Below are 72,089 nucleotides of genomic sequence, written 5' to 3' on the forward strand. Positions count from 1 at the left end.
ATATTATGGTAACAGAAACAAAATAGTGATTTTGAAAATGGACAATTCATGTCCATTGATAAGGTTCAAGTTATGATATGGTGAAGATGTGAGGATCACTGAAGATGAAGAGGTTGAGAAAATGAAAGGCCATGGTATTGGATAAGCCATCCACAGGATAGTAAATCCCCAGAATGATAGCAGGATATTTAATGAAAGTAATCTGCAAATTACAGAAACTTATATATGACTCTGTTGAATTACAGAGTTTTTAGCAAACGAAGCAAATTAACTCCAGTAAAAAGGGGGAGAGTATGGTGTATTATGGGGAGAGTAAAATGTATCATGGAAGTCCAGGACAGGATGGAGGAGAGGTGCTGTTTGCATAAGATGAGGTATGATCTTAATAAGATGCTAGAGAGGTATTATCTGCATAGCACAGCGAGGATCAATGGACGCTAAGCACATCAGCTCCTAATGCAAAGTCCCTGCTTGGAAGGATGTGACTACAGAGGATGTGATGCCCTTGGGTAGTAGGCAAGGGGGAAGTTTAATTGAAACAAGGAAAGGAAAGACCTCTAGAAGATGAAATAAAGAATACCAGGCAGTTGGCTGGGTGTGGAACAATAGTTAAAGATAGTACAACAGTCATATATGAGGATCAGAGGGAAGGGAGTAGGAAAAAGGAAGTTCAGGGCATTGCAGAAATAATAGTATGGTAGCATAAGAAACTCAGAAGTCATACACATTTAGGGATGATTATTGCAAGTAAAGAAAAGGATTTCAGGAAATTTTATATCAATTCTCTTTGTGGAGAGTGAGCAGTAACCCTAATGGTAATGTGAATCATTTATTACTCCTTACAGTTGCTAAGTATTTTTCACTTGTATTACTCCTTACAATTGCTAAGTATTTTTCACTTTTATTCAAACCCATAGCAAGCTGAGTATTCATCAACATTAGCAATCCCTTATTTTCGTCCTCATGGTAAGTGGGAAAGTGAGTCAAAGTAATATTATTGTAGTATTATTGGCCAGATATGCATAGGATTTCACTTTTTTTTTTTTTTTTTTTTTTTTGAGAAAGAGTTCTGCTTTGTCACCAGGCTGGAGTGTGGTGGTGTCATCCTGGCTCACTTCAGTGGGTGAGTCACAGTAGTGTTATTGGCCAGATACACATAGGATTTCACTATTTTTTTTTTTTTGAGAAGGAGTTTTACTCTGTCCTCAGGCTGGAGTGCAGTGACATGATCTCAGCTAACTGCAACCTCTGACTGCTAGGTTCAAGTGATTTTCCTGCCTCAACCTCCCCAGTAGCTTGGAGTACAGGCATGCACCACCATGCCCAGCTAATTTTTGTATTTGTAGGAGAGACGGGGTTTCACCATGTTGACCAAGATGGTCTCAATCTCTTGACTTTGCAATCTACCTGCCTCAGCCTCCCAAAGTGCTGGGATTGTAAGTGTGAACCACTGCGCCCAGCCAATTTCATATTTTTAATGTTGCAAAAGATAGGTGTGTGATTTTAGATTATCTTTGGTTAATCAGTAAATATGACATTTGGTGGCGCGTGCCTGTAATCCCAGCTACTCAGGAGGCTGAGGCAGGATAATTGCCTGAACCCAGGAGGCGGAGGTTGCAGTGAGCCAAGATCGCGCCATTGCACTCCAGCCTGGGTAACAAGGGTGAAACTCCGTCTCAAAAAATAATAATAATAATAATAAAATAAATTATACATATCAATTTAACTAGAGCAGTGTCAATCAACACAACACAAACATTATAGGTTTTATACCTTTTACAACTTGGGGTCAGTATTACATATTTCTTGTCCTTTGCCTTGAAACTAAAGCACATGTACACACCTTTATTAAAAAATAAAGGCAATGGTAAAAATGTTTAAAAAATTTAGCAAACAAATTATTCATAATTTGTTTAATTTTAGTAAAAAAGAAAAAATGGTCAATGTTTGAAAAAATTTGTGATTAACTTTAATGATATTAACAAGTAAAAATTAATTTTTATTGACCCCAACCAAATCTTAGAAATAGAAGAAAGTGCATTCTTAGGGCCTTTGGGCTACACATAAGGATATCCGCCAGTTAGATGTATTGAACAGTTCCAGGGGCTGCTCTGCCTCAGTGAGCAGAGCTATCATAGGAAACCAGCAGAGAGTAGCACACTTTCTATGGGGCTGGGAAAACAAAGGGTAGAGCTTTAAACACACACACACAACAAGTACTCAGAGAAGAAAAGGGACAAAAAAAGAGCAATCAGTTTCTGTGTAAAAGTGCTATTTTTAAAGGTGAGCTTCTGTAGCTATTTGCAGATCCAATTTGCCAAATTACAGCATTTGAAAATTACCATGATCTGGTATCATAGCAAGGCACTGATGTGTGCAGGCACTGGTGTGTGTTCTGATGCCTCTGCCTTTGTCTATTTTTCTTCAAGTGACTGCCTGATAATCCACACTCTTTATTTCCTCATAGATCTCTCAAGGTCTAAAGAAACAAAATCCTTGGAGGTGTCATTGAGAGACATACGATATGCAAGAGTGAATTTCTAACATAGAAGAGCTTAGCACAGGCATCTTTTCCACTAGGGTGAAAAAAAGAGCATCCCTTCTTTTGTGGTCCACCTGGCAGAGCTGGATCCGTGGTTTAGATCTGACAGCATGATCACAGCAAGGAGGGGTCTGGCCATTGGAAGGAGCATTTCCTAATTAATGCTTCAGTGCCAGGCATCTTCTTAGATGCAGCATTGTAACAGGATGTGTTTTTGGCAGTAATTTTTCCCAGAACAAAAACATGAGGAATAGGATGCATCTGTCTGTCCATCAGCTCTCTGGGTGACACACTAAAAGGCAGTGAGACCGGAAACTCTGTATTAGGCATCCATCTGACATCAAAAAAAAAAAAATAAAAAAGCAAACCAAATGCTTCCATAGCCTAAAGTCACATTACTTTCCACTGTTCTTCCAACAAAACTCAAAACTAAACTTTCTATGTAAGGTTCTGTACTTGCAAATACTCTGTTAACAAAGTCTCCATGATAGTTTCTTTAATTATTACAAAGACTTCTCAGCTGTTCCCAAGAATATTGACAAGGACTCAAGAAGTAGTAGAGTCTCTTCTTCCTAACTTTGTTCATGTCAGAGAGAAAAGAGTTGATTTTTGGAGAAGGATCATTGCCTGAGTCAATTTTAAAACAGAAAACACTGGGGTTATGTTTAAACCAAGAAGCAACACCAGACTAAATGGAGAAAGTATAGTCAGTCATATAAAATCCACATGTATACTGAAACTTGCCTCTTTTCTGCTTTATATTTCTCTCTACAAAAATTCAAACTATTCTTCAGCAACCTACAGGCTTAGTCTATTCCAAAGTTTATGAGTTAATGTTGACACTAGGCACTGAGAATGTAAAGAGTCCTCATTTAAAGTCCTCTAGCCTTGTGTTACCATTGTTCTTTCTTTCTTTTTTTTTTTTTTTGAGACGGAGTTTCACTCTTGTTACCCAGGCTGGAGTGCAATGGCGCGATCTCGGCTCACCGCAACCTCCGCCTCCTGGGTTCAGGCAATTCTCCTGCCTCAGCCTCCTAAGTAGCTGGGATTACAGGCACGCGCCACCGTGCCCAGCTAATTTTTTGTATTTTTAGTAGAGACGGGGTTTCACCATGTTGACCAGGATGGTCTCGATATCTTGACCTTGTGATCCACCTGCCTCGGCCTCCCAAAGTGCTGGGATTACAGGCTTGAGCCACCGCGCCCGGCCTGTTACCATTGTTCTTATTTGTCCCCTTGTGTTCCAGCTGAGAAAACTTTCCCAGTTACAGTCACATAGCATCTGCACAGCTCCCTGCATGTGAATCCACACTATAACCCATCTACCATTAAATGCTATTTATTCAGCCATGTCATAAGCTACGATGTGTATAAAACCATTGATATGACCGCTTGAGGCCTACAAAGTCAATGACAAAGCTGGGGTCACACCAAAAGAAAAACCTATAAACATTTGGTAAGCTTGATTTGACAAACCTAGTTAAGAAATTTAATGGAACTGGGATTATTGTAGCCAGGGAAAATAGAGATGACAATTATGTTTAAAGTATAGAAAATCTTGTTCACAATATGATGACCAAACTGCTTTTTCATTTTAACCACAGGTACAATGAGAATTAAGCTACATATAGCAATTAATACAATTGTTTCCATTAAGATAATGGAAAATGTGCAAGCCTAGGTATCAGGATTTACACTCTCATGCACATGCACAGGAACCTCTCCAACTAAGGAAGGTGAGTTATTGGGTTAGTCATTGAATGTACCCCAACTAAGTTATTGGGTGAGTCAGTGAATATCACCTTTAGTCTCATTTATATCCATATCAGCAAAACAAAAGATTCACACACATAATCTTCAATCCTGATTTATTGGAATCTGCATATAATCATACACACATCCCTCATGTGGCTATGGTTTGAATATTTGGTCTCCTCCAAATCTTTGCTGGAATTTGATCTTCAGTGTTGCAGGTGAGGCTGAGTGGGAGGTTTTTGGGTCATGGAGGTGGATCCCTTATGAATGGCTTGGTGCCCCCACAAGGTAATGAATGAGTTCTTGCTCTATTAGTTCAAAAAATAGCTCTTTGTTTAAAAGACAGTGGCACCCCTTTCCTCTCTCTCTTGCTCCCTGTGTCGCCAGGTAAGACGCCTCCTCCTCCGCCATGATTGGAAGCTTCCCGAGCTCCTCACCAGAGGCAGGTTCTGGTGCCTTGTTTCTTGTACAGCCTGCAGAAATACAACCCAAATAAACCTTTAAAAAAAAAATGAGTTACCCAGTCTTAGGTATTTCTTTATAGCAAATCTAACAGACTAAGATACCTACCCCAGAAAACCCAATTAAAATGAAATATTTTCAGCTGATTCAGAGTTAGCATGTTGTATTTTATGGACTGATACACTGTTAGAAACACGTAAAATAAAAAAATCAAGGTAAATCTGGTCATGTTACATAATATATTAAAGCTAGCTGCTATAGCAGGCAAACTCTAAACAGGTGAGAAAGTTGATTTTTCATTCAGGTAAAAATTGCAGGTGGTATGTCGAGTGAGAGTGGGGCTAGGGACAAAAGAGGAAGCTTCTCCTTCATGTAGTCATTCAGGGAACACTGTCTCATGGGGTCTCTGCTCTTTTCAACATGTGGCTTCCATGGTTGCCGTGGGCATCAACATCTAGGCAACATTTGGAGGGAAGAGGGTAAGCAGAACATCAAATGCTGTTATTGTCATTAGGCAATTGGGGGAATTATCACTGCTAACTGCCAAAGTAATTTGGACAAACAAACAGGGAGAATCTCACTATTTTTTTCTATTTAAATAATATGATTTACAGGGAAAATATATACCTTTAGATGCACTCAAGGATTTCCGCTTAGAAAGAAATCTGGTGGAGAAGACTTTTATACAATGAATACTCACCTCTTATTTTGTGATCGTGTTTATCACTTTACAAATGAAGGATTGTCATTGGAGACTTTACAATGGTTATTGCCATCTCTCAGTGACAGAAGATGCAATGTATGTACCCTGCCACCAGGTGGTGGTTCCTCTACTATGTGCTTTGAGAATCAAATCAAAACTAGAAATGATTTCTCATTTAATTCACTGAAATGTAACTTTCTGTGCTGCTTATATTTCACTATTTCAATAATCAGATTTAGCCTGGTAGTCAAAGATCTCTATTCTCAGTCCTCAGTTTGTACAGAAAAGCAAATCTATAAATCTAGTGTGATCACTATTTCTCACTTTTTATTCTCATTATACTTTTGTGTCTTTTTTTTTTAATCAAATGCTGTCATAGAGCACCTACTACATAGTAGGGCCAAATTAATGCATATTTTAAGGCTTCACTCATTTTATTCCTTTTATCTAAAATGCTTTCGCACTTTGTTCATAAAGTCCTTCAATAAAAAAGTCTTTCAATAAAAATTCAAATTGGATGCCATTTCTCCCATCATTGTCCAAGTAAGAAAAAGGTAATATCCCTTCTCTGACCCATACCCAGGTTTAAGTGCGATGTTTTTTTGTTTTTTGTTTTTTTTTTTTTCTGTGGGTTTTTTTGTTTTGTTTTGAGCAACAGTAGCTCTTATACACTGTGTCCAATTGTAGCTCTCAAATGTTATTCCCCTATCATGATGTCCCATAGTTCTTAGCACAGTTTTTGGACACTCAATGACTATTAGCTGAATAGATACATTTCAATATCACATTTTAGAAACTTTTTTTTTTTTTTTTTGAGATGGAGTTTCACTCTTGTTACCCAGGCTGGAGTGCAATGGCACGATCTTGGCTCACCGCCACCTCTGCCTCCTGGGTTCAGGCAATTCTCCTGCCTCAGCCTCCCAAGTAGTTGGGATTACGGGCACACACCACCATGCCCAGCTAATTTTTTACATTTTTAGTAGAGACGGGGTTTCACCATGTTGACCAGGATGGTCTCGATCTCTTGACCTCGTGATCCACCCGCCTCGGCCTTCCAAAGTGCTGGGATTACAGGCATGAGTCACCGCGCCAGGCAGAAACATTTTAAAAAGGAAATTCCTACAACATAACTTACATTTTTATTGATCCTTAACTTTTCCTTTCTCATTTTATCCTGAGTTCTAATTTGAGTCAAATTCCCTACATTGTAGTTTAAAAGTTATTAAGGTGCCAAGTGTTCAAAATTTAAGTAAGCTGGTATCAATATTTCTTGAGGTATTAACACTTTGTCTTGGGGCAAATCTTAGTCCTCTTTCCAGGTTAATCAAAAGGCAGGTTTTCTTTTGTCTGACTTACTAACTGAATCAATTAAATAAACTTTTTTTTTTAACAAATCCTAGCTCCATCTTTGCCCATGAGTATCTCTTCTAAGTGTTTAAGGTTACTTTTATCATTTAACACAAGAACATTTAAGAAAAACATTACTCTTTTATTTATTACTAAAAGAAAACATGACAAACATTCACTTTGTTTTTCTTTCATTGGAATTAGTAGCTAGGTGACCTTGAACTATATGTCCAATAGATCTTCTTTCAGAAACACTCCAATAAATGGATTTTCTAATCTGTCCTAGTACAGAGTTCCCAAAGCAGTTTCCTGAAAGAGTTTATGCTCTCCCTAAAGAAAAGAACATTTTAAAATAAAACTATTTTAAAATAAAGTTTAGGGATGGAAATTTAAAGCAATTTCATGACAGTAACATTTATCTCTTTTGGCAGTTCTGATATTTATGTATTGGGTTTTCTCAAAGCTAGGTCACCTTTCTCTGCAACCATTTGGTCTGTTTTAAAAAGTCATTTCCTAAGACCAAAGGCCATCCTATTCTATTTAGAGTCGAGCTTCACACTGTCAGAACTTAAAATTCCCCAGACTATCATGGCAGAGCTGCTTTAGGTCAAACCACAGCCAAATACAGCCATCTAGGCTCTACCCTCAAAAGGGTCTCAGTCTCCACAAGGGTTAACAGCAACAGTTATGACATAATCCATAGCTGTTCCATTCAAGAGCTGTGGCTACACACCCCTATGTCTAGGTCCCAGATCATTTTTGTTAGGTCCATGAATACTCAGTTGGGCAAATATTTATTCAACAATTAATATGTGCCACATATCATATTAGCTTCAAAGACACAAAGTTAAATAAGACATGATTCTGACATTGAGAAGTTTACTGCAAATTGGTCATTGTTTTACTGGACATCTTGCCCTCATTTCTGTGTTTTTCTAGGTCTTTGATCTTTAGCCCAATGTCATTTAAATAATTGACTTTCCAGACATCCTGCATTTTAGAGGGTTCCAGTGCTCCCTGTTGGTATGATCTGTGACCAAACATTTGTCTTATAGTCTTAATCCACTGAGAACTGGCATCCACCCAGCTGAAGAAATAAAAATTATTAATAAATATTAGATAAGAATATCTGAGTTCATAATAAGGCTTACAGATTTTTCCAAAATAAAAAGGACCATCAGAAATCATCTAAGTCAGTGCTTCTCATGGACTTTATTGTGCATAAGTATCACATGGGGCTATTGTTGACATGCAGATTCTGAATCAGTAGACCTGGTATAGGGCCTCAGATTCTGCATTTCTAACCATTTTCTCCTGATACCATGACAACGCTTATACCAACAAGGTCCTCGGCCTTTTTCCCACTTCTAAATGAGGGTAATGCCATGAGAGATAAGCAAAATCCAGTCAATATGGTCCTAGACTCAGAAAACATTATTATATAAATTTAGTCATCTAGTATAAGATTTGTTTGTTTGTTTGTTTTCAAGGCAGCAGAAGCATTTGTGGAGGTGCACTGGATGAACTGAGTTCTTCTTAACTTCTCAGAACATAAAATTGAAGGAGGTTAAAATAGTATGGCAGTTTGTCAGAAAATTAAAAATAGAATTTGATGATTCTGATTCAGCAATTCAAGTTCTTGGTACATACCCAAAATAGATAAAAGCAGGGACTTGAAGAAATATTTATAAGTCTATGTTCATTCACAGTAGCCAAAAGGTGGAAGCAACCCAAGTGTCTAACAACAGATAAATAAAGAAAATGTAGTATGTGTGTACAATGCAATATTTGCCTTTAAAAAGGGAGGAAATTCTGACTCATACTAAAACATGAATGAAACTTAAAGACATTATGTTAAATGAAATAAGCTCACCACAAAAAAAAAATACTCTATGATTTCATTTATCTAAAGTATCTAGAATGATCAAACTCATGGGGATAGAAAGTAGAGTTGTGGTTGCCAGAGCTGCAGGGAGAAGGGAATGAGGATTTATTGTTTAATTGGTACAGAATTTCAATTTTGCAAGATGAACAGTGTTCTGTGGATGAATGGTGGTGAAGGTAGCACAACAATGTGAATTTAATATTTATTTAATGATACTGAACCATGCTTAAAAAAAGAGCTGAGATGGTAAAGTTTATGTCTTGTGTATTTTACCACAATTAAACCTTTTAAAAATTAAAGAAGGCTTATACAAGGGTGTGAATTATCCAGTGAGATAATAGTAGGGTATCTTTGAAACCAGATTTGTTTCATGGAGGTTCAAGTTCAAACCATCAGTGGAGTAAGTTATAGACCTTTCTGTTAATTCAGACAGAAAAAATTCACTGATGGCACGACTTGTATCCAGGATTATAAACTATATTGCCAATCTCTTCGTACCACATAAAGGTCCTATTGTTGTACAAACTACAAACAAGAACCCAACACATCTGCCAGAACTGTAACAAAAATTATCCTGTACATCTGCAATCCTAAATTTTATGTCCTGGCCAAAATTCTCTGGTACTGTTTCCTGGGATTGGTAGCCACAACTTTCTTGAAAAATTGTTCATCCAATGGCTAAGTGTCTTTCTTAATTAAGTAGATTTATTAAATAAATCAAAGCCATGTTAATAATTTTGTGCATAGTTTAATTTGTAGATTTAGTATTTAAACTGTTTATAAAGTAAGATAAGTGTCTTTACAATTGAGCCTTGTAATTTAATAGTAAATGTAGATGCTTAATTAGGTATGCAAAATATGTAATTAAATTTTTCACCTTTCTGATTTCAAGTTGAAATATATAAGATCATTTATTTATGTTTGTAAAAATTCTTGAAATTATTGCAAGAACTAAACATGGTTCAGTGTAATTTTAAATTTTAATTGTATGACATATCAGAGTTCAGTACTTGGGAAGGATGTACTTGCTGGGTCAAATATCTGAAGTATTTATCAGTGAACGTTAAATATATTTAATTCATAAATGTAGTTTTAGAAGTTTTAGAAAATTACACCAATAAACTTTAAATATAGACTGATTATCAAATAATTATTAAATATAATTATTCAGTTCTATGTTGATCAATCATATCCCCCTTGGAATTGATTGCTAAAATTCAAAATCTCTGGAAATCAAAAGCTCAAGAAGAACAAGATTTGGGGTTTAATACTTAAATAAATTCAGTACTAATTTAAAAGCTAAAGAAACATCTAACTCATTTCTATGCACAAAAATTGCTTTAAAATCACTAAAACCCTTCCATTGGCATTCCTAAATAATCTTAGATAGACAATCAACCTTTTTCACACGATCAGAAAAGTAAATTACAAAAACTTGTTTGATGAAGTTGTGTAACTATAAGCATTTCATTGTTCCACATGTGGTGGTTGTGAAGCCAGGACAAATCAAAAGGCTTGAGGCAATACAGGGACCCCAAATAGCCTATCTCATCATATGCTGGGCCACAGAAAGAAATTCTAAGAAATTAATTGTCAACACCAAGCTGAGTATAGACAACCACGTGTGCAGCATGAAAAGGTTGACAGTTAGAAATCGATTACATAAATCATAGTTGAGATGCGGATAAAATGTCAGTGCTTGAGCTGGCAGTGAAATAGAAGCAAGACAGATAATCCAGAACCCTAAAAGCAGACAAGAAGCTCCTTAAAAGCAAAGAAAATAGTGTTCTTGTTCAGTGCCATATTTACAGGTTTTCAGGGTGGAACCATTTCTTGTACATCTTTTAAAACTCCAGTGCCTAACATGGTTCCAAAAATAAAGCAACTACTCAAATATCAGTTCAGTGAATGAATAAGATAAAGAAGCTTAAAAAAAAGGTAGGCAAAAACTAATAATTAGAAAAAGTAAACAAAATAAGTGTACAAAGACTTTAACAACAAAAAGGCTGAGGCATAGTGAAGATGGCGCTATAGGAGCAACTCAGGATTGCAGCTCTCAGTGAAAGTGCAGAGGGTGAGTGGATGCTGCATTTCCAGAAGGATCTTTATTGCCCACAGACCAGGAAATTCCCAGGTGTAGAAGCTCCACTGGATGCCAGCACAGCTGTTTCAGCTGGCACGGCTGTTTCGGCCAGCACCGCAGCACAGCAGCACTCCATACCAAATACACTGGTCTGGTTGCCCTGTTAAACCAGCAATTTGAGATTTGGGAAGGCAGAAGGCAGTTTAGCACATTCATCTGATTAAACAAGACTTAAATAGGAAGCCAAGCCAGGAGATTCCCGGGCAGCGAAATTTGAGCTGGCACAGTGGGGTGCTGCAAGAGAAATCACACAGATCCCAGTGCCCTTTGAGCAGGCGACTGAAACACCTGGGAGAGAGTCAACCATTCAACTTAAAAAAAAAAAAAGGGCTCTGAGGCAGGGAGCCAGGTGATCAGGCTCAGCAGGTCCCATCCCCACAAAAACAAACAAAACAGCAATTGAAAATGCTCGGGGCTGAGAGTTTCATGGCAAGAAGAGCTGAACCCAGGATGGTGCAGCTTGGTGGGGGAGGGGCATCTGCCATTACCAAGGCATTTCACCCCTACAGAGGTACTCTCCCATTGCTGACGCAGCCTGCTGTTGCCGAGGCAACCCGCCATAACAGAGAGACTCCACCAATACAGAGGCGGGCCCACCATCACCATGGCAGTTTTAACCACACCCATATAAACAGGACTACAGGGAATTACACTCTGCAGCAGGGCGGAGCCCACAGCAACAAGGCAGAGCCTCAGCAAGCAGGTATTGACTAGACTGCCTCCTTGCTGGGCAGGACAGTGCAATGGATACTCATAAATAAAGCCATAACTCCTCGAGACAGAGCATCTGAGGAAAAAAATGAGTTCTGCTGCAGCAGACTTAAATGTACCTGCCTAAAGCCCTGAATGAACAACGGAGCTCATAGCTCAGCACTTGAGCTCCTATAAAGTACAAACCGTCTCCTCAAGCAGCTCCCTGACCCCCATATATCCAAAGAGTCACCTCACAAAGGACTGTTCAGACTGACATTTGGTGGGCATCATTCTGGGACAAAGATAGCAGAAAAAGAAACTGGTAGCATCCCTCACTGTTCCACAGCTGCTGCAAGTGTACCCCAGGCAAGCAGGGCCTGGAGTGGACCTCAGCAGTCGTACAGCAGAGCGGCTAGATGGTTAGAAGGAAAACTAAGAAACAGAAATATTTCATCATCAACAATCTGGGCGTCCACTCAGAGACCCAATCGAAAAGTCAACAACTACTCAGATGACAGGTGGATAAATCCACAAAGATGGGAAGAAATCAGTGCAAAAAAGAGGAAAATACCTGAAACTGGAACACCTTGCCTCCTACAAGGGAACACAATCCCTCACCAGCAAGGGAACAAAGCTGGATGGAGAATGAGTGTGATGAAATGACAGAATCAGACTTCAGAAGGTGGGTAATGAGAAACTTCCGTGAGCTAGAAGAACACGTTCTAACTCAATGCAAGGAAACTAAGAACCTTGAAAAAAGATTTGAAAAAAGATTAGAGGAAATGATAACAAGAATGGACAACTTATAGAGGAATATGAGTGAATTGATGGAGCTAAAAAACACAACATGGCAACTTCGTGAAGCATGCACAAGTCTCAACAGCTGAATTGACCAAGCAGAAGAAAGGATATCAGAGGTCGAAGATCAACTCAATTAACAAAATGAGAAGCCAAGATTAGAGAAAAAAGAACAAAAAAGAATGAACAAAGTCTCCAAGAAATGTGGCACTATGTGAAGAGACCCAATCTACGTTTGATAGGTGTACCTGAATGTGACGAAGAGAATGAAGCCAAGCTGGAAAATACTCTTCAGGACATTATCCAGGAAAATTTCCCCAACCTAACAAGGCAGGCCAATATTCAAGTCCAGGAAATACAGAGAACATCGCAAAGATATTTCTCAAGAAGAGCAACCCCAAGGCACATAATCGTCAGATTCACCAGGGTTGGAATGAAGGAGAAAATGCTAAGGGCAGTCAGAGAGAAAGGTCACGTCACCCACAAAAGGAAGCCCATCAGACTCACAGCAGATCTCTTGGCAGAAACACTACAAGCCAGAAGAGAGTGGGGGCCAATATTCAACATCCTTAAAAAAAAGAACTTTCAACCCAGAATTTCATATCCAGCCAAACAGAGATTCATAAGTGAAGGAAAAATATAATCCTTTGCGAACAAGCAAGTACTCAGAGATTTTGTCACCACTAGGCCCGCTTTACAAGAGCTCCTGAAAGAGGCACTACACATAGAAAAAAACAACCAGTACCAGCCATTCCAAAAACATACCAAATGCTAAAGAGCATCAACAAAATGAAGAATCTGCATCAACTAACAGGCAAAACAGCCAGCTAGCATCAAAACGGCAGTGTCAAATTCATGCATAACAATATTAACCCTAAATGTAAATGGGCTAAATGCACCAATCAAAAGACACAGACTGGCAAATTGGATAAAAAGCCAAAACCCATTGGTGTACTGTATCCAGTAAACCCATCTCACATGCAGATATAAACAAAGGTTCAAAATAAAGAAATGGAGGAAGATTTACCAAGCAAATGGAGAGCAAAACAAAGCAGGAGTTGGAATTCGCATCTCCGATAAAATGGACTTTAAAGCAACAAAGATCAAAAGTGACAAAGAAGAACATTACATAATGGTAAAAGGATAAATACAACAAGAGGAGCTAACAATCCTAAATATATATGAACCCAATACAGGAGCACCCAGATATATAAGGCAAGTTCTTAATGACTTACAAAGAGACTTAGACTCCCACACAATAATAGTGAAAGACTTTAACACTCCACTGTCAATATTATACAGATCAACCAGACAGAAAATAAACAAGGATATCCAGGACTTGAACTCAGACCTGGAACAAGCATACCTGATAGACATTTACAGAACTCTTCACCCCAAATCCACAGAATATACATTCTTCTCAGCAGCACATCACACCTACTCTAAAATTGACCACATAATTGGAGGTAAATCACTCCTCAGCAAATGCAAAACAACTGAAATCATAACAAACAGTCTCTCAGACCATAGTGCAATCAAGTAAGAACTCAGAATTCAGAAACCAACCCAGAACTGTACAGCTCCATGGAATCTGAACAACTGGTTCTTGAATGTTGACTGGATAAACAATGAAATAAGGGCAGAAATAAAGAAGTTCTTCAAAACCAATGAGACTGGAGACACAACATACCAGAATCTCTGGGACACATTTAAAGAAGTCTCTAGAGGAAAATATATAGCAATAAGTGCCCACATGAGAAGAGTGGAGAGATCCAAAATTGACACCCTATCATCAAAATTGAAAGAGCTGGAGGAGCGAGATTAAAAAAAACTCAAAACCTAGCAGAAGACAAGAAATAACTAAGATCAGAGCAGAACTGAAGGAGATAGAGACACGAACAACCCTTCAAAAAATCAACAAATCCAAGAGCTGGTTTTTTGAAAAGATCAACAAAATAGACAGACCACTAGCCAGACTGATAAAAAAGAAAAGAGAGAATAACCAAATAGATGAAATAAAAAACGATAAAGGGGAAATCACCACAGATTCCACAGAAATTCAAACCATCATCAGAGAATATTACAAACAACTCTATGCACATAAACTAGTAAACCTGGAAGAAATGGATAAATTCCTGGACACCTGTGTCCACCCAAGCCTAAACCAGGAGGAAGCCAAAACTATGAATAGACCAATAACAAGGTCTAAAGTTGAGGCAGCAATTAAGAGCCTACCACACAAAGAAAGCCCAGGTCCAAATGGATTCACAGCCGAATTCTACCAGACACACAAAGAGGAACTGTTACCATTCCTTCTGAAACTATTTCAAATAATTCAAAAAGAGGGAATCCTTCCCAATTTGTTTTATGAGACCAACATCATGCGGATACCAAAACCCCACAGAGACTTGACAAGAAAAGAAAACTTCAGGCCAATATCCATGATGAACATAGATGCAAAAATCTGCAATGAAATACTGGCAAGCCGATTGCAACAGCACATCAAAAACCTTATCCACCATGATCAAGTAGAATTCATCCCGGGGATGCAAGGCTGGTCCAACATACTCAAGTCTATAAATGTAATTCACCACATAAACAGAACCAAAACCAAAATCCACATGATTATCTCAATTGATGTAGAGAAGGCCTTTGACAAAATGCAACAGCACTTTATGCTAAAAACCCTCAATAAACTCGGTATTGATAGAATGTATCTCAAAATAATAAAAGCTATTTATGAAAAACCAACAGCCAATATCATACTGAATGGGCAAAAACTGGAAGCATTCCCTTTGAAATCTGGCACTAGACAAGAATGCCCTCTCTCACCACTCCTACTCAATATAGTACTGGAAGTTCTAGCCAGAGCAATCACGCAAGAAAAAGACAGAAAGGGTATTCAAATAGGAAAGTTGGAAGTCAAATTATCTCTATTTGCAGACGACATGATTGTATATCTAGAAGACCCCATTGCCTCAGCCCAAAAACTCCTGAAACTTATAAGCAACTTGAGCAAAGTCTCAGGATACAAAACCAATATGCAACAATCACAAGCATTCCTATACACCAATAACAGAATGAAAGAGAGCCAAATCAAGTACGAACTGTCATTCACAATTGCTACAAAGAGAATAAAATACCTAGGAATACAACTAACAAGGAACGTAAAGGACCTCTTCAAGGAGAACTACAAACCACTGCTCAACGAAATCAGAGAGGACACAAACAGATGGAGAAACATTCCATGTTCATGGTTAGGAGAATCAATATTGTGAAAATGGCTATACTGCCCAAAGTAATTTACAGACTCAATGCTATCACAGAACTGGAAAAAACCACCTTGAACTTCATATGGAACCAAAAGACAGCCCGCATAGACAAGTCAATTCTAAGCAAAAAGAACAGAGCAGGAGGCATCACACTACGGGACTTCAAACTCTACTACAAGGCTACAGTAATCAAAAGAGCATGGTACTGGTACCAAAACAGAGATATAGACTAATGGAACCCAACAGAGGCAACACAACATATCTACAACCATACAATCTTTGATAAACCTGACAAAAACAAGCAATGGGGAAAGAATTCCCTGATTAATAAATGGTGTTGGGAAAACTGGCTAGCCATATGCAGAAAGCAGAAACTGGACCCCTTCCTGACACCTTACACTAAAATTAACTCCAGATGGATTAAAGACTTAAACATAAGACCTGGCACCATAAAAATCCTAGAAGAAACTCTAGGCAAAACCATTCAGAACACAGGAGTAGGCAAGGACTTCATGACCAAAACACCAAAAGCATTGGCAACAAAAGCCAATGGGACCTAATTAAACTCAACAGCTTCTGCACAGCTAAAGAAACAGTCATTAGAGTGAATCAGCAACCAACAGAATCAAAAAAAATTTTTACATTTTACCCATCTGACAAAGGGCTGATATCCAGAATTTACAAAGAACTCAAACAGATTTACAATAAAAAAACAAATAAGCCCATTCAAAAATGGGCAAAGGATATGAACAGACACTTTACAAAAGAAGACATACATGAGGCCAACAAACATGAAAAAATGCTCATCATCACTGGTCATTAGAGAAATGCAAATCAAAACTACATTGAGATACCATCTCACGCCAGTTAGAATGGCGATCATTAAAAAATCTGGAGACAACAGATGTTGGAGAGGATGTGGAGAAATAGGAACACTTTTACACTGCTGGTGGGAGTGTAAATTAGTTCAACCATTGTGGAAGACAGTGTGGCGATTTCTCAAGGACCTAGAAATAGAAATTCCATTTGACCCAGCCATCCCATTACTGGGTATATATCCAAAGGACTATAAATCGTTCTACTATAAGGACACATGCAAGCGAATGTTCATTGCAGCACTGTTTACAACAGCAAAGACCTGGAACCAACCCAAATGCCCATCGATGATAGACTGGACAGGGAAAATGTGGCACATATACACAATGGAATAGTATGCAGCAATCAAAAACAATGAGTTTGTGTCCTTTGTAGGGACGTGGATGAATCTGGAGAACATCATTCTCAGTAAACTGACACAAGAACAGAAAATGAAATACCGCATATTCTCACTCATAGGTGGGTGATGAACACTGAGAACAGATGGACACAGGGAGGGGAGCACTACACCCTGGGGTCTATTGGGGGGAATAGGGGAGGGACAGCAGAGGGAGAGTTGGGGAGGGATAGCAGGGGGAGAAATGCCAGATGTGGGTGAAGGGGAGGAAGACAGCAAATCACACTGTAATGTGTGTACCTATGCAACTATCTTGCATGTCCTGCATATGTACCCCCAAACTTAAAATGTAATAAAAAGGAAAAAAAAAACGGCAACAACAAAAAGGAAACAACATTCTGCCCATTGATCTGCCACTTAATGTGGTCAGGATAAATTTAACAAGTAATTGAAAATAACAGGATAATTAGAGGGTTGTTGCATAGAAGTTGCTTCTGGTAAACAGATAATATTTCTAAACCAAAAGTAAGTGTTCACTGAGTATCGCTACAGACCTTCACGTTTCTGAAATAGTAGAGATTACTATTCCCTTAAAGTGGCATTTCTAGAAATGTGTTCTGTATACTGTATAGCCCTACCATAGATGGGATGGCAATAGGTGTAACTTGAGAACTGCTTCTCAAGTAATTCCTAAGCCTAAGGTATTAAACCTTAGTTAACTCCCTCTTCGAAACCCTCTGGAAGAGACTATGTCCAAGCTCTAGAAAACTAAACAAAACAAAAATAGGTATGAATAGATGGTACTGCCTGTCAACAGCAACAACAACAACAAAAGCAAGATGGGGGGTTCTCTTACAAAATCCACTGTGAATTTTAAAGGATAAAATGCAGTTGTTTTGCAAACTTTTTTACTCTTTTTTTCCCCCATAGTTCCTTGAGAAAATAATGCTTCAGGAAATCTTAGACTCTTGAAACCAAGCCCAATTCAAATCTGAAAAACAATTAGCAAAGATTTTTCATAGGACCTAGTTGAAATGTGGCTTTGTAGGATGTTTTAATGTTTTTGTTTCTTTGGTTTGCTTATTTTTATGTTTATTTGATTTCATTGTCGGCAGAATTCCCCTTTCCAAGTATAACTATAATAACTTACCATACAACTTCACAGAGAATATACCACCAATTTTCAAGGTGATATACTACAATAATAGACAAAATTTGCCTGCTACTTTCACAGTTTTCAAAGGCATCTTCTTCCTTTGAGTCTCTCTAGCATCCTTGTGAGACATGTCCACCAACAAAAGAAAAATCAGGATGTGACTTCTTATACATGAGTCACTTCTCAGCTAGTTTCTTGCATCAGAGGCTAGACTATGTGATTTATGTTTAAGTTGTGTTCACCTGTTAGCAGCTGTACAAATGTTTATTTTCTTGATTTATCAAGTATCCTATAATGCAACCATGATGACAAAATTGAAATGTGACTTGAAAAATTAAATTTTTATCATTTAACAAATTAACAGGCAGAACCAGTGGGATGGTGATCAACCTAGCAGCTTTAGTTCAAATTTTCTTCAAATGAGTTTGTTTCTCATCTAGAATATGCAATGTAATATTTATCTCACTTATATGTACTTTGCTTTCTAAACCAGTTCTCTCAACCTTTAGCCATCAAACAATCAATCAATCAATTAAAGCAATTCCTCTCATTGGTCTAACTTTTAAACGTTGAGTCAGCCAACTGGTTCAGCAAAAATGGATCCCAACACCATTTAAATATATTCTCAATAATTTGTCTTTCTGAAGTCTCGGTGAAACTTTCAAAACAGCTGGTCATTTTTCTCAGGTTGTCAGGTCAGAACCAAGAAGCATCCTAAGTTCTTGATTCACCAGATGACTAAATCTAAGCCACTCACTAAACATCTCTTTGTATAATGGATATTACAGGAAATATTTTCATTCCTGAAGTCCTCAATCCAGTTGAATGTTCCATCCGTTGAGCACCTAAAGGACACTAAAGAAATGCTAGATGCTGATCTAGGTTTCTCAGCATCTGAAATTATTTTCTACAGCTTATAAATATGAAACTGCCAATGTTTACAGAGTAGGAATCTTGTTTTATTCATCTATTTTCCAAGTGCTTAGTACAGTGTCTGGCCCAAAATATGGGTTCAAAAAAGGCTGATTATTCTTATTAACTCTTCTGCCTGACAGAAATAAGTAAGTTTCCATTAGTGTTTGACCCAATCCCAGCATGAAGCTGAGGCACTGGAAAATCTGTCTCCATGATACATAAAATTATTTTTTCCAAAATATTCAGAGTATCAAATTAGCTAACAACATATGGGCCAGAGATAAGAGAGTACCCATTAGGGTTTTGGTGTTTTGGTTTTATAAAAACCTTGAGAAATTTTGATTTGAAGCTGATATTTTCACAAAAGTTCTTTGAATTTGTCAGAACATTTCAATCACTGCTTTTCAAGGGAAATTTTAGTAATATTTTTCCAACTGAATGGGAAGCTGTGTTATGCAAACAACAAAGATTCTTTTCTTTTGAAAGTTATTCATGTTCTCCTTCCAGGATTGTCAGGGGAATTGATTTTTTTAAAAAAAGCTTAACCAAGCAGGCAATCAGAGTTATATTTTACTAGAGACAACCTAAACTCTGAAATTCGCAAGTTTTATGTTTTCTTCTAAGCTTGGGGCCTATGTTTTTCTGATGAATTCTTAAGTTAGCCAAATAAGTTTGCATGACCTGTAGCCAAGTTTCTTTTCTTTTAATGGATATCTCTATTTATTTTTAATAATTTTCCTTTTTTTTCTTTATTCTCATGTGAGTAAAGAGTCTGAATTTTATCTGTTTCTCAAGAATAGAAATTATTAGCATGAAGCTACAGTCACTATTTTTTTCAGAAATCATTTTTTCATTGCATTTTCTTTTGTACATTAAGGTAAGTTGCTCATAGTTGTATATGTTATTGTCGATATTTTAAATTCAAGAAAAGTGACATGGTGTCACACAGCTGCAATTCAAACCTAGGACTTTTAAACTCCAAAGCCTAATTGAGTTCTGCTTTCTAGTGGTAGAATAGTTAGTAGAATAGTTTCTGCACCCAGAATAGTTACTGCAGATGCAGGTTTTCAGACACTACTTTTGGGAATTGTGACTCAGTAGATCTTCCCTGGGCTCAGAAATCTGAATTTTTAAAAAGCATTCTGGATGACTCTAAAGCAAGTCATTCACATTTCAATTGACTGGATCACATTTTAGCTAAGATTTAACTACACCTGTTTTCTGTTTTCTGCCTCATAACAACAGTTTGAACTCCACTACCAATCACTGTATGAACCAAAGTAACTCATTCTCCCATTTGAATCCTGGTTTTCTTAGCTGTTAAATTGAAATAATTATAATTTTTTTTACCTCAAAGGAGTAATGTAAATATCAGATAACATAATAGGTACTGCAATGCTTCTAACAGTAGAATGTGTTATTTTAAAACAGTATTAAAGCATATATTTTCATAACAAAAGATGTAAAGCACAAATCATATTTAGATACTTTAATGTAGGATTATCCAATCACAGTATGGTAAAAACAAATGCTCAGTCTACATTAATAACTTCTTCAATCTACTAAGCTCTCATCAATAGTCACTATGCAGTATAGAATATCCTTTATTAACTGACCCACTCACTACATCTGAGCCTATGCACACACATCCACACATTCCAGTAAGGTCAGTATCATCAGTATCTCCCAACTCAGATACATGCATGTGCACCAACTAACACACACAGTTGCAACTGCTAAGTTAGTGGCAGATTTTTCACTGACTCCATTCTACATTTCACTAAAAGATAAAATATAACATCTCTTTTCAAGACAATGAAGATTGGTTAACACGAAGTACCTATGATTGTCACTGACACTTCTACCAACCACATGGACATTGCAGAATCAAGGTGTTTTTTTCCTCAGGTATATGAACTTCCATTACCCACCCCCAGTGGGAGAAAAACTCTGAAACAATTGGTGTGACAAAAGAGACTGACACCAACAGTCACAGCTTGATTTCATGGTATACCACATGGGATTTTTCTAAAAATGAAGAAACTTTAGCATTTTCTTGTTATTTGGGGCTACAATGCCATAAGCCTTCCACCTATCCTGTGTCGACTTTAAAAAGAGCAGACCGGCTGGAAAACAAGAGGTAATTTGCATGTGAAAAATAAACAAACAGAAGTCTGCAGTATGCCATCTCAAAAAACAGAATTGATGTCTTTGTTTAGAAAAAGTGGAGCAACAAAGTTTAAGAGAGGAAATAGCAGGCTAGTAATGGATCATCTTTCCCTTTCTGCTCTCCCAACATATATTTTAAATAAACCTGACCTGACCTCCCTACATCAACAATAGCCTTCTCTCAGTCCTCACTGATGCAAGGCTTTTCCTCACCCTAGTACACCAATGTACACAGCGTTAGTTTTTCTAAATAATGACATCACCATCTCCCACTGCACTTCAGTCATTAAATCATCTTATATTCTACAGTATCAAGAATATATCTCTCTGTCGGCTATGTGTGGTGGTTCATGCCTGTAATCCCAGCACTTTAGGAGGCCAAGGCAGGTGAATCACCTGACATCAGGAGTTCAAGACCAGCCTGGCCAACATGAGGAAACCCTGTCTCTACTAAAAATTCAAAAAATTTGCTGGACGTGTTTGTGGGTGCCTGTAATCCCAGCTACTTGGGAGACTGCAGCAGGAGAATCTCTTGAACTCAGCAGTTGCAGTGAGCCAAAATAGCACCACTCCAGCCTGGGCAACAAGAATGAAACTCCATCTCAAGGAGGAGGAAGAAGAAGGAGAAGGAGGAGGGGAGGAAGAAATAATCCCTCTGTCTCATATTCATTGCCTTTCACACGGTTTTCTTCTCAAATTTCCATTAATTTCTTGATTTACAGTTTACCCACCCCACTACCTCTGGGCCTATGCACACACACATGCACGCATTCTATTAGGGTCAATATCATTAGTATCTCCCAATTCAGATATACACATTTCTGCCTCCATATTTTCACTAATATTCAAATCTATCAAAAATTATTGAGTGAGACACAGGACTTAAGTGACTATGAAACACTTGGGAAGGAAAGATTCCAAAATGTTTCAAAAAGCTGGTTTATAATAGGGGTGACAAGACACTTATTTATTCATAGATAGATATAGATAGATAGATAGATAGATAGATAGATAGATAGATAGATATTCATGCCTACATACACACACACAAACACAAATACATGTACATATGCATAGTATATATTTTGCAGACAGAACTGCTTATACAGTCACCAAAATCAATTTTCTATTTATCCTGAACACACATTTATTTTCCTGCAGGAAGGCTGGGAGACAAATGCATGTTTGAGTTCTGGCTAAGGGTTTGTGGACATATGTGATATATGTCACTTTTGGGCCTGGCTCATACAAAACTTACAAGCATCTGACTCTCTTATTTCCTCTCTCTTCTACCAACTATAGAAGATTCAAGAGGATTATAAAGCTCTGGTACAGTGCTGCCTAATAGAAATATTACACGTGAATTTCTAAATATTCTAATAGCCCAAAACAAAAAGGTAAAATTAATTTAAATAATGTATTTTACTTAATTCAAGAAATAAAAAACATTGTCATTTCCACAAGTAAACTGTATGAAAATCATTAAATCTAAATTTTAATTTTTTATACTGTCTTTAAAATGGGCATGTATTTCACACTTCCAGTAGATCTAATTTAGGAATAGCTACATTTCATATGCTCAGTAGCCATATGCAAGCTAGTGACTAATATGTTAGACAGCACAGCTCTAGGGGATAGTGGAACCCCGATCTGGAAGGTGCCCGTGTCTCTGAAATATTTTGTGGAAGTCCATCCCCCAAACACTCCAACTATTCTATGAGCAAAACTTATATTTCTATTTTGTAAATCTGCCGAGATTTTTTAAGTTGATTAATTCAACAGCTTATCCTAATTCTCTCTTATTATATAAAAATGTATGAATGATAGTGCACTTTGAGATACTTCTACCACAAAATCAATGGTACAGACACGGAATACTGCCGTAGTAGAGGACACAAGATCTCTTTGGGCTGAGTAGCCCTGGGTGACTTCACACAGAAAAATAAAATTTGAAATAAGAAAAACTAAAATAGCAGGGCACAATGACTCACATCTGTAATGCCAGCCCTTTGGGAGGCCAAGGCAGGCAGATCACATGAGCTCAGGAGTTCAAAATGAGCCTGGCAAATATGACAAAACTAGTCTCTACAAAAACATACACAAATTAGCTGGGTATGGTCATGCATACCTGTAGTACCAGCTACACAAGTGACTGAGACAGGAGGATCACTTGAGCATGGGAGGCAGATGTTGCAGTGAGCTGTGATTGCCCCATTGCACTGCAGCCTGGAGGACAAGACCCTGTTCCAAAAAAGGAAAACTAAAATAAACAAAGTGGATCATGGAATATATTCCAGGAATGAGTCAAGGAAAAGCACAGGAAGGGAACATCACACACCAGGGCCTGTCAGGGGGTGCGGGCCTAGGAAAGGGATAGCATTAGGAGAAATACTAATGTAGATGACGGGGTGATGGATGCAGCAAATCACCATGGCACGTGTATACCTAAGTAACAAAACTGCACATTCTGCACATGTACCCCAGAACTTAAAGTATAATAATAAAAAAATTAAGTCATGTGCCCATAAAATTTTAATTCACAACAAATCAATCTCTTAAAGTATACGTTTATGTAAGAGAATTAATGAGATTTTGATAGAAGATATAAATTAAGACCATATTGAGATCATCTTAACTGACCGACTGAATGGATTTGAACTTTAATCTTCCTCAGATAGATCTCAAAATATCACTTTGTTGTGCAATAAATAAATATTGTTTTTTTTTAATCTTGTATGGAATAGTCTGTGGAACTACAGTATTTAAAATGGATTAAAGCTGGAATGACTTAAAACAACAAAGTCAGTTTTAAGGTATTTAACCCTGGTTTTGGCAAAAGAAAATGAAGTGTGAAGTAAGGAGTTTTAGGGGGGAAAAGGGAGAAGAAAGAAAAGAAAGCATGTGGGGCAAATCTGTTATATACCAGGTTCATTCACATTTAATGTTCCTTAAAAATGTTATGGAGTAATATTTTCACTAATGCAAAAGTAGGCTTAGAGAGGTGAGCCAACACCTAGGTTTTCACACACAGTAAGGGCTAGACTTGGGATTTAAACCTAATTTCATTTACCTTTTCATTTTGAAAAAGTGAGCCATTGTGTTCTAATAATTTGACATTAATATAAACCCATATTTGGGAGAAGAGTAGTAGAATGTTTAGAAAGTACAACACGGAAGAAACAGTCAAAATAGGAAGAAAATAAAGGAGCAAAATGTTACAAAAACCAACGGGAGAATGAAAGCAAGTAACTTTAACTAGTGGTGCCAAGAGGATCAAAACAGTTTTCTTTGAATAGAGAGCAAGTATGTGCTTATTTATAGACAAAGGAAAATCAAGCAGTGGTCAGGAATGATGATGTTAGAGAGAACAGGGATAATCAAGGCAAACCTCTTATGCTATGGTTAGTTTTTTCACTCTTTTATCCTGTGAACTGAAAGAGAACTTCATATATTTATCCATAGTTCAATAGAAAGAGCAGAGAGGGGATATATAAAACACATGTATGTAAGATTGAACTAGAAGTAGCCAGGTGAGTTAGACAAGTATCCTCACTGTGGTATTTATTCTTTAGGGCTTACCACAGATGTTTCAGTTCTCCTTTGGGGCACAAGATAGGATTTTACTTCTACACTTCCTCTGACGTTAAGCATGATCATGTGACCTGCTTAAGCCAATGAAATATCAGTGAATACATCAGAAAATCATTAGGAGCCTTTGCAAGACTCTTATTTCCCTCCCCTTTTCACCAAAATCCTAGAAACCATTCATCAAGATAAACCAAACATGGTATGTCCTCACTTATTAGTGGGAGGTAAGTTATGAGGATGCAAAAGTGTAAGAATGATACAATGGACTTTGGGGACTCAGGGGAAAGTGTAGAAGGAAGTGAGGGAGAAAGGACTGCAAATTGGGTTCAGTGTATACTGCTTAGGTGAGGGGGGCACCAAAATCTCACAAATCACCACTAACAAACTTACTCATGTGATCAAATACCTCTTGTTCCCCCAAAAAGCCATGAAAATTTTAAAAATTAAATATAAAACTTCACTTAACTTTATTGAATGGCAATTTAAAAAAAGATCCTCCCTGCTAATTTAGATTGAGCAACAAGCATGAGCAAAAAATAAATCTTCACTATGTTACACTACTGAGGTCTAGGTTTACTTATTATTACAGCATAACCAAACGTATCGCAATTAATGTAACAAACATTCTGATGCTCAGTTTATTTCATCTATAAGATGAGACAGTTGAGTAAGTTTGGGGTTTTTTATTTTACATGTTTAAAGCCAAAGTGATTCTTAAAATGAAATGTTACTCAATCTGTATAGTGTCTAATAGTAGATTTACTGATTAAAGCAGAGAAAGGTACCCAAACATCAGAATCTCTAGGTTTCCAATTGGCATAATTTCAAAGCCCTTTGAGTTAAAACGTCTCTTAACTGCCTTTGAAATATGACTAGGTAATTTTTAATAAAAAATATGTTAAAGCACCATTGGAGAGTTAAAGATAAATAAAATACGGTATCAACCACCAAAAAACTTTAAAATCTAATACGTAGCATAAAACAAGTGCACACATATTTATGATGCAAGACAGAGCAAATTTTATTAAGCATTATTTTCCAAACATATTTGACCACAGAACAATTTTAAGAATATATTGACTCGCCTGGGCACGGTGGCTCAAGCCTGTAATCCCAGCACTTTGGAAGGCCGAGGCAGGTGGATCACGAGGTCAAGAGATTGAGACCATCCTGGTCAACATGGTGAAACCCAGTCTCTACTAAAAATACCAAAAATTAGCTGGGCATGGTGGTGCGTGCCTGTAATCCCAGCTACTCAGGAAGCTGAGGCAGGAGAATTGCCTGAACCCAGGAGGCAGAGGTTGCGGTGAGCCGAGATCGCGCCATTGCACTCCAGCCTGGGTAACAAGAGTGAAACTCCGTCTCAAAAAAAAAAAAGAATATATTGACTTGATAGGAACACATAGAAACTAATTCATGCTTCAATTTTAGTGACAGCCAAAATAGTCTCAAAAATTTACTTCTGCAAAAAAAAAATGACAATGTAATTTGTTTTTATAGATTTACTCCATAACAAATAACATATTACAGAAATTTTAATTTTAAAATTATATTAATAGCAGTATATAAATTATCAAATGGGATGCATAACTCTGACCAATAATTATCAAATAGAAAACGTTTATCAAAGCGCTGGTTGATTGTGAGGTGTTGCCTGTGTATGTCTGTGATGAACAGATAAAATGTCAGGTTTTCATATGGCAAGTAATTATCCTAGAAGCCTTCAGTAATTACTGGGAGTGGTGCAACCAATTGTTAAGGAAAATTTACAAGCCATATCTCATATTATTTTTACTGAAAATGTGAAAAGCCAGTAATATTAGATTATTGAATAACTTTTATTTTTATTAAAGCATTATATTCAAGTCATTTACATTAAAGACATCTAATATCATCACATTAGGCTCCATTTTTAAACATGTAAGTGATATTCATTTTTAGCAATGACCTAAATAAGATACCTATAACCCAATTTTCCTGACAAGTCCAGCGGAAAGCTAAAAAATAAGGTCATAATTCTAATAAACATTCAAATTTTAATAGATCCAACTCGTACATATTTGATGTCCAGAATATGGTTCCCCTCATCATTTTGGAAATTTCTCAAGGTGCTGTCATAAAGGCATTTGTAAACAGGCACTTTTAGTGCTGCCATGTAACCTCCTCATCTTTGGCTATTGAGAAATCACAATTCCACTGGTTTCAGCAATGCACATGAATGCAAACAGTTGCTACTCTACTCTGGCTTGAAAGAAGAAAGGGAAACTGATCTCCCTGTTAGTACTCCATACCAAGACTGACTTGGGTCTGTGTCTCAATTCCTCTGTAGTAAGGATAAGCTAATTAAAACTGTGGTAATAACCCTAAATTTCAATGGCTTACAACCAGGGACAGCAGAGCATGGTCTACAGACCAAATCTGGACAACTGCTGGTTTTTACAAATAAAGATTCATTGGAACACAGTCACATCCATTCATTTTTGTATTTTTTCTATGTCTGTTCTTGCACAAAAATGGCAGAGTTGAGTAGTTGCGACAGAAATTGCAAAGCCTAAACGACTTACTATCAAGAGCTTTAGAGTAGAAAATTTGCTGAATCCTGGCTTAAAACAACAAAGGTTATTATCTCACTATGCCAACGTCAGTCACATGTCATCAGCTCTACTCCACATCATCCCAAGCTAATGGAGACTCAACATCTGGACCACAACTTGTAACATAGCAGCAGGAAATCACCAATAAACTTTTAAATGCTTCCATTAGAAAGAAACATAAAATACTTTTGCTCATATTTCATTAATTAAACTAAGGCATATGGCCATACCTCACTTCAAAAAAGGTGTAAAAATATAATTCTGTGTTGTATCTAGAAGAAAGAGAAACAAAAATAAAAGTAAGCAACTCTAATTATTTTACCATTTCTTGCAGCATGAAAATTAAAACTCTGTAATTTTTGTTTTTCTTTGCTGCTTTATTGAGGTATATGATATATGATAGATAAACTGCACCTATATACAGTGTAAAACTCACATATACATATCTGGATACCATCAGAAACAAGAAACACATCCATCACTTCCTGAAGTTTCCTTATTCCTTTGTATTCTTTATTTCTCTCAGGAAAGTTTTGTAGTTTCCAGTGCAAAAGTCTTTCACATCTTTATAAAATATATTCTACTTATTCAAAATTTTTGATATAGTAAGTCATACTTTTTATTTTAAATTCCAATAGTTCATTACTAGCATACAGAAAAAATGTTTTTCTATATCAATTATTTACTCTATAGCATTTCTAAACTCACTTAATTCTAGTAGATCTTTCTCAGATTTAATTGGGTCCTCTACTTAGACAGTCATGTCATCTATTAATAAAGACAATTCTTCTTCTTCATTTCCAATCTAGATGACTCGTATTTTTCTTCTTGAATAAACTTCGGTAGTGTGTATATTCCAAGGAATTTGTCAATCTAATCAAAGACATCAAGTTTATTGGCATAGAGTTCATGATATTTCCTTATTGTTGAATATCTGTACAGCTTTAATAAAATCACCTTTTAGAATTCCGATGTTGTTAACTTGTGCCTTTTCTGCATTTTTCTGATCATTCTGACAAGCTACTTTTCAATTCTATTGAGCTCAAAAAAACAGCTCTTAATTTTAATGATTTTTCCCTGTAATGCTATTCTATTGTATCTTATTAATTTCCACTCTGGCCTTTATAATTTTCTGTCTTCTGCTGTCTTTGGATTTTATTTTCTCCTTTTTTTTCTGGTTTCGTAAGGTGAAAGCTGAGGTCATTAATTTAAGATGACCATTGTTGCCCCTGCTTGCCCAACTCCTCCAGTAAGATCAAAAGAGCACTATTATCAAAGAAAATCCTGGCAACTATATTGGAATGTTTTTAAAGAAATGCTAGATCACCAAAAGTCTTGATTACACATATGACAAATATGTCAATCGACACTGACAACTTTCCATTTTAAAATGATCTATAATAGATTCTTAGTGTGAAACATTTTAAGCTATCTTGAGTAATTCATTTTATTTAAAGACTTTCTTTGTGCACCTATGTGTGATATATTATAAAATTTATGTCTAGATAGACCTAAAAACCATTTGCAATACATATAAAACAAACATTTAGGTAATTTTAAAAGCATTGTGTTATACATAATTGACATTGCATTATATATAACGGACATTGTATTATACATAATTTTTTTCTTAGTGGTACATGAAACTGAGGAAAATTTTACTTTAAATGCATTTTAGATACAATGGTATTTCACTAGACAAGACGTGTCTTTTGAGTTGTTTTTCCAGAATGTTAGTAGAATCAATAGTATTTGTGAATATTATAGCCCCTGAACACCTTGTGAAAGAGGACAAGTTTTCTCAAGATTAAAAAAAAAAAAGTCAAGATTAGGATTGGATTGTGCTCTGAGGCTATAAAGCATATTAAAGTAAATGACTTAATTAGGATGCCCAAACTTGGTCTCATTTGTATTTTAATTAATCAGTGATGACATTATTGCTTCCCACATAATATGGTACTTTATCAAATTTATTGTTTTCATTTTATTCTTTCTTGGTGACCTTTAAAGCGGGCAGAAGACTGTAGACCAGAGTACTTAAATAATTGATAAATTGACTCTTTTACTGTACCAGCAAGTCCCTTAAGCATAAAACTTCCCAAAACAAAAAGAAAAAAATGAGTGAGTAAAGGGGGAAAAAATAGCTAAATGCAATTTTCTAAACAAAACTTCTGACACAGAATGAGATTAAGATAGGTCTTCCTTTTTCATCAAAGTAGTCATCTTCTCATTACTGACTTGGCCTCACAGCAATATACCTCAATGTCTCTTGAGACATCAACTCTGGCATATGATCAGTGGCATAGGAGTGATATGCCCTGGGTACAACAATAAGAGATTAGACTGTCTGTATAAAATCTTAAAACAAAGATAAAATCAACTAAAAATTGGGCTGCTTTTTTTTATCACCATGTATCAGCGATTCTGAACAATGTCTAATAAAATACTTCTCACCACTAGCATGGGCTACTGCCACACATCACTTCCCCTTGGCTGCTAACTGGCAAAAAAGCGAGGTTAGTGTGAAGAAGTATGAGAGAATAAAGGAGGCTTGAAGGAAAAGCTTGTCAATTATTCTAGGTGCCCTACAGGGGCATTAACTGATTCCCAGTGTATAGAACTTCAAATATTCAGAGTTAAGACTTCATAAAGGAGTTTCCTTCAAAGACTCTCCTACTTAAACCCAATACAAGAATGAGAAAATTATTATACCAAGCATTTGTATAGTTAATGAGTTAAATTAAAATTGGCAATAACACACTTCCTTCTTGTCCTTCTCTGTCATAACCACACCCTAAGGCGGAAGCAATTCTCACAGATCAGCTTTCTCAGCAGCCTAGAGGATTGCTTGACACCTGGATAATGAGGCAAAAACATAAAATGCAAGGTTTTTGAAACTATACAAATTGAAGAATAGCACAATCATTGGTCAGGAACTAAGAAAAGTAGAAAATGGGTGATTTTATACATTTCATTTATGTTCTTCTGGTCACTCAGGTTATGTATACAGTAGACAATTAGTGTTGACAAACTATAATTTATAGACTTTATGGGCTAGTTGCATAGGGATTTGTGTGGGCTTTATTGTTTTTTAATATATTTTTTAATCCACCCCTCTGGAACCATGTGGGTAGACAGGTGTTAGGGTTAAAAATTCATATGGTATGTGATAGGATTTTGGTGAGGAAATGGAGCAGAAGGGATGGACACTTTAACAGCTTGTGAGGTTTTAGAAGTGAAAAGGGAAGGGGGAGAAATATTTTGCCTATTGAAAAATATCATTGAAATATACATCTTATGCATACTGAGGTATCAAAAAGGTCTAACTCTAAAGTTACAGAAAAAATAATAAATCAAAAATATTTTGTAGGACTAAGAGACTATGCAAAATGGGAATTGTTCTCCAGAGAATTTTCTAACTACTTAGCACAAGGATAGATTAATTCGGTTATTAATCAGCAAATCAATGTGGAACAGACAGAGAAAGATGGAAACAGGCTTCTCCTGTAATTTCATTTCTTAAAAGCCTGTTTGCATTTATTTATTTATTCAACAAGCATATAGTGTGCTCTTAGTATGTGCAAAAAAGTCCTAGTAACAACTGTGGATAATACAAAAAACTTTTAAAATCAGGTCTACCCTCCTTTAATTTATTAGTGGAAATTATAGAAAAATAAAAATAGTTACAGCTTTTGCAATTCTACTGCATATCAAGCATTTTGGTAAGAGTTTTATCTGCTTTATTTGTAATGCTAACTATGACACAGCAAGGCAGATTTTTTTTTTTAATGGAGTTTTGCTCTTGTCGCCCTGGCTGGAGTTCAATGGTAGATCTTGGCTCACTGCAGGAGGATCCCAGGACCTCTGCTTCCCAGGATCAAGCAATTCTCCCACCTCAGTCTCCCAAGTAGCTGGGATTACAGGCACTCGCCACCGTACTTGGCTAATTTTTGTATTTTAGTAGAAACATGGTTTCATCATGTTGGCCAGGCTGATCTCAAACTTCTGACCTCAGGTGATCCACCTTCCTGGGCCACCGAAAGTGCTAGAATTACAGGTGTGAGACACAATGCCTGACCAAGGTGAATATTTTTAATTCCCATCATACAGAAAATTGAAGTTCAGAAAGTCTCAAAGATCATAGAGCTATTATATAATAGAGTTAATATTTCCACCCAAGAAGATTTGACATTTTTTTTGCACTTTCCTATATTAATAACTGCAAAAGCCCATGTGGGAAGCAGAAACATCATGATGCAAAATAATTAAAAATTTAAAGGAAAAAAAGAAGTGTATTTTCAACCCTCCTCTTCACTCTAATTCCTTGTATTTCTTTCACTGTCATTGACATCCATTTTTGTTTTGTCATTTATTCAATAATTAACAAAAACTGATTACCTTCTATACTATTATATTTATCACACTATTATACACTATATGATATATTAAATATATAATTTACTTATAATGCTATGTACTATACTGTATTATATACTACACTAGTATATTGACTATATTGGTGATATCTTAGGATTGAGAGGCAGAGCTAAGTAAAGCAAAACCCCTGTCATCATGGAGCTTGCATTCTAATGTGGGAGTTGGTCAGGCAATAAACAAATAAACAATGTAATGTCAGGTAGCGAAATGTGCTGTGAAGAAAGAGAAAAGAAAGCAGGGATAGAAAACTGGTGCTATTTAAGGCCATTTAGAACAATACCATTCCGGAGTAATGACATCGCAAATGCTGCATATGCACTATACTGAGTGAGTCAGGCAAATACCTGAAAATGGACACTCTGAGTAAAGGGAAACACTAAAGGCCCTAAGGCTGAACACACTTGGAGTAAAATTTAAGAAATTTTACTGCCACTGTGCGTATGGCTGCAGCAGCAGAAGGGATAGAAAGAGTGGCAGAGTGTGAGGTAAGAGATGGTGTCAGGTCATATATGAACCAGATAATGTAGGTTTATATGGGTCATGGGATTCTTTAGTTTTATTAAGTGCTATGAGAAGCTAGTAGAGAGTTTTGTTATTGTTGTTTTTTCTTAGCATCAGAGGAACCACACTGGATAATGGAGAGCTTTGTGGAAGAAAATAATATCACACAATTTATAATTTGTTTAATTGCTCTGGTTGCTACAGGAAGAACAGACTCAGCAGAGGAAAAATTGAAGGCCAGGAAACCATTTAGAAGACTGTTTTAATTCAAAAGGGAAAGAATGATCATTTCAATACATTGTTCTGAGTCACGTGTATCTATATGGGAAAAAAAAAGTGAATATTGACTAGGCCAGGAGTTCGAGATCAGCCTTGGCAACATGGCAATATGCTGTCTCTTTTTTAAAAAATGTTTTTAATTAGCCAGGTGGACACGGTGATATGCACCTGTAGTCCTAGCTACTTGGCAGACTGGGGAGGGAGGATCATTTGCATCCAAGAGTTCAAGGCTGTAGTGGGCTTGATGACAGAGAGAGAGAGAGAGAGAGAGAGAGAGAGAGAGAGAGAGAGAGAGACTCTATCACTTTTTTAAAAATTAAAAAAAGATTAGTTTGAGAAATCTTATAAGCTATGAAAGCTAAAAATATAAACCTCTAGAAAAAAAACATAAGAGAATATGTTCAGAACGTTGATAGTCAAAAATTTATTTAAAAGGACACAAAAACACTAATCATACAAGGTTCATAAATTGGACTTAATTGTAATTAAGAATAGTTGATTATCAAAAGAAAAAAATAATATAGTAAAAAGGTAAGTGCTAGACTGGGAGAAGAGATGTGAGATAGATAAATTAGATATAGATAGATATAGATATAGATAGATAGATAGATAGATAGATAGATAGATAGATAGATACTGTATAACCATATAACTAATTTCAGAAGATATAAAAAAACTCTTCATATTATCAAGGCAAAAAAATATTTAATGCAATTATGGAAATGATATTCTGTCATCTTTTCCATATTGTATTGGTTGAAAACAAGTCACATTTGCCACCAACATTCCAAGAGTGTTAGAGGCATGAATACCAGGAGGCAAGAATCACTGGGAATCATCTTAGAGTTCACCACATACCCCTTGCTTATGCAAAAGAAAGCAGACTACACATGCTGTTCTCACCTTGCCTTTTTTTTTTGACTGAACTAGTACTCACTTTATAATATTATAGGTAAAACTTTCCATTCCTTTTTAGAGCTTCATAGTATCCTTTCATATGAATCCACTATCTACTTTTTTCAATTAGACATTTGGGTTGTTTCCCAGTCTTTTGCTATAGTAAACTGTGCTGCAATGAATTACCTCTTGTGTATATAATTTCTTTCTTTCTTTGTTTCACTAGTGTATCTGTGCAATAAATTTTAGAAGTAAATTCTTCATCACATGGTTAATATACATATAATTTTGTATTCCTCACAGGAATGTGCAAGAGTAGTTACTTTATTATTGAATATAATATTTCATTTGTAATTTTAATTTACATTTCTCTTACAGGCAACATTAAGTTTCTTTTCATAAATTTAAGGGGTATTTGCATTTTTCTGAGTTTTCTTTTTGTGTCTTTAGTCCATTTTCTCTGTTGCGTGATTGGTCTTCTCAATTTTTTATTTTCTTTATTGAGACGGAGTCTCACTCTGTTGCCCAGGCTGGAGTGCAGTGGTGCCATCTCCACTCACTGCTATCTCTGCCTTCTGGGTTCAAGCTATTCTGCTCCCTCAGCCTCCCAAGTAGCTGGGATTACAGGCATGCCCCACAATGACAAGCTAATTTATGTGTGTGTGTGTGTGTGTGTGTGTGTGTGTATTTATTTTTGAGACTTAGTCTCATTCTGTTGCCCATGCTGGAGTGCAGTGGCACGATCTCCACTCATTACAACCTCCGCCTCCCGGGGTCAAGTGATTCACCTGCCTCAGCCTCCTGAGTAGCTGGGACTACAGGCTCTTGCAACCACACTAGGCTAATTTTTGTATTTTCAGTAGAGATGAGGTTGTACTGGTCTTGAACTCCTGACCTCAAGTGATCCACCTCCCAAGTGCTGGAATTACAGGCTTGAGCCGCCGTGCCTGGCCTAATTTTTTTATTTTTAGTAGAGAATTATTTCACCATTGTTTCACCATGTTGCCCAGGCTAGTCTCAAACTCCTGACCTCGGGTGATCCACCTGCCTCACCCTCTCAAAGTGCTGGGAATACAGGTGTAAGCCACTGCACCAGCGTGGCTTTCTCAATTTTTGTAAGCTTTTTAAATATTGGAATAATTAATTGTCCTTTGTTCATGTATAATATAAAAATATTTATACATTTTTGTGCTTAGGTATTTGCTAAATGTGCATCCTGACGTTAACAAAAAGCAAACATCTCTAGTGTTTACCCACTAAGAAAGACCCATTAGCTCTCTTGGGCTAAGGCTTTTAAGTGTATATATGATAATAAATTTAGATGGGGTTAAGGCAGTAACTATCAATTTCTAATTGTACATTATTAATATGAATAATTATTGAGTTATTTCAAATGCTTTGCTGTCAAGTGATTTTTCTATTTAGCTCTGTTTATATTTAAGTGTATCAAGGGTCTTCCAATTATTGAACTACACTTGCATTACTGAAATAAATACCACTTGATCATGATGCATTTTTAAGTGCTCTTATAATCTTTTTGCTAAGATTCAATTTATAAAGTTGGCATCAATACTCTGTAGTTTTATCTTTAGTGTAATTTATGTCAGATTTTTATATCAATTTTATACTTCTTTTATTGAAAGAATTAGAAAGTTTCATTTTCTATGCATTTTCTTTTTCTAAGAAAAAATACAATTAGCTTTAGGATAATACTACTTATATATTTTACAGAATTTTATATCTTGCAAATCATACTCATACCTAGACTGGAAATTTGAGAGATGTGGAGAAAAAAAATCATAAAGTTAGATTGTGCTGGATACTTCAGTAGGGTGTTACAAAAGGAAAATTCTTTTGACTGATATATATCTTGAAAAGCAAGAATCTCTTGTAAGAGATATTTTTTGCTTGGAGAAAGAAATTCCAGGCTGCTAAGGATTAGATTTATCATGCATTCTGCAGAAATTGCAAAAGCCAAATAGGTAATTTCAAGCCAAATAAAGCCTAAACAAAAATTGGGTGAGGGAGGAAAGAACTTGGGAAAAATTCAGTTGTGATATGGGAAGAGCCAGAAAAATGGGTGAGCATGGTCTGACAGGCCTCTCCAAAACCCCTTCTGCAAGTGCTCCAGCCTGACAAAAGTAGTAGTGGTCTGTATTATAAACACCTTTCACTGAGAAGAAGCCTAGGGGCAGTAGATAGAGTCCTGTTCTTTCCTGTTGATCTAAAGAACAGGTAAAGACTAAAGCCAATGATAAGAAGATTAGGAAAACGGGCAGAGCTCTACAGCCAGTTACTAACAAACTACAAAGGGAGGCAAGGGTGAGGCTTCTGATGGTAGCCTATAGTCAAGTACCATGACCAGATAAAAGCACCAAAAATCGTGGAGAGCTGGAAGAGTAGAAAAGAGAGTCAAGTAGTAGTTAATTAGAATTGTAACGGCTGTGTATTGTCGAAAAAGAAAACAGAAAGTCTATGTCTGGCAAACAAAGGCTTATCATTGCTGTTCTCTAGGCCTAGGCAATTCATCATCTACCTTTTGCCCCATACCCAAGACACCCATACCTACAGAAAGTGGGAGACTAAAGCGTTGCAGATTCTAGAAAAGAAATCCCTCTCCTACTTCAGTTGTAGCCATAAAAGGCAATAAACTAGGCAGGGACTTTTTTTCTTTTTAAACACATTTTAGGTTTTGGGGTACATGTGAAGAACATGCAAGATAGTTGCATAGGTACACACGTGGCAGTGTGATTTGCTGCCTTCCTCCCTTTCAGCTATATCTGGCATTTCTCCTCATGCTATCTCTCCCCAGCTCCCCATCCCCCTCTGTCCCTCCCCTATTCCCCCCAATGGAATTTCTAATCCCCCAAATGGAATTTCTATTTCTAGGTCCTTGAGGAATCGCCACACTGTCTTCCAAAATGGTTGAACTAATTCACACTCCTACCAATAGTGTAAAAGTGTTCCTATTTCTCCACATCCTCTCCAGCATCTGTTGTCTCCAGATTTTTTAATGATTGTCATTCTAACTGGCGTGAGATGGTATCTCAATGTAGTTTTGATTTGCATTTCTCTAATGACCAGTGATGATGAGCATTTTTTCATATGTTTGTTGGCCTCATGTATGTCTTCTTTTGTGAAGTGTTTGTTCATATCCTTTGCCCACTTTTGAATGGGCTTGTTTTTTCTTGTAAATCTGTTTTAGCTCTTTGTATATTCTCTATATCAGCCCTTTGTCAGATGGGTAAACTGCAAAAGTTTTTTCCCATTCTGTTGGTTGCCGATTCAGTCTAGTGACTGTTTCTTTTGCCGTGCAGAAGCTGTGGAGTTTGATTAGGTCCCATTTGTCTATTTTGGCTTTTGTTGCCAATGCTTTTGGTGTTTTGGTCATGAAGTCCTTGCCTACTCCTATATCCTGAATGGTTTTGCCTAGATTTTCTTCTAGGGTTTTTATGGTGCCAGGTCTTATGTTTAAGTCTTTAATCCACCTGGAGTTAACTTTAGTGTAAGGTGTCAGGAAGAGGTCCAGTTTCTGCTTTCTGCACATGGCTAGCCAGTTTTCCCAACACCATTTATTAATCAGGGAATTCTTTCACCATTGCTTGTTTTTGTCAGGTTTATCAAAGATTGTATGGTAGCAGATATGTTGTGTTGCCTCCAATGCCTCTGTTCTGTTCCATTGGTCTATATCTCTGTTTTGGTACCAGTACCATGCAGTTTCGATTACTGTAGCCTTGTAGTATAGTTTGAAGTCCGGTAGTGTGATGCCTCCCGCTGTGTTCTTTTTACTTAGAATTGACTTGTCTATGTATGCTCTCTTTTTGTTCCATATGAAATTTAAGGTGGTTTTTTTTTTTTTTTTTTTTTTTTTGGTCCGTGAAGAAAGTCATTGGTAGCTTGATGTGGATAGCATTGAATCTATAAATTACTTTGGGCAGTATGGCCATTTTCACAATATTGATTATTCCTAACCAAGAACATGGAATGCTTCTCCATCTGTTTGTGTCCTCTCTTATTTCGTTGAGCAGTGGTTTGTAGTTCTCCTTGAAGAGGTTCTTTACATTCCTTGTTAGTTGTATTCCTAGGTATTTTATTCTCTTTTTAGCAACTGTGAATGGCAGTTCTTGATTTTGCTCTCTTTCAGTCTGTTATTGGTGTATAGGAATGCTTGTGATTTCTGCACATTGATTTTGTATCCTGAGACTTTGCTGAAGTTGCTTATTAGTTTTAAGGGATTTTGGGCTGAGATGATGGGGTCTTCTAGACATAATATCATGTTATATGCAAATAGAGACAATTTAGCTTCCTCCTTTCCTATTTGAATAAACTTTATTTTTTTTTCCTGCCTTATTGCTCGGGCTAGAACTTCCAATACTATATTGAATAGGAGTGGTGAGAGAGGGCATCCTTGTCTAGTGTCACATTTCAAAGGGAATGCTTCCAGTTTTTGCCCATTCAGTATGATATTGGCTGTTAGTTTGTCATAAATAGCTTTTATTGTTTTCAGATACATTCCATCAATACCGAGTTTATTGAGGGTTTTTAGCATAAAGGGCTGTTGAATTTTGTCAAAGGCCTTCTCTGCAACAATTGAGATAATTATGTGGTTTTTGTTTTTGGTTCTTTTTATGTGGTGAATTACGTTTATAGACTTGCGTATGTTGAACCAGCCTTGCATCCTCGGATGAATCCTACTTGATCATGATGGATAAGCTTTTTGATGAGCTGTTGCAAACGGTATGCCAGTATTTTATTGAAGATTTTTGTGTCTATGTTCATCATGGATATAGGCTTGAAGTTTTCTGTTCCTGTTGAGTCTCTGCCGGGTTTTGGTATCAGGATGATATTGGTCTTATACAATGATTTGGGAAGGATTCCCTCTTTTTGAATTATTTGGATTAGTTTCAGAAGGAATGGTACCAGCTCCTCTTTGTGTGTCTGGTAGAATTCGGCTGTGAACCCATCTGGACCTGGGCTTTCTTTGTGTGGTAGGCTCTTAATTGCTGCCTCAACTTCAGACCTTGTTATTGGTCTATTCATAGTTTTGGCTTCCTCCTGGTATAGGCTTGGGTGGACACATGTGTCCAGGAATTTATCCATTTCTTCCAGGTTTACTAGTTTATGTGCATAGAGTTGTTTGTAATATTCTCTGATGATGGTTTAAATTTCTGTGGGATCTGTGGTGATTTCCCCTTTATTGTTTTTTATTGCAGCTATTTGGTTATTCTCGCTTTTCTTTTTTTATTAATCTGGCTAGTGGTCTGTTTATTTTGTTGATCTTTTCAAAAACCAGCTCCTGGATTTATTGATTTTTTTGAAGGATTTTTCGTGTCTCTATCTCCTTCAGTTCTGCTCTGATCTCAGATATTTCTTGTCTTCTGCTAGGTTTTGAGTTTTTTTTTTTATCTTGCTCCTCTAGGTCTTTCAATTTTGATGATAGAGTGTCAATTTTGGATCTCTCCACTCTTCTCATGTGGGCACTTATTGCTATATATTTTCCTCTAGATACTGCTTTAAATGTGTCCCAGAGCTTCTGGTATGTTGTGTATTCATTCTCATTGGTTTTGAATAACTTCTTTATTTCTGCCTTCATTTCATTGTTTATCCAGTCAACATTCAAGAGCCAGTTGTTCAGTTTCCATGAAGCTGTGCAGTTCCGAGTTAGTTTCCAAATTCTGAGTTCTAACTTGATTTCACTGTGGTCTGAGAGACTGTTATGATTTCTGTTCTTTTGCATTTGCTGAGGAGTGCTTTACTTCCAATTATGTCGTCAATTTTAGAGTAGGTGTGATGTGGTGCTGAGAAGAATGTATATTTTGTGGAATTGGGGTTGAGAGTTCTGTAAATGTCTATCAGGTTTGCTTGCTCCAGATCTGAGTTCAAGTCCTTGATATCCCTGTTAATTTTCTGTCTGGTTCATCTGTCTAATATTGACAGTGGAGGGTTAAAATCTCCCACTACTATTGTGTGGGAGTCTAAGTCTCTTTGTAAGTCATTAAGAACTTGCCTTATATATGTGAGTGCTCCTGTATTGGGTGTGTATATATTTAGGATCGTTAGCTCTTCTTGTTGTATCGATCCTTTTACCATTATGTAATGTCTTTCTTTGTCTCTTTTGATCTTTCTTGCTTTAAAGTCTATTTTATCAGAGATGAGAATTGCAACTCCTGCTTTTTTTTTGCTTTCCATTTGCTTGGTAAATCTTCCTCCATCTTTTTATTTTGAGCCTTTGTGTATCCATGCATGTGAGATGGGTTTCCTGGATACAGCACACCAATGGGTTTTGGCTTTTTATCCAATTTGCCAGTCTGTGTCTTTTGATTGGTGCATTTAGCCCATTTACATTTAGGGTTAATATTGTTATGTGTGAATTTGATACTGCCATTTTGATGCTAGTTGGCTGTTTTGCCTGTTAGTTGATGCAGATTCTTCATTTTATTGATGCTCTTTACCATTTGGTATGTTTTTGGAATGGCTGGTACTGGTTGTTCCTTTCTATGTATAGTGCCTCTTTCAGGAGCTCTTGTAAAGCAGGCCTAGTGGTGACAAAATCTCTGAGTACTTGATTGTTCACAAAGTATTTTATTTTTCCTTCACTTATGAAGCTCAGTTTGGCTGGATATGAAATTCTGGGTTGAAAGTTCTTTTCTTTAAGTATGTTGAATATTGGCCCCCACTCTCTTCTGGCTTGTAGGGTTTCTGCTGAGAGATCTGCTGTGAGTCTGCTGGGCTTCTTTTTGTGGGTAACCCGACCTTTCTCTCTGGCTGCCCTTAGCATTTTCTCCTTCATTTCAACCCTGGTGAATCTGACGATTATGTGCCTTGTGGTTGCTCTTCTTGAGAAATATCTTTGTGGTGTTCTGTGTATTTTCTGGACTTGAATATGGGCCTGCCTTGCTAGGTTGGGGAAGTTTCCCTGGATAATATCCTAAAGGGTATTTTCCAGCTTGGATTCATTCTCTTTGTCACATTCAGGTACACCTATCAAACATAGATTAGGTCTCTTCACATAGTCCCACATTTCTTGGAGACTTTGTTCATTCCTTTTTGTGCTTTTTTCTCTAATGTTCCTTCTCATTTTATTAATTGAGTTGATCTTCGACCTCTGATATTCTTTCTTCTGCTTGGTCAATTTGGCTGTTGAAACTTGTGTATGCTTCGTGAAGTTCTCGTGTTGTGTTTTTTAGCTCCATCAATTCACTCATAGTCCTCTCGAAGTTGTCCATTCTTGTTATCATTTCATCAAATTTTTTATCAAGGTTCTTAGTTTCTTTGCATTGAGTTAGAACATGTTCTTTTATCTCACGGAAGTTTCTCATTATCCCCCTTCTGAAGTCTGATTCTGTTATTTCATCACACTCATTCTGCATCCAGCTTTGTTCCCTTGCTGGTGAGGAGTTGTGATCCCTTGTAGGAGGAAAGGTGTTCTGGTTTTGGGTGCTTTCCTCCTTTTTGTGCTGGTTCTTTCCCATCTTTGTGGATTTATCCACCTGTCGTCTGTCTAGTTGCTGATTTTCAGATTGGGTCTCTGAGTGGACATCCAGATTATTGATGATAAAGTTATTTCTGTTTCTTAGTTTTCCTTCTAACAGTCTGACCCCTCTCCTGTAGGACTGCTGAGGTATGCTCCAGGACCTGCTTGCCTGGGGATCACCTGCAGCAGCTGCAGAACAGTAAGGGTTGCTACCAGTTTCTTCTTCTGCTATCTTTGTCCCAGAATGATCCCTACCAAATGTCTGTCTGATCAGTGAGAGACACTCTGTTCTTTATAGGAGCTCAAGTGTTGAGCTGTGAGCTCCGTTGTTCATTCAGAGCTGCTAGGCAGGTACGTTTAAGTCTGCTGCAGCAGAACTCATAAACCTGCCTTTTTTCTTTCCCAGGTGCTCTGTCTGGGGAGTTAGTGCTTTATTTATGAGTATCCATTGTGCTGCTGCCTTTTTTTTTTCCCCAGGGCTGCCCTGCCCAGCAAGTAGGCCACCTAGTCACCATCTGCAGAGGCTTTGCTGAGCTGCTGTGGGCTCCACCCTGCTGCCGGCTCTGCCCTGCTGCCATCTCCTCCCTGCTACTGGCTATGTGCTGCTGCCATGTGAGCTTCCCTGCAGTCCTGTTTATATTGGTGTGGTTAGAACTGCCTTGGCAATGGTGGCCCGCCTCTGTAATGGCAGACTCTCTCTGTTATGGCAGACTGTCTCGGCAATGGCGGGTGCCTCAGCAATGGCAGGCTACCTCAGCAATGGCGGACTACCTCTGTAGGGGTGGAATGCTTCAGTAATGGCAGATGCTCCTCCCCCACCAAGCTTCACCTCCTGGGTTCAGCTGTGCTTGCTGTGAAACTCCAGCCCCAAGCATTTCCAATTGCTGTTTTTTGGTTTGTTTGTTTGTTTTTGGGGGGGTGGGACCCACTGAGCCTGATCACCCAGTCACTGCCTCAGAGGCTTTTTTTTTTTTTAAGTTGAACAGTTGACTGTGTCCCAGGTGTTCCAGTCGCCTGCTGAAAGGGCACTAGGATCTGTGTGATCTCCTGTGTGGTGACCCACTGTGCCAGCTGAAACAACAGCGTTGCCCGGGAATCCCCTGGCCTGTCTCTCTATTTCAGTCCTGTTTAATCAGATGAATGGGCTAATCTGCCTTCCCTGAGCTCCAATTGCCAGCTTAAAAGGGCAACCAGACCAGTGTATTTTGTATGGAGAGCCACCATGCCAGGGCGCCGGCAAAACAGCTGCACTGGCAAAAACAGCCGCACCAGCCAAAACAGCCATGCTGGCAACCCGTGGGGCTCCTCCACTTGGGAATCCCCTGGTCTGTGGGCAATAAATATCCTTCTGGAAATGTGGCGTTCACTTACCCTCTGCGCTTTCCCTGGGAGCTGCAATTCTAAACTGCTCCTAAAGGGCCATCTTGGATTTCTCCTAGGCAGGGACTTTTAATGAACTCACCAAGAAACCATTTCTCCTGGCAAGGCAGATTTCTTGTTCTTCTTGCTCAAGAGACTCTTAGAGACATGTAAATTTGTGATTTATATATTGTCCAATCATGTGGAGGCACATCTGGATTCAACCCCATGAGAGACATCTGGAGTTGGGGACATATGTGTCTCCCATTGGGGAGGAGTGACTGCATTTTATATAGCAACTGGGATGGTTCTTAAAGTCATTAATCAGAAAAAGCACATATGTTCATCTATATGTGTGTTCCCACTTAAAGATGCTTAGGAAACCATTCATCTGTCTAGGTAATAGCTAGCTCTTATCTCCTTCTGAAAAATTCCTCTTTTCCAATGGAGAATTCATCATGTATTGTTCAGGTAGGGCCAATCCCACCTCATCCTAGTCTCTATTCTGGATTTTGGGAATACAACAGTGAACAAAATAAACCAAACCATGGCCTCTAATAGCTCTCATTCTTGTCATTAAAGAAATGCTATAAACAACAACAACAAAAACTCTAATACACATAAAATATGTCCAGGCAGGGCACAATAGCTCACACCTGTAATCCCAGCATTTTGGGAGGCTGAGGTGGGAGGATTACCTGAAGCCAGGAGTTGGAGACTAGACTGGACTGCATAATGAGGCACCATTTCTACAAAAAATTTTAAAAATTAGACAGATGTGGTGATGCATGCCTGTAATCCTACCTACTCGAGAGGTTGAGGGGGAGGATGGCTTGAGACTAGGAGTTTGAGGCTGCAGTGAGCTATGATTTCACCACTGTACTCCAGCCTGGGTTACAGAGACCCTGTTGCTTAAAATTTTTTTAGAAAAAAGGTAACAAATGATAGATTAAAAAAATAAAGAAGTACAAAGGGGAAATGCATTATTTAATGAATCAATGAGTGTTTTCAAAGTAACAGTTGCTGGATTTTAAGGCACAATATGCTCAAAAATTTTGAAATGCACAGAAAGTAGCAATCAGTCCTGATTATTTTTTAATTTGTTTTTTTCTCTTTTAAAAGAATAAATTTTCTCCTGTATCTAAAACTGCATTTAGAAAATGCTGAAAAATTTTTGAACCTGATTTAATGTAAGCATTAAAATATGCCATTTATTTCATTTATGAGGTATTGAAGAGATCTGCAAATATTTAAAAACTCACTTTTCTCTGTGTAGAGCTGTCAAAGCAGAATCAGTGATTTTAAATATCTTAAATTTATCTCTGCAGAGTATTGGGAGTTTTTCAGAAATATATCATTCACAGGTAATTCTTTGACTTCAAATACTGTGCAGAGGAAACAATAGAAGGAAAGGCTTGCAGTGTAATCATTTCTGAAGAACATATTTTAAACCATATTCACAGTAATTCATGAAGCTTTAAGACGAAAAAGAGGAATGTATGTCATCAGCTTAGCCATAGCAAATAAGAAAACTCATGCATTAAACATTGCAAAAGAAAGTAATACAGCTTTAGTTCAATCTGTAATTTGTGAGTTATCACAGAGATTCTGGTTTGGCACCACTCAGAAATGTTCACTGAATGTCATTGAAAAGGTTTGAGAGGACTCTCCAAGGACCAATTAAAGGAATGGAGAACTAGGAAAGATTGCTCACCACTAAGAAAAAGCAAGAAGAATTGCACACAATGAATGTGGCTTTGCAATTTTATTATTTTGTCTGTAAATAGGGAAACACAAGCTAAAAATAAAAAATGTTAAATATCTCACTCAGTTGTTTGTTCCTCATCATTAAGAAGGAGTTTTCGTGCACGTTGGATTGGCCCTGTCCTCCTAAAGTCTGGTAGTCCTCCACTCCCAAATACCAAACTACATGTCATTGCCCCTTCATCCTGTTTCAATATATGTGTGTGTATACATATATATATTCATACAAACACAGATATATTTCCAACTTATATACTTTCATTTAGGTAACAAGTAGTATGTGACTCAAAAAATGGAAATCAAAGATTCCTATTCAACTGCACAAGCAGAATATTTTAAGAAATATTCTTTATCGACTTAAGCTCATTACCAACCATCCATTTTCATGTTTCATATATGATATATTATACATGCATCATTAACATACATACTGTTCCTTCTAAAACCATTAAGGGTGTATAATAGACACTCAAATATGAATTCGCTATTTAGTTAACTAATTGAATAGTGGTACTGGTTGGACTATGTGTTTTTAATAAATCTTTTAGAAAAAAATCTTTTCTTATTTCCACAGGTATTGTTTACCCACAGTTAATTGATATTTTCAGAGATTTAAGAGAAAAGCTACTGACTAGATTTATTACACATAAGGTTTCCATTTACATCATTAGTTTTTGTAAGTCTGGGCTATGGATGGAGAAGTCACAAAGGAAGATGAACAGAATGGGGGAGTAAATGTGTTTTCTCACTTAGCCTATGGATTTTAATTTTCTCAAAGGTAAGGAACTTCTTTCTGTATTCTTCTATACGATACACAATACCCAATTATAAATAATAAATCTTCACTGATTACTTGTTATACTATTAAAAGGCAGAAATCTAGAGAAAATTTAAATTCCCAAAAGTGATTCTGTCCTGAAGAATTCGCTACTTTCTTTTCTCTCTCTTTTTTACTTTTGGGTTGCTTTAGTCCTTTTCGGGCTTAATTTCTCAAGTAAGCCACAAGAATTTTGTTCTCAAACAAAGGAAGAGTGAGCAACCTTGCAGAAGAGAGAAGTCCAGTACTGGATCCAGTTAGAATAACTGGGTTGAATGAGGCAGCGAAGTGGTGAAGCCAGAGTCCTGGATTGAGAGTAACCAGGAATGCCCTATAAAGCAATTTGCCATTCCTCTCTGAGGTGGAGTTTCTTCATTTGTAAAATTAAGGGACTGACTTTTGTGTTCTGTTCTAGCTCCAAATGTTTTATAATTTCCCTAAGTCATATACTTCACAATCATTTATAAATAGCATAGATACATTTCACACTGACATGCCTAAGTGAAAGTGAATTACCATTTTCTAGTGATTTTTTTACTTTGTTATGACCAATTGATACCTAAAAATTGTTTATTCAGTTGACTATATGCCATAAACAAGCCCTGTAATACTCCTATAGAAGGGATCACATTTTTTTTTATTATGAGCTAACAGGTTCTTTAAACCCAGTAGACTTATGAGCTCCTCCAGGGCAAGTACTGTGTCTTAGTCTTTTTTTTATCCTTGGTGCATGATTCTTAGCATGAAAACATTAAACATTTTTAATAATTAGCCTAAGCAGCTTATCTAAGCTACAGAAAAGCATGCAAAAGAGAAGCATGCTGACCAATCTCACTTCTTATGCATGACCACAAACCTCAAGAGAGCCCTCAGTGCTCCTGACAAACTCTATTTCCCTGGTTCATTCAGTGCACACTTACAGACATCTACTTCGTATTTCACTTTCTATTCTAAATCCTCAACACCTCCTGCTTTCTTCTAAACAGAGTATCCACCAGCTCCCATATAAACACCTATCAGGATTTTATACATCTTCCTCTTTCTATGAAGGATGAGCAACCTATGCTCCTGGGCAAGTCAACCTATTCATTTGTACAATAAATTCCACCCTCTTACCCCAACACAAAAACAATTATTCATTCAGCAATTCTCCTTCTTGCTCCCTACTGAACCACTATGTTCTCTCTATATATCTTTTATATCAGTATACGATCATGTGATTATCTCTCCCATCTTTAAAATAAAACTCGCTTTTGATCCCACTTCAGCCTCTAACTACTGCTCTATTTCACTTCTTGAATCCACTCCAATCATACCTCTCATTTCCCACCAAATCTGTCCTTGTCAAAGTCACCAAAGACCTCCACCTGCTAAGTTACGATTGTCAATTCTCAGTACTCATCCTTTCTTATCTGTCGGCAGCATGTGATTTGGTTATTCTTCCTTCAAATGCTTTCTTCACTTGTCTTCAAAGGCACCACACTTTGCTGGTTCTCCTCCTATGTTACTTCACTGCTTCTCTTCCTCCTCTGTGGAGTCCTCCTCATCTGCCCAACTTCTCAACAGCGATGGCCTCTAGAACTCAGGCTTTCGACTTTTCTTCTTCTATCTCTCTATGTTGTCTCACCCAAGTTCATGGAGTTTTAAAACATCCACATGCTAATCATTTCAAAATTTATACTAAATTTGTATCTTGAGGCCCAACTTACTGACAGGTATCTAAATTTGTATATTCAATTACTTTTTAACATCACTGCATGGAAATCTAATACATTTCTTAAACTAAGCACATCCCCAAGTCAAAGTCATAAACTTCTTTCTCAATCTTTTTTTTAGGACAGGTCTCACTCTGTCACCCAGGCTGAGTCCAGTGGCACAATCATAGCTCACTGCAGCCTTGACCTACTGGGCTCAAGCAATTCTCTCACCTCAATCTCTTGAGCAGTTGGAACCACAGGTACACACCACCACACCCACTTAATTTTTTAAAACTTTGTTTGTAGAGACAGGATCTTGCTTTGTTACTCAGGCTAGTCTCAACTCCTGGGCTCAAGCAATCCTCTCACTTTAGCCTCCCAAAGTGCTGGTAAGCCACAGCGCCTGGCTGTTTTTCTGTAATAAATAGATATAACTCCATAATTTCAGTTGCTCAAACCAGTAAGTTGAGTCATTCATGATTTCCCTTTGTCTCACATTCCAATATATAATCAAGTCCTATCAGATAGCTCTTTAAAAATATATGATGATTGAACTAATTTACACTCCCACGAACAGTGTAAAAGCATTCCTATTCCTCCACATCCTCTCCAGCAACTGTTGTCTCTTGATGTTTTCATGATCGCCATTCTAACTGGTGTAAGATGATATCCAGCAATCCCATTACTGGGTATATACCCAAAGGATTATAAATCATTCTATTATAAAGACACATGCGCAGGTATGTTTATTGTGATACTGTTTACAATAGCAAAGACTTGGAATCAACCCAAATGCCCATCAATAATAGACTGAATAAAGAAAATGTGGCCACTGTACACCATGGAATACTATGCAGCCATAAAAAAGGATGAATTCATATCCTTTGCAGAGATATGAATGAAGTTGGAACCATCATTCTCAGCAAACTGACAGAACAGAAAACCAAACACCACATGTTCTAACTCAAAACTGGGTGTTGAACAATGAGAACACATGGACACAGGGAGGAGAACATCACACACTGGGATGTGTTGGGAGGTGAGGGGACTAGAGGAGGGATAGAAAGGGATGGGGAGACTGGGGAGGAATAACAGGAGAAATACCTAATGCAGATGATGGAGGGATGGATCACCATGGCACATATATACCTATGTAACAAACCTGCACATTCTGCTCATGTACCTTAGAACTTAAACTATAATTTAAAAAAAGAAGAAACATACACACACACACACACACACACACACACACACATATATATATATAATTCATACAACAACTTTTGGCCACTTTTACCCTCACCATTCTGGCCCAGGATGTAATCATTTCTCACGTGAATTATTGCAATAGCGTCCTAACTTATTTTACTTGCCTCCAGAAAATTCTCAGCATGGCATCCAAAATGATCCTATAATGTCAAATTTGGTCAAAATCTTGCAATCTTGGTCAAGTGTGGTGATTCATGCCTTGTAACACCAGCACTTTGGGAGCCCAAGGCAGGGCTCCCAAAGTGCTGGTGTTACAAGCACTGAGGTCTGGAGTTCACCTGAGGTCTGGAGTTCAAGACCAGCCTGACCAACATGGAGAAACCCCATCTCTACTAAAAATACGAAATTAGCCAGGCATGCATGTGCTTGCATTTAATCCCAGCTACTTGGGAGGCTGAGACAGGAGAATCTCTTGAACTCAGGAGTCAGAAGTTACAGTGAGCTGAGATTGCACCATTGCACTCTAGCCTGGGTAACAAAAGAAAAACTTCATCTCAAATTTAAATATATATGTATGTGTATATACATATATATTTTCTCAACTCAAACTGAAGGCACAAACACCAAAAACAGCCTCATCAAAATGATCAGGCCTCTTGTGTCTCTGATCTACTGCATTGTCCTAGGTATCTTCTCCCCAGCCACAGTGTCCCCCTTGGTGTCACTTAAACATTCCAGGTATGTTCTTACTCAGGTCTTTGCACTTGCTGTTTCCTCTGCCTACAATATTTCTCTCCCAGGTGGCTTGCTCTCTCACTTCCTTTAGGTCTTTACTCAAATGTCAACTCAATGAGATCTTCTCTGTCCTCGTTATATAAAATTCCAACTCTTCCCTGTCAATCCCCCACAGTCTCTATCCTCTTTTCTGCTATATTCTGGACCATAGTAAGATCTTGATAAGCATTTTTTTTAAATGAATAAAAACTAAAGTAAAGGGAATAACAGCAACACAAAGTCTATACTAGACAAAATATTTTAGAAATGAAATATATTTTTAAATGCCTCCAAAAGATTCGTGAAGCACTTTCTAATAATATTTCTTCAAAATCTTTAATTAATAGACAGGAGTTATTTATTGTTGGCATATAAAACTTTTGGAAACAATCAGATGCTATTAAAATATTTCAAATAATTTGAAAGAATTCTCCTTGAGAATGAGGAATACTGAGATGAATTTTACAGAATCACTGATTATTTATTTTTGCTACAGACTGAAACTGAAATTTGTTCTTTTCTCTGAGAAGACCCAGATGAAACAGTTTATATTTAATTTGAATTTGGTCTTCACCAATTAAAGAAAATAAAATTAGGTGACTCACTAAAACTTACATAATCACCTTGTACATGCATAGGAGGGACATAGTGAAAGGATAGTTCTTTCTTCTGGTTTACTGTTATTACTATTTTATAAAGTATCTTCATAATTTACTGTCTAAACTATTTGTCTCATAATCACAGTGTTTTTCTAAGCAATTCAAAACATTTTTTCCAATTATATAACTTTTGCCAGAAAGGGAGCTAGTCATAAGTAGAATAAAGTCTTTTCTTACTGTTTCTTAGGGAAGATTTGCTGCTTCAACATTACCTTAATGAGTTATCTTATGTAGTTGTTATTGTATACTTTTAATATTTTAAATATAAGGAGTCTGAAAAGTAAAATCATGAACCAAATAATAATTGAATTTAAATTTTAAATTTTAAACTGAATGCCAGATATTAAGGAGGGAGACATTAGTAATTTGGTTAGTAGCTTTACATCATATAATGTAAGTAACCGTTAGATGAAAAGAAATACAACCATTATTTTTCTGAGGGGAGATGTTTGGCCACCTTCTGATGATTTCTTAGCCTGGAGGGAAGCTTCTGAATATGAGTTGCTGGAATGACAGTGAAGAACTGAAGTTCAGAAAAGTCTGGAGAGATTTAGGAACAAAGAAAGAGTTTTTTTTTTTTTTTTAAGAACTATGAAATTAGTTCCTAATCCAGAGGGTCAAACTCTCCTGGTTTCAAATGAGTTCTCAAACTGCATTTAAGCTCCTTGCAATGAAGGTTGCTGATTGAAATTTGGGAGAAGCAGAAAGTGACTTGCTACTTCTGTTTATTTTAGTGATTTACCCTTCCTCCTGACATTATATTACTTTCTTTCAAAGATGCTGTTGAATCCATTGTTTGGTAGACAGTTTTTCATTTACCCATCAAAGCACCCTGCCTCCTTCTTTTCAGAGTATTATCCAGAGTGCATACAGGTAGATAAAAAGAAGGATAGAAAGTCGATGGTCATGGGCAGAAATTAGCTACAGTTAGAAAAATAAGTAGTAGATATCCAGTGGTTTTGACTTTTTACTCTTTGATAGTCTCCCTGGAGAAAAGAGAAAGGAAGAAAAATGTCCCTCTAGTTCCTGCAGAGTTTTCCTCTCTAGTTAGTCATAAACCTGAGTGACAGAGAAAAGATGAAGGCCTCTGCTGCTCCTAGGAAAAGAAATCAGTATAAGAGTATTTTACATAACCTTGCACAAAAACCATCATTATATGTGCATAACCTTTAGCTCCACCCAAAACCAATCCTCAATTAAAGTGACAACAATAATAAAAATCATGCTAAGAATCATTTATCCAGCCTCTGCAGAAGCCCCCTTCTTCATAGGAAAAATACAATTTCTTCTTTTTCTTTTAGTAATATACCTGTGCATTTGTGTTGGTGGCTGTGGTAAAATCTTTGAATGGATGTGTCAGCCTCCATCTCATGGCAAAGTGCCATACAATGGCTACAACATCCCCTGTATTTTTATTTAAGGCTGTAAGTCTTTCTTCAAAATATGAACTCTGAAATGGAAAGGTTGTATTTGCCATTTGGATAGCTGTGAATTGACTTTTCTTTCTTAATAAGTGGGTTCAATTTGCACTTACGATAAGCCAGCAAAGTAGGTGAAAAGAAAATCTGTTGATATTGATGATTTTATCGCATGACTGGTTTTGAGCCTTGAATCCCCATATTACAGACTGCTGAAAACTTGACCAAAATGAATCTGTAGTAATAATCCAGTTGGCACATAACAAAGGCCAAGTATGAATATGGGGGTGTGTGTGTGTCTGTGTGTGTGTCTATCTTTCTACTATTTGTAGACCCTGAAAGGCCTACTTCTTCACTACACAAACTATCCAAGAAATTTCCACTGAAGCAACAGGAAGTTAATTAATTCTGTATTGAACCAAATCCCAGCCCCAACCCCAATCTATTAGACTCTGCTTTAGAATGTATATAATTGCTTGTAATTGATCTAAATAAATATGAATCTCATCTGATTCTGGTCACGAAACTTATCTGTTCTCTCTTGTTTATGTCATGGCTGAAAGATCATAGCCAAAAAGAAATAGGACACACTTTTTACTTCTACTCTGAAAGTCACAACCAACACCAACACCATTGCCACTACAACCTTCACCATGACCAACAAAACCACAACCACATCATCACCACTATCACCATCATTACCACCACTACCACATCACCACCACCACTACCTCCAGCACAGCTACCACCACCATTATCACCATCACCATCACCATCATTATCCCTTCATCACCACACCACCACCATCACCACCAACACTACCAGTCCCACCTCCACTGATATCACCCAACCTCCAGCACCACACTACCACCACCAAACATGTACCCTAGCAAAGACATGGTTGCAATCCTTATGTTATGTAGTACTTACCAGTGGTGTTTTTAAAGTAGCTATAATATATGCAGCTGCTCCCTCAGTATTTGCATTGTGAAGCCAGCAAAACCTTATTGCAATCTCAGCATCCTTATCAGAGAGAGAACCTCAAATGTAACTTAGTATAATTTTTCGATAAACTCTTTAAGGAAAAGTAAAGTATCATTGGTGAAATGTGACTTAACTGCTTCCCTTTCAGGTCAGCTTTCCCTATAGAGACTGCACATCCTAGATGATAGTAAGGGCCAAGTCTTGCAGGTTCAGAATAATCTTGACGATTTCCCAAAAAAATAGATTGAAACAAACGTGAAAATAATACTTTACTCTGATTCGAAACAAGAACTACTCCCTGAGGAAAGAGTTTGGAGGAAATTCAACAGATCATAACTAAAGTAACTTGCAAGTTAGAGGATTCTTAGACTTAAATGTGAGAAGTATCAATGTTTATGATTTCTATAAAAACTATAAATAATAGCAATCAGTTAAAAGTCAGGAAACAACAGATGCTGGAGAGGATATGGAGAAATAGAAATGCTTTTACACTTTAGTTGGAGTGTATATTAGTTCAACCATTGTGGAAGACAGTGTGGTGATTCCTCAAGGATCTAATACTAGAAATACAATTTGACCCAGCAATCCCATTTCTGAATTTATACCCAAAGGATTATAAATCACTGTACTATAAACACACATGCACAAGTATATTTATTGTGGCACAGATCACAATAACAAAGACTTGAAACCAACACAAATGCCTATCAATGATAGACTGGATAAAGAAAATGTGGCAAATATATAGTATAGAATACTATGCAGTCATAAAAAAGGATGAGTTCAGCCCCTTTGCATGATGAAGATGGAAACCATCATTCTCAGCAAACTAACACAAGAACAGAAAACCAGACACTGCATGCTCTCACTCATAAGTGGGAACTGAACAAAGAGAACACATGGACACAGGGAGGGGAACAGCATATACCAGGGCCTGTTGGGGGGTGGGAGGCTGGGGGAGGGATAGCATTAAGAGAAATACCTTTTGTAGATGATGATTTGATGGGTGCAGCAAACCCTCATGGCACGTGTATACCTATCTAACAAAGCTGCATGCTCTATACATGTACCCCAGAACTTAAAGTATAATTAATAAATAAATAAGCTCCGAATAAGATTAATCAATTTTTTTTTCACCAAATCCCAAAATTTTACATGCAGAACCAAAACCATGAAATTAAAGAAGATATTTTTAGGATAAATAAATCTCCTTTGTGGGTAGTAAATTTTTGATTCAGACTACACCAAGTAGTAACATAAGCTAGAGATACATGTATGTAGATGTAAAATAGATCGAAATGATAAACCTAGATAATGACAATCTGGTTATGAGGATTTTTAAGTACAACAAAATAAGATAATGATGTTTTCATATAAAATACTATTTGCCTTACTTTCAGTGTTTTAACACTGGAATCAATGGACCATTTTTCTTACCCAGAGGAAAATGGCAATTTATTCATTGCCATTATTTCAAGAGCATGGCCTCTTGGGCCAACTTGCCTCTGTTTGAATCCTGGATCCTTGACTAGCCAGCAAAGTGATTGCTCAGGCCATCTAACTTCTGTCAGGGTTTTCTTAGCCCTAGAATAGTAAGTAATAACTCAGCTTACCTCTCCATGTTTTTGTGAAGATTAAATAAGATATTCCATGAAAAGCATTTAGCCCAGTGCAGGATATATATTAATAGCTCAATTGATTTAAACTTTCATCTATGATAAAATAAAATAAGCAATTTACAATTTACCATCAAGTTAAATAAAGAGATAGACCCAGCATCCTCTTAAAGATTCAACTAGACCCTGAAAATTCTTTTTTCTTGTCTTCATATATCTATCATAAAATGTTAGATCAATAACTTTACCATTGTGTATAATCAGCTGTTGCCACAAAAATAATGCATTACAAATAACCTCATAGTCTTTGTGGCTTAGAATGATAAATATTTATTTTCCTCACTTTTTGGAGGGAGGGGGTTAAAGTTTTGGTAATCTCAGCCAGACTCAGGTGGGCTTGGCCCAGGTCAAGATCTGGGTTAGACCTGCTCCATGAGTTTTAACCCCCACCAGGGACATAGAACAAGGCAAATATGAAAGCATATTTTAGAGGTCTATAACATTTCATGGGCCAAACCAAGTCACATTGCCAAGGCCAACATTAAATGGGGCAGAAAAGTACACTCCACCTTCAGTGCAGGGAGAGCGGAGCGAGTATATGTTGAACACCAATCCTAACTATCACTCCAATTAATACCAAAGGTGAGCATAATGTAAAAAGAAAGAAGGGTGTGGAGAAGGACTCTCATTGTAAACAAGAGAGCTAAAAATTATATTCATGATCCATTTTTCATTTCAAAATGAAGGGTCCTATTTGACAAATACAGAGGGAAAAAATATAATGGAAGCATCAGACTATGTCCAAAAAGAACTTCCAAAAGTATAGTGGCATGATCTCAAAAGTGCACATTGCATTGACAATGCAAAAATAGTCACATTTTTACTCACTCGAGAAACATGCTCCATTCAACAGCGTGCTTATGTCTTTAAATTAATATTTACTAAAGCAAGGATATATGCTGTTCAGGTAAATTTAATAGAACCTGTAGAAGCATGGCATGGCCTAATTTATGCTGACTGTAAAATACCATTCTAGAATTTGTATGTCAACAGCAACATGTTTTTTAGTCCCATCTCACTGAAAAATATTGAATAAAAGCAAAGGCCTGAGATTCTGCCAAAATAGGAGCAGCTCTGGACCACAGCTCCCAGCAAGAGAGACACAGAAGGCAACTGATCTCCACATTTCCAGCCAAGGTACCAGTTTCATTTCAATGAGACTGGTTGGACAGTGGGTGTAGGTCAAGGAGGGCAAACCATGGCAGGGCAGGGTGCTGCCACACCTGGGAAGTGCAACTGACTGGAGGATCGGGGACTTTCCCCACCAGCCCCCTGCACTCTGGTTCAGATACTGCACTTCTCCCATCCCCTCTGTAACCCACAGACCAGGAGATCCCTGCCAGGCTGAAAAGCGCCACAAGTTACCAACACAGATCTGAGTGGCATCTCCGGCAGATGCCATGGGTTGTTGGCACAAATCTGGGTGAATGTTTTGACTAGCACCAAGAGCGCCTGAGGAACAGAGCTGCCTGCTCCCCAGAAAGAAAGGGAGCTGAAAGCAGGGAGACAGGTGGTATGACTGAGCAGGTCCCAGCCCCAAAAAGAGCAGAAACCCAGTCGTCTGAGAGTTTGGCAGATAACACCTCAGTTAGAGTTCAACCCGAGATGCTCAAGCTCAGTGAGAAGAAGAGCGTCTGCCATTGCTGAGGTGGGTCTAAACCTACCTGTGCAAACAAAATACAGAGGAAGCTTGCATAGTAGCTGTACTGAGTCTGTGACAGACCAGCCGTGCCTCTGCAGGCAAACAAGGGACAGACTGCCTCCTCAAGTGGCTCCCTGACCCCTGTATAACCAAAAAGATGCCTCATACAGGAAAGCTCTGGCTGTCATCTGGCAGGTACCCTTCCGGGAGGAAACTACCAGAGGAAAGATCAGGCAGCAGTACTTGTTGATCTACAACCCCCATGGGTGATTCCCAGGCAATCAAGGTCTAGAGTGGACCTCCAGCAGTCCTACAGCAGAGGTACCTGTAAGAGGGAAAACTAAAATACAAAAGAAATAGCTTTGGGGGTCCACTGAGAGACCCCATCTAAAACCACCAACTTCAAAGATTAAAGGTAGATAAATCCATAAAGATGGGAAGAAACCAGTGGAAAAAGGATGAAAGTATCAAAGACCAGAATGCCTCTCCTCCTCCAAGAGATCACAGCTCCTCACCAGCAAGGGAACAAAGCAAGATGAGAATGAGTTTGACAAATTGACAGAAGCAGGCTTTAGAAGGTGGGTAATAACAAACTTCTCTGAACTAAAGGAACATGTTCTAACCCAATGCAAGGAAACTAAACACCTTGAAAAAATAGGTTAGATGAAATGCTAACTAGAATAACCAGCTTAGAGAAGAACATAAACGACTAGATGGAGGTGAAAAACACAGCACAAGAACTTCGAGAAGCATACACAAGTTTCAATAGCCAAATTGATCAAGCAGAAAAAAGGCTATCAGAGATGGAAGATCAACTCAATGAAATAAAATGAGAACACAAGATTAGAGAAAAAAAAGTGAAAAGAAATGAATGAAGCCTCCAAGGAATATCGGATTATGTGAAAAGACCTAATCTATGCTTGATTGGTGTACCTGAATGTGACAGGGAGAATGAATTCAACCTGAAAAACACTCTTCAGGATACTATCCAGGAGAACTTCCCCAGCCTAGCAAGGCAGGCCAACATTCAAATCCAGGAAATACAGAGAACACCACAAAGGTATTCCTCAAGGAGAGCAACCCCAAGGCACATAATCATTGGATTCACCAGGGTTGAAATGACGGAAAAAATGCTAAGGGCAGCCAGAGAGAAAGGTCAGATTACCCACAAAGGGAATCCCATCAGACTCACAGCTGATCTCTTTGCAGAAACCCTACAAGCCAGAGGACAGTGGGGGCCAGTAGTCAACAACCTAAAAGAAAAGAACTTTCAACCCAGAATTTCATATCCAGCCAAATTAAGCTTCACAAGTGAAGGAGAAATAAAATTCTGTATGGAAAAGTAATTGCTGAAAGATATCCTCACCACCAGGCCTGCCTTACAAGAGCTTCAGAAGAAAACACTAAACATGGAAAAGAACAACAAGTACCAGCCACTGCAAAAATGTTCCAAATGGTAAAGACCAACTACACAATGAAGAAACTGTGTCAACTAACTGGCAAAACAACCAGCCAGTTACAAAATGGCAGGATCAAATTCACATATAATACTATTAACATTAAATGTAAATGGCCCAAATGCCCCAATCAAAAAACACAGACTGACAAACTGGATAAAAAGTCAAGACCCATTGGTGTGCAGTATTCAGGAGACCCATCACACATGCAAAGACACACATAGACTCAAAAGAAAGGGATGGAGGAAGATTTACAAAGCAAATGAAAAGTGAAAAAAAGCAGGGGTTGCAATCCTAGTCTCTAATAAAATTGACTTTAAATGAATAAAGATCAAAAGAGACAAAGAAGGGCATTATGTAATGGTAAAAGGATAAATGCAACAAGAAGAGCTAACTTTCCTAAACATATATATACCTGATACAGGAGTGCCCAGATACATAAAGCAAGTTCTTAATGACCTACCATGAGACTTAGACTCCACACAATAATAGTGAGAGACGTTAACACTCCACTGTCAATATTTTATTAGATCAGTGAGACAGAAAATCAGCAAGAATATCCAAGACTCGAATGCAGGTCTGGACCAAGTGGACCTAATAGCCATCTACAGAACTATCCACCCCAAATCCACAGAATATATTTTCTTCTCAGCACCACATCACACTTACTCTAAAACTGGCCACATAATTGGAAATAAATCACTCCTCAACAAATGCAAAAAACCGAAATCATAACAAATAGTCTCTTAGACCACAGTGCAATCAAATTGGAAGTCAGGACTAAAAAACTCACCCAAAACTACTCACCTACATGGAAACTGAACAACTTGTTTCTGAATGATGACTGGATAAACAATGAAATGAAGGTAGAAATAAAGATGTTCTTTGAAACCAAGGAGTACAAAGACACATTGTACCAGAATCTCTGGGACACATTTAAAGTAGTGTCTAGAGGGAAATTTATATCAATAAATGCCCAAATGAGAAGTGAGGAACGATCTAAAATCAACCACCTATTGTCAAAATTGAAAGAGCTAGAGGAGCAAGATCAAACAAATTCAAAAGCTAGGAGAAGACAAGAAATAACTAAGATCAGAGCACAACTGAAGGAGATAGAGACACAAAAACCCTTCAAAAAATCAACAAATCCAGGAGTTGATTTTTTGAAAAGATCAGCAAAATAGACAGACCACCAGCCAGACTAACAAAATAGAAAAGAGAGAAGAATCAAATAGATGCAATAAAAAATGATAAAGAGGATATCACCACTGATTCCACAGAAATAGAAACTACCATCATAGATTACTACAAACAACTCTATGTACATAAACCAGTAAACCCGGAAGAAATGAATAAACTCCTGGGTAATTACACACACCCCCAAGACTAAACCAGGAAGAACTTGAATCCCTGAATAGACCCATAACGAGGGCTGAAGTTGAGGCAGCAATTAATAGCCTACCAACCAAAAAAGTACTGGATCAGATGGGTGTACAGCCAAATTCTAACAGGCGTACAAAGAGAAGCTGGTGTCATTCTTTCTGAAACGATTCCAAACAATACAAAAAGAGGGAATCCTCCCTAACCCATTTTATAAGATCATCATCCTGATACCAAAACCTGGAAGAGATACAACTAAAAAAGAAAGTACAGGCCAATATCCATGATGGACATCGATGCAAAAATCTTCAACAAAATACTGGCAAACTGAAATCAACAGTACATCAAAAAGCTTATCCATCATGATTAAGCAGTCTTCATCCTGGAGATGCAAGGCTGGTTCAACATACACAAATCTATAAATGTAATCCATCATATAAATAGAACCAAAGACAAAAACCATGTGATCATGTCAAAGGATGCAGAGAAGGCCTTTGACAAAATTCGACAGCCCTTTATGCTAAAAATTCTCAATAAACTAGGTATCAATGGAATGTATCTCCAAATAATAAAGGCTATTTATGACAAACCAGCAGCCAATATCATACTGAATGGGCAAAAACTGGAAGCATTCCCTTTGAAAATTGTCACTAGACAAGAATGCCCTCTCTTACCACTCCTATTCAATATAGTATTGGAAGTTTTAGCCAGAGCAATCAGGCAAGAAAAGGAAATAAAGGGTATTCAATTAGGAAAGGAGGAAGTCAAATTGTCTCTATTTGCAGATGACATGATTGTATATTTAGAAGATCCCATCATCTCAGCCCAAAATCTCCTTAAACTGATAAGCAACTTCAGCAAACTCTCAGGATACAAAATCAATGTGCAGAAATCACTAGCATTCCTATACCCCAATAACAGACAGAGAGCAAAATCATGAGCAAACACTCATTCACAATTGCTACAAAGAGAATAAAATACCTAGGAATACAACTAACAAAGGATGTGAAGGATCTCTTCAAGGAGAACTACAAACCACTGCTCAAAGAAAAGAGGGAGGACACAAACAGATGGAAAAAGATTCCGTGCTCATGGTTAGGAAGAATCAATATAATGAAAATGTCCATACTGCCCAAAGTAATGTATAGATTCAATTCTATCCCCATCTAACTACCATTAGTCCTCTTCACAGAACTGGAAATAAAACCACTTTAAGCTTCATATGGAACCGAAGAGAGCCCACATAGCCAAGACAATCCTAAGCAAAAAGAACAAAGCTGAAGGCATCATGCTACCCTGACTTCAAGTTATACTACAAGGCTACAGTAATCAAAGCAGTGTGGTACTGGTACTAAAACAGAGATACAGACCAATGGAAAAGAACAGAGACCTTGGAAGTAATGCCACACATCTACAACCATCTGATCTTTGACTAACCTGATGAAAACAAGCAATGGGGAAAGGATTGCCTGTTTAATAAATGGTGTTGGGAAAACTGACTAGCCATGTGTAGAAAACTGAAACTGGACCCCTTCCTTACACCTTACACTAAAATTAACTCCAGATAGATGAAAAACTTAAAAACAAGACCTAACACCATAAAAACCTTAGAAGAAAACCTAGGCAAAGCCATTCAGAACATCGGCATAGGCAAGGACTTCATGACTAAAACATCAAAAGAAAGAGCAAAAAAAGCCAAAATAGACAAATGGCATCTAATTAAACTTCAGAGCTTCTGCACAGCAACAGAATGGGAAAAAAATTTTGGAATCTACCCATCTGACAAAGGGCTAATGTCCAGAGTCTACAAAGAACTAAAGTAGATTTACAAGAAAAAAACAAACCCATTCAAAAGTGGGCAAAAGGTATGAACAGACATGTTTCAAAAGAGGAAATTCATGAGGCCAACAAACATATGAAAAAATGCTCATCATCACTGGGCATTGGAAAAATGCAAATCAAAACCACATTGAGATATGATCTCACACCAGTTAGAATGGCGATCATTAAAAAATCTGGTGACAACAGATGCTGGAGAGGATGTGAAGAAATAAGAACACTTTTACACTGTTGATGGGAATGTAAATTAGTTCAACCATTTGACAGTGTGGTGATTCCTCAAAGGAAGTAGAAACTCCATTTGACCCAGCAATCCCATTACTGGGTATATACCAAAAGGATTATAAATTGTTCTATTATAAAGACACATGCACACTTATGTTCATTGCAGCATTGTTTACAATAGCAAAGACCTTAAACCAACCCAAATTCCCATCAATGATGGACTGAATAAAAAAATGTGGCACATATACACCATGGAATATTATTCAGCCATAAAAAAGGATGAGTTTGTGTCTTTTGTAGGGACTTGGATGAATCTGGAAGCCATCATTCTCAGCAAACTGACACAAGAACAGAAAACCAAACACTGCATGTTCTCACTCATAGGCGGGTGTTGAACAATGAAAACACATGGACACAGAGAGGGAACATCACACACTGGGGTCTGTTGGGGGCTGGAGGACTAGGGGAGGGACAGCGGTGGGTGAGAAGGTTGGGGAGGAATAACATTGAGAGAAATGCCTGATGTAGGTGATGGGGGAATGGAGACTGCAAACCACCATGGCATGTGTGCACCTATGCAACCATCCTGCAAGATCTGCACATGTACCCTAGAACTTAAAGTACAATTTTAATTTAATAAAAAGCAAAGGCCTGAAGGAGGTAGAAAGATACACACATCTTATGTCCAGAATCAAATGTATTGGGGGGGGCCTTGGCCAATGAAATCGGTTACTTTGTAAATGAATTGGAAGTCCTAATTCTGCTTTAGCTTAGAAATGTGATTATCCTACAGCTTGTAAGAAATCAACTTTAATCCACTTTTAAATGTCATTCAACAGGTTCTCTGCTGTACAGGGGATGCAAATGAATTTTTCTTATCAAATCTTTTCTAATTCACTTTCCTTGCACAGGACATTCTCAGAAATAATTTAAGACTGGACTCAGGAACTTGCTCCAATCTTGAATAACATATGTTTGAAGCATATTATCTCTCCAACTAGCAAATTATTTCTGAATCACTATTCAAAGCAGAGATCCTTGCCACTCCACACAGAAATTAAACATGAAATTTTCTGGCATATTATGTCCACATCTAAGCTGTGCTCTATATATTTTAGTGTCAGCTAAAAATAAAAATTTTAAACTCCAGCATTGTCTACCCTGCACAAAAGAAACCCAACTTTCTTATTATGTAATCATAGCCAAGTTTTCAAGAGGTTGGGAGATACAAGTCAAGATGTACCTTCTCCAGATAGAGAAAAATAGTACTAGTACATATTCTTCAAGCATACAAAGAGAAAAATAAATATTGAAATGAAGTTCAAGTCCTGGTTTAGTCCCAAATTTATAGGACAATAAGAAAAAAACTGTATCTTCACACATGATTTTCAGTTGGAAAATAAATAAAATTTTGCTTATGTGTTGATAATTAGACCTTTTTAACAGCATAGCTATTAAAATGTCCTTGTGAGTAGCATGTAATATATAATCTGTATGAGCTAAAACTGAACATACACATTTGGTTGAATCCTTGATACAGAAATTTAAAATGGAATTTATGAAGCTTCATTAACCATGTGTGACCCTTCTATGATAGTCTTGGGTTGCATGTGTTCTATTTCTTTCTCTGCTTTAGCATGGACACTTACATAAGTGAATTTTGTTTGTTTGTCTGTTTTGTTTTATTTCGTTTGAGACAGACTCACTCGGTCACCCAGGATGGAGTGCAGTGACACAATCTTGAACCTCTGTCTCCCGAGTTCAAAAGATTCTCATGCCTCAGCTTCCCGAGTAGCTGGGATTACAGGCCTCTGACACCACGCCTGGCTAATTTTTGTATTTTTAGTAGAGACAAGTTTTCACCATGTTGGCCAGGCTGGTCTGGAACTCGACGTCAAGTGATCTGCCCACCTCCGCCTCCCAAAGTGTTAAGATTATGGACATGAGCCACCATGCCCACCTTATGTAAGTGTTAAATGATTCCATTTACTCTACACTAGCATTACCTCTTTGAGTTTTTTTTTTTTTTATTATACCAGTGACAGATCACTGTAACATTTAGAGCTAAAAGAACATCGGTCAGTGACAGTTACTGTCTTTTTCTCCTAAGATACAGGGGTTTTCCTTTTATCATCTGGACATATTATATACACATATTCTTAGGATGTAGTTGCAAAATCGTGGTTCCTATTTAAGAGTAACATGTATGACTCCCAGTATTTTAATCCCACCCCTATTTTGGACAACATGGTGAAACCCTGTCTCTACTAAAAATACAAAAATTACCCTTGTGTAGTGATGTATTCCTGTAATTCCAGCTTCTAGGGAGGCTGAGCCACAATAGCTGAATTGTTTGAACCTAGGAGTCAGAAGTTGCAGTGAGCTGAGATCAGGCCACTGCACTCCAGCCTGGGCAACAGAGTGGGACTTCATCTCAAAAAAAAAAAAATAGGTGAAAGAACCTATCTTCCATGGGGGAAAAAAGCTAAAAAACTAGATACTAATTATTTTTTTGCCCTTTTTTACAACTAAACATAACACAGAAACTAGGCTTGGTGGATCAGACATAGTTTCCCCAGGTTTGATTCCAGGAGCTAGTAGAATGGAAAGAAAGGGCATTGGAGGATCCATGTTGGAGGCATTGGCAGCGGTTCAGGACAGTATCCAGTGTTCAATGAGCAAAGACAATCTTGCCCTCACCCAATTAATTCTAAGACATGATTTATGCCTGAAATTCACACTTCTTGGGACCTTTACCTGGCCTGTTTTACAAACCAATTTCTGACAATTAAATACACCATTTGAAATCTTTTAAATAACCTTCCTTCCTTCATAATAACTTAACATCAGTTTGAGTTGCTTGTGGCAAGGAATCTTGACTAAATACACCTAAGGCTTTGCAGAAAAGATGCCAAGGTATGAAATTATGCTAGCTGAGGTATGTGGCAATCTTTAAGGCAACCATAGCATATAACCAACCTCCTAGTCAGAATTACATGAATAAAATAGTAATAGTTGCTTATCTTAAAATTAAATTATTAGGTTGGTGCAAAAGTAATTGTGGGATTTGCCATTACTTTTAAAATTTAGCAATGAGTATGGATTTTAGGTAAACAGACTTAAAATACATTTCTAAAATTACATTCTGACTACCCACATGTGTGGTTTCTACACCACTCCCACCTCTTAAATAGACTACAAACAACTTGTGCTAATTATTCTCATTAACTTCCTTTAAAAAAAATCATTCTACACGTCCCTGTGCCCTTTTTGGAGCCCTGTTAGGCTTGACCGCAGCTTGCATCATTTGAACTCTCTGACCATTTATTTATCTAATTGGATTTTTCAGTTGCTGGCAATAATGGCACAGTGTCTTTGGCAGCAGTTGTGCCTTGCCTTGACCACAACTTCTGCGGAATATGTGTAGCTCCTACAGGGTATTAAAGAGCAACAAGATAGCAAGAATCTGAGGGTGTTGTCTTCATCTGTTTGGTCGAAGCTGGATGATGGCCACCAAAGGAATGAGGAAGGCAATACTTGGAAACTGCATAATTTCCTCTTAAGTGAAGAATATAGAAGTTACATGCATCAATTCTACTCACATTCAATTGGAAAGAATTTAATCATATGGCCACGCCTAGCTGCCAGAAAGGCTAAGAAATGAGGTCTCCAGCTGGATAGCCATATGTAACATCAACGTAACTATGGGATAAAGGGGCATGCATATGAAGGAACAACTACTCATCTTACACAAAAGCTGTCATGAGGATTAAAAAAGCATATGAAGAGTGTCTTGTCCTTAATAAACAACACATAAAAGTTGGTTTCCTCTGTCTCTGTACTTTCCTACCCAAAAAGCTCAGAGAGCATTTCCTGCCATGAAAAAATTATTACACAGTTTCTCTCTATATGGCACAAAAGTCCCATTATTGTTTCCTAATTGAGTTTAATGTGTGCCACTAAATCACTAAGAGCCATCTGCTCCATCACCCCCTTTTACATCTACCCAAAGTCTATATGCAAGTACCAAGACAGAATGGTTAGAGTTTCTTACTTTCATTATGTTTAAAGCTAATTTTCAGTAACTTAGTAAAAAAAATTAAAAATAGAGTGCTTATATTTAAGTTGTAAAACACATTCTTCTATCTTGGCCATAGCTTGAGATTTACAGTGAAAACAAACTTTCAAAAAATTGATTTTATGTTTTAGAGCAGTTTGAGGTTTACAGAAAAATAGCAGTATGGTGTATTTGTTACAATTGGTGAACCAATGCTGATTCAACATTATTGCTTTTAATAGAAATCCATAGTTTACATGAAGCTCATACTTTGTGTTGTACAGTTCCATGGGTTTTGACAAATGCATAGTGTCATATAGCCAGCATTATAGTATAATACAGAATAGTTCCACCATCCTAGAAAGGCCCTGTCCTCCACCTATTCATAGCTCCCCTTTTCTGTGAATCACTGGCAACCACCAATCTTTTTAGATCCCTCACAAGTTGCCCCCATTTCATTAGACATATCAGTTCCTATGGTTTTTGACTTTTCCATAATGTCATATATTTGGAATCATACAGTATGTAGCCTTTTCAGACTGCCTTTTTTCACTTAGCAATATGCATTTTTAAATATCCAACTTTTTTCATTTTTTTAGTTTATTATTTGCTTTTAAATTGACAAATTAAAATGGTCTTTGTTTATGGTGTCCAATATTATGTTTTAAAATATGCATACATTGTGGAATGGCTAAATTGAGCTAATTAGCATATGCATTGCCTCACATATTTATTTGTAATAAGAATCCCTTAAATCTATTTTCTTAGCAATTTTCTAGTATGCAATATGTTGTTATTATTTGCAGTCACCATGTTGTACAATATGGTGACTATAGCACTCCTCCTTGAAAGCATTCCTCATTTTAACTGAAATGTTGCATCCTTTGGCAAATATCACCTCATTGTCCTCCATCCCCTAATCCTTAATCACCACCACTCTACTCCCTGCCTTTATGAATTCAACTTTTTTAGATTCCACATATAAAGATCATAAGGTAATATATCTTTTGGTGCCAGGCTTATTGCACTTAATATTGTATCCTACAGATTCATTCATGTGGTTGTATATGACAAAATTTTCTTCCTTTTTAAGGCTGAATAGTCTTCCATTATGTGTACATCACATTTTTTTACCATTCATCCACTGATGGACACTTAGATTTCTATAATGAACATGAGAACATTCATTATAGCATTATTCACCAAATCATGATTTCCTGTATATCAATGCTCAGGATGAGGCTACCTTGAAGAACTTCTTAAAAGTTAATTTTTAAGAAGCATAAGTAAATAATGGAAAAGTAGTATGTAGGGGTCAAAGTGCCAAGTGTTAAGGTTCACTCATACAAGACAAACTTCAAGCAGTAATCAACCCTTTATTTACTTACTGTGATTACATAAACAAGAGACAAAAAGAGGCACCAGTTCCTTAATATTCTATATGTCCCCATGCATCAGTATCAAGAGAGTATCAGATAACATGCAGCACAGGGGGAGGAATTATCTCATTTTCCAGGAAGCCCAAACAAACCAAAGAGGCTCTGAGTTCTTCTGGAGTTCTTTCTAGAGAAAGTGGCAGTGCAAGTTCTTCGCTGAAACTTCGTCTGAAAGAATACAGTGCACTGGCTGTGCAACAAACCTAGTGGGGAGCATAACTGTCCCTTATAAAGGCTGTCATGCAAATCCTTTGTTGTTGCCTATACTAGAGCCTGAAAGATCACACATGGTATGTTGACCTGGAGTTGGACTCTTCGGTAGGTATAACAAAATTTAAAAAGTTGGTAATCCAATAACTTAAAATTGGAAAAAACAGCTCTGCTCTACTAATATTGAATTATTTTGTATAACAAGTGTAATTTGTTTATCCTTAGCTTAAAATCTTTAGCTGATCTCAGTGTCTCCAAGATTAACTGTGAACCTCTTTACTTGACACATTTCAATCTAGCTCCAGCATATGCACTTGTACTTCACTTGTGCAAAAGCATTCTCCATGACAGTCCTGTTAAACTACTATGTTTCACCAAATGTATTATACAACTTTCTATCTATTCTAAGTGTTTTCTGATGTGCTTGTCTTAGTGTAGAGTGTAATTCATCTCTTTTCTAGTTTATACTTCCCTTGTAACCCTTAAATATCTAATTCAAATATTACTTCTTCTGGGAAGATTTCTCTGGAACCTAAGAGATCAATAGATCCACATCTTAATTTCAGAGGTAATCTACAAATTTCTGTTTTACTACAAATTTTACTACAATTTTCACTTTGACATTTTGGAAGCCTTGAAGCCAAGTCAGTAAGTCAACCTATGGACAAATATTCTGTGCTATGTATTCCTCCAATATCCGTTCTCCTCTCTTTTATAGTAATAGAAGTTTAGTTGGTCCCACTGTTTCCCCAAATAAGACTACATTTCCCAACTTACACTGAAGCTAAATGTACCAACTGACCATGTTTTGAATAAAAATACGGTCTGCAGTTTCCTGATAGTGCCCTTAAAAGGTAGAGTAGGGCCATTTCTTGCTCTTTCACTTTTTCACTGGCTAAATGATAGATATGATAGAGTTGAAGCATTCATCTAATGTCAGATGAATTGTGAAGATAACAGAGCAGAAAAAGACTGTTTTTATGCTAACATAGTTAGCACAGTGTAGGGAATATAGTGTGTGTCAAATCAATAATTACTAAGAACTACATTTCTGTGGACAAAGGGCAAATAATAAGGCAATCAGGCAAATATAGATCTGTTGATTTCTTAAGGCAAGTGAAAATGGAACACCATGGCAGTTACCAACATAATTAGCTATTTGGTTGGGTGAAGCCAAAAAGTACTGTTCAGCTTCGTGAAGATAAACATATATTTTTTCAATCTTTACTTTCACCAAAGATGAAATAAGGTCTAGTATAACTGGTAGAGGACATCTAATGAAAGGTAGAAACATACAAACATACAAAAATAATATGTATTACAAAACTCTAACAATTGCTTCCTCCAACTTTAAAAGTTTTGGAATACTATAAGATTTCTCGTGGGGGAAAAAAGCCCCAAAGGTAAGTGTCCCAGCCCAAACAGACATTTTTCCAGTTTTAAAAGTCATTCAGGATCATTTCCACTGCACTTTGCTAGTAAAAAAGAAACATTAAGGTCCGTCTAGATTCAAGGCTAATGAACACACACACACACACACACAAACATACACACACACACTTCTTGGTGAAAAGAGCATAAAAGATTTTGTGAACAAGTGATACAACCTTCCCTTGATAAGTTATTATATTTTTAGATTAAGGTCCTAAAGTTTTTATATGTGTATTCTGGGCCTGGGTTACTGAACACACCACATATTTTTAAGACTATAGCTCAAACATTATTTTAACAAAGCTATGGTACAGAACATAGTATATATTTTTTTAATTATAATGACATTCTTCACCCTAAGTTCTCTTTTCAAAGTTTGTAAATATGTTTCAAATGTAACAGACAGAATATATTGGCAAAAACATGTTTGTCATAGCAGAAACTTCCTCGAAATAATTTTTCAAAATACAAATTAGATGTAAATATTAGGTATTTTTATAGACAACAGATGATATTAGAAAATCTTATAGATATGTTCTCCTAAACTTTCCTACTCTACAATTACCACTAAAATGATGCATTTTTTTTAACAAAGTAGCATCTTTAGCCTAAAAGCTCATATGAGCAGTACTAGGGTTCACTTATTTTAATTGTCATTATTTCAATTAGGAGTGATTTATCCTAGTTTATTCTGGACCAAGTCTAGTTTCTGAGTCTGCAGTACTCGGTTAGATTATTGCTTTGAAAGAAGCTCAATTTGTTGTTCAGTGGCACGAATATTATTCTTATTTGGGGAAGTCTAAATTGTAGAGCTGGCCAGAACATGATCACATACAAACCAAAATATACCAAACTTGACTCTAGGCTCATGCTTTTGGTTTGATATGCTATGACCTGCACTTCTTACCTAATGTATCACTCTTATATAGTTATCATCCAAGTAGTCTCATGGGAAGTTAAGGTTTATGCTTTGAATGTATCATTTCTTTTCTTAGAATTAAAAAAAATGAGAGTTTCTCAGAAAGGAGAGGCTTTATATACAGGACAAAATGGTAGGTATATTCGAATGGTAAACTGGGAAGAAATAAAATGTGTAGAAGAAAAGCTAAATGTTAAAAATGTGAATTATTATAATTCTGTTACTTTGATTTTTAATACCACATATCAATGCCTAGGTTATGACTATGTTGCTTTACAATGTCCATCGTCACCACATCCCAGAAAACTAATCTACACCACTGTCTGCTCCACTTAATGAAGTCACATTTTGATACCATGGTTTGCCATTCGTAACATTTTGTTATGTATTTTTAGCCTTTCATTAATGTATATACTGCTGTACCAACTGGATTTTAAGTCCCCCAAACAGCAAAAATAATGTTCCATGCATTTTTCAGTGTCTTTTGTACTATCTAATATTACAGGTATATAAATATAATTGGTGCTTAATAACTAATTGTGATGAATTAAATTTATCTAACTTATTGCTAATCAACATTTTAAAATTGCATATAAAGAAAGGTAAAATAACTAACATTGATTATCAGCATCAGTTTAATTTTGAATCACTAGTTTCTTCAAATTCAAACAAATTTTTATGATGATGAATCAAGTTAGATCCTGGCTATTAAGAAAGCAATAATAATGATTTTGTTTTAACAAAGAATTAATTATTCCACAATAATTCAAGATAAAGGAGGTCTGTGGGAGTAAACATAACAAATGATATGTAAATTTTCAGAGAAAATTAATAAAATTTGAAAGAATTCTGATGATTTAATCTTCATTGACCAAAATTTCAACATTATTTATGTTTACATAGAAACAAACTAAAAACAGTGACTCAAAGAAGACAACTTTTAACTTACATAAGAATTGCATCGCCTGAACCCAGTAGAGTTTGAGGCTACAATGAGCTATGATCACACCAGCCTGGGCTGCAGAGTGAGCAAGACTCTGTCTCAAAGAAAAACAAAAATAAAAACAAAAGAAGAATGGCAAACGTCATGACAAGACTAGAAATAAAAACTTCAGGAGTTGAAAATTTTCAGTTAGAATCAAAGAAGCTGAGGCCGGGGGAAGTGGCTCACTCCTGTAATCTCAACAGTTTGGGAAGCCAAGGTGGGCGGATCACTTGAGATCAGGAGTTCGAAACCAGCCTGGCCAACATGGTGAAACTCCTTCTCTACTAAAATTACAAAAATTAGACAGGCTTGGTGGCATGTGCCTATAATCCCAGCTACTTGGGAGGCTGAGGGGTGAGAATCACTTGAACCCGCGAGGTAGATGCACTCCAGCCTGGGCAACAAGAGCAAAACTCCATCACACACACACACACACACACACACACACACACACACGCAAAAGAATCAAAGAAGGTCAGAGCAGGAAGAAATCTGAAAGATGCCTGGTATAGCTATTTAACATTAAAGACGAGGCATCTAAGACCAAGAGAGTTTCTGAGATTTGCAATGGATGTAAAAACTAGTGACTGAACTAGGAATAGGAAACATCTTTCTTCTAGTGCCCTTTTTATAACAATATACAGATATCCACCCACGTATTATGAAGAATAATGCACATTGGCTCATTTGTAAACTCTGTTATTTTGAATTCCTTTACAACCTTCTTCTCTTCCAATGAATGCTTCAAATTTTTCACCTGTTGTCTCTTTTCACCACCTGCATGATATGTCAATAAAGTATTAACAGCCAGACTTCCTGGTAGGCAGAGGAAATCAGATTGTCCATATCATACAACACATGATAGACCCTGGAAAACCCTGGATTGGCATGAATTCTTCACCAGTCCAAGTGTACTCAGACTTCAATGAGAGACAAAATTTGGGCAATCAAGTGTTGGCTTTTGTATTCAAATGTCTCACTGGAACTTAAAAACCAGTTCCACCAAAATTAATGCAAACATTGAATTTTTAAATATCTATGTTTAAATGAATTCATTGGCTTGTATTCCCTGGTGTTCTGGCCAAAGAAGGCAGGAACTCAGATTTTTGCATTAATTTAGGATGCTTCCAAAATATGTAATTAACAAAAAATTCAGAAAATATACTGTAAGTAAAAATCAGCAGGCTGCTTGCACAGAATTATTTAATGAATAAACACATTCTTCCAGATAAAGGCTTTGATCTCTTTTTGCCTGAAAACTTACTGCCTGGGAAATTATATAAACCATGTACAAAAATAAGTAGGTGGACCAAAAAGTAAATTATTAGGGCCAGATGCAGATACATAATACAGACAATACATGCTCCAGTAGTTCAGTGGAAGGAGAAATGCTTACAGAGGGGGCTGGAGGGGTAGAGAGGTTGGGGGTGGGGGATTGGGTGTGGCTAATATAACCGGACTGGATGCTGCTGCTACAAACAACTTCCTCAGAGGAAAATAAGAATGATTCTGCAATTAAACCCTTTGAAGGGTTGTTTCACTGTCACCGTATAGACAGCTTTTGAATGCAATATGTAGGACAGCATATCCAACTGAAGTGCAAAAATCCTTTTCAAAAAAAGCATTTTCCTTATTACTTTAGGATCAAATAATAAATAATAATAATAAATGCAGCTTGAGGAGGAAAAGCCACACTCCCATTTATTCTTTTCTGTGCGTGTTTCACCTTAAAAGAAGCTTTGATAGCTTTATACATCAGTCAGCATCCAGCTCATTTCTGTGTTGGTGTGTTAACCTTCTCCCTCTGGACACTTGGGATATTAATATTATCCTCTGTAACAATCAGCAGAAGAAATAAAGCATTTACGCAAATACTGCAAATTAGATTAAACTGCAGTTCTGATGTAACCCTGTGACATACAGTTTCTTGCGAATTAAGCCAAATGTACAAGCATTTAATGACTAATCCTTTTAGGTATTTTAATGCCCACATGAAGATTTATTGAGGAGAAAGGGAAAGCATATGCGGTTTTCTGTTAGAGCCTGCCTGCGGGCGGAGGATTGAGCAGATTGGCTTTTTTTAATTAATATTTCAGTTCTTTGTGTTTTGGCGGGCAGGTTGCACGTGGCCCTGGTACTGAACGGACAGCTCCCTTTTCTCAGGCTGTCTGCTGGGGGCTAGCAGTCTAGGAGGGCAGTGTGGCAGACCCTGGAGACAGGAAAGGAGAAAAATGAGGGGGTGGGAGAATGAGATCAAGTGCTGAAGCCCCCCTTTCTCCTACCCTACACAGCCATAGGCTTACCTTCTCCAGAAATTAACCTACTGATCTATATTGGTAGAATTAGTCATACTAGAAGCCTTCTCAGTTCAGCCACAAAAGGGGAGGAGAAAGCTTGTCAGACCCTCCTCCTTCCCCTGGGCTCACTACAAACAACTTTTCTGATGCTAGGAGAAGACCTTTGAAGATAAGAAGGGCAAATTCGCCTGCATTTTAGGAATCTTCCTGCAGATGGGAGGGTTCTAACTAATTAAATCTCCAGGATGACATTTTGTTTTTAATGATATGAAACCTTGTTTAATAAAGTAATATGAGGGGGGTGTGTGTGTGTGTGTATGTGCACGTGTGCGCACATAAGAAAAGAAATAGATGTAGATTTAAATATAGAGCTTTATCAACTTAACTTTAAAAAATCAATGATCCTGAAAAAGCTTCTTTTTTTCTATTTAATCTTATTACATACTAATTTCAAAACACAGCTTTAACTTTGTTTTGAAAGTTTATCTTAGTATGAGAACAAGATGTAAAGAATTGTGAACTCTTGGTAACTACACATTTCATCTAAGTAACTGAAAACTTCAAACTGTTGCCATAAAAATATGAGCTAGAGGATTTAAGCATGTTTTTTAAAAATTGCATCTTCAATATCAGTGTGAATACCCTCGGAGTCCAAGCCTCCTAAACAAAATATCTTAGGCCTGTGTCAAATATGTCACACATTTGTGTTAAACTGGAGATCTAGAACATGTATTTCTATTTGCATTTCTCTCTTTATAAAAGATATTACAATTGCTATTTATTTACACTTCTCTCCTTCTGGGAATAGGGGAAGATTATACTCTCCAGATGCTCTATGATTAAGCAGAGTCACATGACTAGATCCGGCCAATGTGTTTCTGGAACAAATAACTTTATTTACTTGTAGAAGACCCTCCAGCACCCTCCATCTTATGACAATACAGAAATAAATATCCCACTAGATCTCTGTACTGCCAAATGGAAAACAGTACCCTGATGAGGTATTCAGACCCACAGTGAATTGTGTGTGT

The sequence above is a fragment of the Callithrix jacchus genome, chromosome 4, assembly GCF_049354715.1.
Source record: "Callithrix jacchus isolate 240 chromosome 4, calJac240_pri, whole genome shotgun sequence".
NCBI lineage: Eukaryota > Metazoa > Chordata > Mammalia > Primates > Cebidae > Callithrix > Callithrix jacchus.